Below are 72,089 nucleotides of genomic sequence, written 5' to 3' on the forward strand. Positions count from 1 at the left end.
TCACTGGGCTTATTCTAGTCTTTTGTATACTGCTCATTTTATACTGTAACTTCTCAGGTCTAGGGAGGACACTAGAGAGGGAAAATGGCTCTGCTATAGTAAAATACATTGCAAAGCCATTTAGCTACAGCTGCGCGCTACCAGCATGCCCTAGGAGATTAGACCAATGGGGCAGAAGTGAGGTTCCAGAAATAGGCCTACCTTTGTGTGGGTGTATCATATGTGATAAAGTCATTAGCTAAATTGGAAATAGAATTTTCAATAAATGAGGCTAAGAAAACTAGATAGACCTTTGGACAAAGTAGGAAAACTGAAATAACTCGATTTTCCCCTAACAGTGCGGTAGAATCTGGATGGATCAATGAGTTAGGCAAGAAAACCTGAAAGCAGAGAAACACAGAAGCAATGAGCAAGAAACAAAGCTTGAAGTCACCCAGCTAAAGATGAATAAATTTACTGTCTAATGTTAAATTAATGTTTGGCAAATATATGATAAATATCGTAGACAAGCTACAACAAAACAAACGATCAGCCAGAGAAAGTTTTAGAAATACATGGTACTGGAAAATGAGTAATTTTCTCAATAGAAAGAGTTCTCTTAATTCCAAAGGGTCAGGAACATGAAATTTATGTCAAAAGATTGAAACATTTTTAAGTGCATGAAAAGACTCAATTTCACGATAGTGAAAAAATTCACCCGACAAATACATGTCACTTTTTAATTTCCAGATTGAGAAGATTAAAAAATATGTATGAGGTTTGTGCTCATTCATAATCGAGAGGAGTATGAATTAGTCACCCTCTGCAAAGGGTGTACTAATTGTTTTTCCTTTGGCCTGTTGGGGGGGTGATTTTGTTTCATTTTGTTTTGTCATTTTTGGGGGGGTCTTATTCTTTTTATTTCCTTGGTAATTTTTGTTTTGTTTTTATTTTAGAGAGAAAGAGGAGACATGAAGTTGGGTAGGTGGGGAGGTGGGGAAGATCTAGGAGGAATTAGGGGAGGACAAAAGACATGATCAAACTGTATGAAAAATTTTAGCCAAAAAAAAGGAAGGAAGTACCAGATGCCGTAGCTTGAGTCTGTAATCCCTGCTTCCACACAAGCAGGTGCATCAGCCGGAAGCTTGCATATAATGCACTTGTGGGCATAATCAGAGAATCTCTGCTTCAAAATAAGGTCACACATTATCTCTCTCACACACACGCGCGTACACACATGTACACACACACACACACACACATATGTGCACACGTATAAATAAGTCTTTTTGAAAGGTCTACAAGAGCTAGTTCCAGTACAGGCTCCAAAAGTACAGAGAATCTCAGTCTCAAAAATAAATAAGTAAATAAATAAATAAATGCTTTTTTAAAAAGGTGGGAAAAACTGAGTGCCATAAACTGATGTTTTCAAGTGGTGAGACATAGTGGGTACCATCAAGATACACAGTATTATGTTTCTAGAATAAAGCACAGAAGTTACCATACATGGCTGAATGACACTAGCCCTGATGTGTTCACAGTGGTAGTCTCTGCATAGGGTGGGTTGGGTAAACATTTAAGTTTTTGTTTAATGAAGCAATATCACTTTTAAATTAAAACTGTTACAGTTATTTCTTTTAAAAATCCTGTCATTTCCTTTGAGATGGGGTCTTCTATAGCCCAGGCAGGTCTCAAACTCCCTCTGCAGCCCAAAGATGACCTTGACCTCCTTTGATCTCCTAATCCCCTTGCCTCTGCGCTAAAGTGCTATTATTAGAGGTGTGCACTCCATGCCTGGTTTTACGTGGTGCTGGGGATCAAACCCAGGACCACATTCCTGCTAGGAAATCACTCTACCAGCAGGGGTACATCATCCCTGACCCTAAGAATCACCTTCGAATACCATGTGAACAGTGTGAGGAGTTCGCAGTTAAAAGTCAGATGGCAGAATGGTGGATTAAGGTTGAAAGCTCTTACTGAGTCACAGGCCTGTTTATTACCAACTCAGCCGTTAAAAAGATGAGCCACGACTGAGGTGATAATACCCAACCAACTTGCTTACCTGGAGTCCACACAGAACTGTCCGTTGGACCAACCTCCTCACCAATATTGATCATCGTAACCATGAACAAACTTCCATCCAGGACTGGGGAGCAGTCGGATGCATTCCCAATCCATAGCCTCAGGAGCCCTTGTCAGGTCCATGGGCCAACAAGACTAAAGACCTGAAGTTTGTTATCACACGAGATCCCAAATCTTCTCCATGGCAAACCGGCATTTGAAAGGTAGAAAACCTTTCTTTACATAAACTACCGTGGTTTTCGAGGGCTGATTTTATTTCTGATTTGTTTTCCATTATTTCCTGAAGCTATTGATGCTTCAGAGGCAACGGGAAAAGTGAGAACGCCCGGGGACGGAGTCAGCCTTTGAATTTCAGAACTCAACCATTCAGAGGTTCACACTCGTGTTCACAAAAACAATGTCACGGGGTCACTCTGGCCAATGGGGCGCTTTGTGCTGGGGCTGGAGCTAGCGGTCTGTGCATGTTTGTCTCAGCAGCCTCCTAGCCTTCCACCCTCTCTCTCTCTTTCCCTTTATATCAACATGTTGTAGCCTGTGACACCAGCTAAATTAATCACTCACTGCACTCAGGGAAGTCACCACAGGATATAAAATAACAAAGACAACAAAATTATCGCAAGGCTGGAGAGAAGGGACTGGCTGTGAATAGAGCAGGTACACCCTCGCCAGCTGTGTCCTCGCGGGAGCTGGAGCAGCAGATTAAATCGGGGGCTTCTCTTTATCCCATTTATGAGAATTTGAGAATGGCCGCAATACAATGCCAGGACCCCTGGTGAGGGGGAAATCCCTCCAGAATGCTCCTTCTGTCAGAACTAAGCTGTTCCCCAGCCCAGGGAGTTCTCTTTAGGCTCTCCTGGGGCAAACCCTGCTTGGACAAATCCAGCCTAGCGACTGTCAAGCCACCAAGAAGCAGGCAAGTACTTGAAGGTCTTTAAGTAACAGCAGAGAAATCAAGTCTCCAGTGGCCAAGAAGCCTGGGTCCTGCCCTATTTTATTTGCCTAATAGTCCAAGAAAGAAAAGAGGATAGGATTCAGTAGTAGAGCCCTGGCATGCCTGAGGTCCTGGGTTCAATCCTCAGCAACACGCACGTATGCACGCATGCATGCACACCAGAAAGTGTGGGGACCATTCACTGCTTTGATTAAAAACAGAAAGGAACCTCTGTAACAAATGTTAGCTAATGGGCTGGGTAGAGGACTTGCTTAGAACAAGAAAGTCCTGGGTTCCATCCGAGAACCTCATAAATGGGGTGTGGTGGTACATACCTCTATGTCAGTACTTAAGAGGCAGGGGCAAGAGGAGGGGCGAGGCAGAGATAGAGGCAGGTTGTCCTCAGCTACAAAGCAATTTAAAGTCATCCTAAATCACATGAGACTGTTTCAATAATAAACAAGATGAAGATACACGTTGGCTGAGAATGGTAATGAGTTCCATATTATTCTATGCACCTGACTGAATGAACAGATATCAACACACAAGGAACTACTCAAGGTACCCAAGATCTCGGTTAGACACTTTGGTTTAAACAATATCTCCCCAAAGCTTAGATAAGGCAGAAAAGACCAACCTAGAAAGCCAGCAATGAAGGAGATACACATACTGGGAGAATTTTATGTCTATGTAGCGATGATGTTTGTGGTCCTTTACCCCCTCGTCACTTCGAGCATTTCCTTGGCTCTCCACAGGCTGCCTCTGTGGCAGAGATTATCGCTGGAGAGGTTCTGTGGATTACACAGCTGTGAATATTTAATCCAAGGCAACTTGATTGAGCTAAACTAATTCAATTCTCATTGGGGGCACTTAAAGAACAGAAAGTACAATCACTTATATGGAGCTTTTTCTTCCTCTTGGGTTAGGGGCTGAGCAGACTCTGCGCCTTACCCAGAGCCCTTTCCTGTGTGGTTCCAACAGGGCCCACGCAGCAGGGGTTCAATTCCATGCCTGTGACTTAAGATGGAGCGCACAGAATGGAAGGAGGACAGAGCTATAAAAGAGGTCGTTTAATTGGGGAGGTAGGTGGAGGATGTGACAGCGTCAACTGTCTTTCAGCTTTGAGGGTTTGTGATGCTGCTACTTACACTCGGGGCCAGAGATAAATGTGTCTAAAATTAGGCAATTAGGGCCCAGGACCTTCCTGTAAATGTGTACAGACTGTTTATATTTCTACAGCCAGGGTTGGATCTGGGGACTGAGTCACCTTCAAAAACCAAACCCAACCGCCTACCTCCCCGCCACCGGAACCTGGAGGAGTGTGCTGTGCTTTGACACTCGCCCGAAACTTTCAGGAATACTAATGCTTATTTCCCTAGAGCACGGGCCATTGATCGGCCTTCATGGTGTGAACTGGCACGTGTGAGTGTGGCGAGTGTGTCTTTGTGTGCTTGGCGCAACGACTGTGCCTGTCATCAATGTCACCCCCCCATCCCCGCTCCCCTCCGTGGCTTGCTGCAGTTCTTTCATGTCAACCCCCTCTCAAGAAGCCTTCAGTTTGGTAACACTGCTCCCTTCTAACAAATACATCAGGAAACAACGCACACCCCTGCCCACTGGTAATCAGAGCAATTACTTAACGAGCACATCTCTGTTTCCTCCTGGGTGGACTAATTAAAAGGCTTCCATGCTGCTGTCAGAGAGGGACGGAGTGTGTTGTGTCGAGTTTTTAGAGAATTGGGAAGACTAAAGCAGGGCTCTTCGTGAAAACATTTTGACAGTGTTCACAGGGTTCCTCCCACCTCTTCCCATTCAGGGCTGCCTTCATGGATGGGCACTGATCGAAAAGGTGGGCCAACAGTAATTATGAAGCTCACAGAAAGTCTAGCAAGACAGTGTTGTGCATCCCAAACTTTCATACTCATCAGAATCCCCTGGAGGACCCATTAAATCACAGCCTGCTGGCTCCATCCTACAGGTAGAGGGTCAGCCATTCTGACATAGGGCTAACAGGTTTCCAGGTGAGGCTGATGCTGGCAGGGAACCACACCTTTCAGATACGGCTACAAGTTCTTCTGTTTCCCCTCTCCTCTCCTGAGATAGCAAGGGCTCCAGTTGTTCTAGAGAATCTGTCTTAAATTTAGCTTGTGTGGCAGCGTTTACTTTTTCCCCTTTCATTGCTGTGAGTGTTTGCCTGAGTGTATGTCTGCTTACCATGTGCATGCAGTGCCCACAGAGGCCAAAAGGGGGCTTTGGATATCCTGAAATTGGAACTACACAGACTACACAGACAGTTGTTAGTGGCCCTTTGCCATGTGGCTGCTGGAAGTCAAACTGGGTTCTCGGAAAGAACAGCCAGTTCTCTTAACAGTTGAGCCGTACCTGCAGTCCCCAAACGGAACTCTTTAGTAAACAGGAAAGGACTCAGATACACTAGTGCATGCCCACAATCCCAGCATTCCAAGGGCTGAAGTGTGAAGATGCCACATTTGAGGTCAGTCTGAGCTGCAAAGAGAGGCCACAAGTAAATAAATGAATAAAATAATAAGAAAATAAGTGCAAAATCCACTTCCATTGAAGCTTTTTTTTCTCCAAGGAAGAAAGCTATAGTGATGTGGTTTTAGTCTTGCAACAGACATACAGACAGGCTGTGCCAGCACAGACATACACACAGACTGTGCCAGCACAGACATACACACAGACAAAACACCCATACACATAAAACAAACTTCCTCTAATAAATGAGGCAACTTCAGTCTACAGAAGGGAAGACACTAATTATCGGAGTGAAGATTCAAATTCAGCTCTGCCTGGTTTTTGTATAAGTCTTTTCTAATCTTTTTGTCTCCTCATTCAAAGGACATCAAACACTGGAAAAAATAGCTTTGTAAAAGTCGAACCAAATTAGATCCAATTGTCAGTTCTTCCATGACCACCAGCATCAGTTTTTGATGGTTTGGAAACTATGTCCTAGTGAAACCTGAGTATGCCTAGTGCCCCAGTCCAGACGTGGTCGCTGGGTCTGACAAGAGAGGAATCGGACCATAGGTGCCCCTTTCGGCTCTAATTGCTGCAAGGGTTCTAATTGCCCAGTGTATCCCAGAGAGTCCCAACAACTCAAGTGCTTGGGACACCTCCTAGTCTGTAAGTTTCCTCAAGGACATCTTACCCTTTCAGTAATGCTCTTGAAGCTGGAATGAAAACCAAAGGTTGGGGCTGGAGAGATGGCTCAGTGGCTAAGAGCATTGCCTGCTCTTCCAAAGGTCCTGAGTTCAATTCCCAGCAGCTGTATGGTGGTTCACAACCATCTATAAAGAGATCTGATGCCCTCTTCTGGCCTGCAGGCATACATGCAGACAGAATACTGAGAATACTGTATACATAATAAATAAATAAATCTTAAAAAAGAAAAGAAAACCATAGGTTAATGTTCCAAACTGCTTAGTATTCCACACTATAACTTCCCAAACACACGCAATTTTAATGCACTTTTGATTGATCCCATAATTACAAAATTTGTTTAAAGCTGTTATATTGTCTTCTTATTTGACACAATATGGCACAATTTGTTGCAGGACTGAAAACCAAATAAGACAACTAAGGTTGGTAGCATTTCAAAGGACTAGCCCCTTTAAGATTAAATCAATCCTGTTTCAAGTTTATTCCCCTGTACTACGGCTGAGGCTCTAGGGGTGTATTTTGCAGAAAAATGTCTTTTTGATTTTTTTCAGAAATTCTTTAGATTAATATGCAGCTGTCATTGCTAGGCAAATCTAGATCCGCTTTTATGTCTCCTCTTTCCTCGGGCTGCTAGTGTCTACCCCTTCAGGAGAGATGGTCCACTCATGCCCGACTGGGGACTCCTGTTCCGGGTCAGCCAGCAAAGAATGCACCCACACATGGCAATTTGAAATGTCTCACACTTGGTTAACACAAACTGAATCCATTTCTTTAATATTTTCATTGTCTAGGGCTTGACATTTTGTTATCTAATTCTAATTCCTGTCCTCTCTCTCTCTCTCTCTCTCTCTCTCTCTCTCTCTCTCTCACACACACACACACACACACACACACACACACACACACACTATTATCACAATTCCCAAAACGGCAAGGGAACAATTCAGGGCTTTGATGTATTTCTGAGTACAGTTTCAGCATTTATTTCATTTTATTTAAGGCTTTCCTTCATGCCTTCCCTTCTGCTTTGATTTAAAGGGCAGTGGGCATGTTTCAATTCTTGCCTCTCTCCAATTCTTCTTTCTCAGAGGCAAACTTGTTTATCTATATACTTCAGATGTATTTCCCCAAAGTAGCTTTGTGCCCATTTCCTCCCAATTCTATGAAAACACAAAGAGATATGTAATAAAGAGAAAGTTTTTAGAGACCTCTTTGCATTAGATGTTGGTCACCAAACAGTTTTTCAAATACCTACACAATAAAAGCTAGCAGCTGACCCACTCCATAACTATTGAAGGGCACATTGGTGTTGCCTTACTTCCTGTCCCTAATTATGCTAAACATGAACATGATGTAACTCAGAGGCTTGAGCAGGATGTGTTGACGACAGGACAAATGGAAGCTTGGCGGGTGAGAAATGGGAGTGTCCTGCTACGATATTAATTACCATCTAACAAAGGCCAACTGTCTACCTTTTGCTCCTTTTACAACTTGAAAAGAAATCTGGGCTGTGTGGATTCCCTTTTGCAGTTATCAAGAGGAAAGATTACAATGGATCAGGGGTCAGCACACTCAGCCCAGGGACCAGAGCTGGCCCTTCTCTCCTGTTATACTAAGCACGGCTTTATTGGAACACAGTCACCCTCGTGGGCTTGCGTACTATTGAGCTGTTCTTGTGCTATCAAAGCAGGATTTAGTAGCCAAAACAGGAACTGTATGGGCAAAAGAGACTGAAACATGTAGGTCTGGTTCTTGGCAAAAAGTTGGTCAGCTTCTAACATAGATGTTCAAATGCAATGATATTTTTGACCTAATCTTTCTGAAGTGATGGCGATAAACAAGCCAGTCCGGCTTGTCTCTGGGACACAGCCATGCATGACTGTAAGAGAGAATGTTTTAAAGGTTCCACATCAGGCAGACTGAGCGTGAAAGGTGAACCCCTGCCTAGAATTTAAAAAGGCTTTTTAGTTTTACTCAAATGGCTTAGCAAAATGCCTGCAAAATAGCATAAGTTTATAATGCGTTGTTGTTGTAGGAAGTGGAGGCGGGCACTATGAATAATTATGCTGAGATCAAAGACACACACAAAACTCACAGACAAACTGAGATAGATGGCCATCCTAAAGGGGCACATCAGTACGCCAGACGCAGGAAAGTCCTGCTGCAGAAAGTAAACACATGTAATTTTAAGTTTGCTTCTACCTGAGCCCATTATCATGACCGTCTTTGTAACTGGAGTTTTTATATACCTTCTAGGGATCCAGTGAGCGTTCCCAGCTTATTTGAGGAGTTAGCGTAAGATCTTTGAACCATCAGAAAATATGATGTCATAATCAATAGAGCTTTTGAAGAGAAAATTGAGCTTGAATAATTTTTGCCGTGATTGTCTACCTGGACAACGAGAAAGTAACAGATACAAGCCATCTTAATTTTTACGGCTGCTTTCAATTGCATCCCGAACGACTGGCAAGCTATAAAAGACCGACTGACCTTCCTTCCCATCATGCTCTCCAAGGGCGATGTGCTCAGGTTGCACTGATCCATACCGTGGGGTGGGGAGGGGGAGGCGGAAAGAACCAATAATACAAAGAGCCTCAAATGCACGGTTTCAGATTCAGTTTCTTAAATATCTTTCATCTGCATATAAACAACTCCAAAACAAAAAAACATGTTCATAGTGCATGCCCATTTCCCAGGTTTGCTAACATTGGCAGCAAGGTCTCAGGTTGAGGATTCAATCTGCCCTCAAAAGAGTAAGAAGGTGTTATTGGACATTACCATATATTACAATCTTTCGAGGTACCTCTCTTATTGTTCTGCTCAACGTCAACATAGAGAAAGGGACTTAGAATGTTCCTCTTATATTAAGTGATCATCATAGTATTCAAAACAATCAAGACTTTTATTGTGCTTTATCATTTACAAAATTTTTCACATCTGTGACTTGACTCACACTATACACAAGTAAGTAACTTGAGAGTATTATTGCCTTGATTTTCTTTGTCTAAAACTTAGGCATAGAAGGATTAAAGGATTTGTTCAAGATCATGTAGATAAGTACTATCATTCAAGTTGATCTGAGTATTGTACTTCGAAGGGCATTTAACGTTACTACATTATTTTATAAATTGTTGTGAATTAGTAATATTATTGAGTTTGGAAAGATAGATTCCAATAAAAACAACACTGATGAGTTGTTAGTAAGAGGCCAAAAGGAACATGGAACAAGCAATATAGACTGGCTACCAAGGCTAAAGAAAATAAAAGGTATTACGAGGTGAACCATCATCACAGCTAATGAAACCAAGATGAAAGGAATCCCCAAAACAAAAGAGCATTTAGCAGAATGTGGTACCCATGCCTGTAATCTTAGCACTCAGTAAATAGAAATAGGATGATTAAAACTTCAAAGCCAGCTTTGGCTATATAAATGAGATGCTGACTCAAAATCTAAAAATCATACACACACACACACACACACACATACACACATACATACACATACATACACACACACATACACACACATACACACACACATACACACACACACACACACACACACACACACAGCAGTTAAAGTTGAAAGGTTAATACCTGTTTTATCCACTTGACATTATCTTCTATCCCTGGTTGCATATTATAGACAGAACTCAAATAGAAAACTTAAGCAAATAGAAACTTCATTTATCTGACAAGGGAAGTCTGCATGAAGATAGTGGAGGCATGCATAAAATCTTTATTTAGATAAAGACTTGTCACCCAAACTCTTCAACTCTTTGCTCTGCCATTTGTGTAGGAGGTCAAGCTGGAGGAAGAAACTTAACCATACTATCTATGTGTCTGGACACCATGAAAGGGAAAGAACAAGTATCCACCCTTCTTCAGAAGAGTCCTCTGTAAGCCTGTGGATTATAGTTGGTGACAGAACTTTTGCATATTTCTGTAGCTGCAAGGGAGGCTGATCAACTTGGACTCATTACCAGAAGGAAAGGAAAGATCAAATAGAATAAGCAAATCGTCTTCACCATGCTCTCCTCTAAGTAGAATGAAACAACTGAGGAGTATTTTAAAGAAAGGAGACAAAATTTGATTGTGTTTTTCCTACCTGTACCAGGTTCTGTGTACATGTTATATAAAACACCCTGAAATAATTTTCTTTAATACATATCACAAAATATAAAGAGCAAGTTACATAAAATCAAAAGAAAACCAGTTCCATTTTATGTAATTAACAAGTGTAGCATGGAAGCCCATTTTTATTTCTGCTATGTTTCTTTCTCTAATGTTTATGATGAAAAGACCACAAAAAGAAAACACTGAGAAAAATTTTATTGTTTGGAGAGTACACAGGGTTTAGGAAAAGTATGCATTTATTCGCTTTTTATTTATTTAATACACATTAATTGTTTCTGTATACCGGGACTTCAGTCTGCAAATAGAAATCTTTAGTTTGGAATTTTAAGGGAAGTCAAACTATCAGTCAGTTTTTTACATAGAGAGTTTTACGGTCATTCCGTTTTCACCATTTTAAAGAAAAAGAGAAGACAAAATCGGGTAAAATTCAGTCGCTGTCTTTGTAGCTTGGAGGAAAAATGGTAGGAGATGGAGCCCTCATAAAACTAGAACAAAGACTTTGTGTCCAGGATTGTGTGATATCGGAGCACCCCTTAGAGACAAGATAATGTAATCCTACAGCCTGGAGAGACTGAAGCGAAATTAGAAAAGTATCTGATCCAGGAGGTCTCTGTGTTCTTGGGACACTTCTGTGTTGGCCTACTCCTCTGATGCCAAGAGTGTGGGGACATGATTGGAGCAAATGATATAGTTCTGTGCCTGTAGTGGTATCGAACCCCTTCTTGGGACTATACTAGGGCTTCCAGTATTTAAGCAATGGTAAGCAAAAGAATTGCAAATAGAGGAAGACCAAAGCAGGAATGCTCCCCTCTCTTGATTATCGTTAACACATTGCTGGAAATAGGAGAGTTACATCCTATGTTTAGCAGCCCATCCAGACTTACCCTGCTTCCTTCCTCTCTCCACTTGGTTCCGTGTTTAAGCATTTCATTATAAAGGCTCTGCTTTATGACAGTTATCATGGCTGTTTGATTTCCACCGAGCTTGAAGACCCCGTGTGTCTATCCAGGGTGCTTGGCATCCGTGACTGTAGAAACTGTCCCTGGAGTTGGCAGGTGACCAAACCAGCTTGCTACCAAAGAAGGCAGAGCAAGGGTAGGGGCGACAAACACAGCAGTGGAAGGAGCAGTGACAGCTGTTAAAAGTGGCAGAAGCGGCCGTCAGTAGCACGGGAATTCAATCTGTGTATTTACACTAATGGCACATTAGCGGGCCATGCCAAATATAGAACCCCCTCCTTTCAACGTTCAGTGTAGGGCCGGAAACACAAGGTGCCATGCCTCGCATCGAATTAATATAATTTTTACGATGTTCACTTCTGTTACAGTGTTTCTATTCATATAATTCTGTTATTTGTGCTCTGGCATGGGTCTCTCTGTTAAATTAAAAACAAAGGGAAGCTGGGAAGGGAGGAAGAACAGGACAGAGAAGGGGAGGGAGAGAGTAAAGACGGGGAAAGGGTAGACTAGGAAAACTACCAAAACACACCTGTTTTGATTTGATGCATTTTTATCCAGTTGGATAGTTTTCTTTTTCTTAAGGTTGTTGCTAGCTTTAGCCCTTCCTCCACAGCTGGAGTCACATGGGAAAGGGACAGGGTGCATGCAAAGAGACAACCGCTACTGTGAACTTTGTATGCCAAAGCAGTCTGCTCAAGTTCTCACTCCTCATAGATGGCTCTGTTTGATTTCCCTGTTTGCCGTCTTCCTGTCTCCGGGGCAAGTGCGGAAAGATGGAGAGACCATGGCAATGCCAAGTAGCAAGAGTCTGAGTTTAACGAGGTTGGAAAATTTGAATTTATGACAGGTGACATCAGCTTATGAAATCCGTGTGTTTGTTATTTTCAAATCACACTCATTGAGAAATATATTGGCATCGCAAGACATTGAAAGCAAAGTGCATTTGATCCATCTTAAATAGGAAGAGAAGGCAATCCCAGGCAGGTCTGTAAACACACTTTCAAATTGGTAAAATGGCTTGAACCTGTGTTTCTGGAGATGGGAAATTGGAATGTTCTTTATGCCTTCATCTTAGGTGGGTAATAGAATAAAGCAGGGGAGTAAGATATTGATATTTCCTTTAATTTTAGTTTAATATTTTCAGAGAAAGGGCAAAGATGGATAAAAAAAACAAACCCTGACATGAGGATTACAGCTATCATCTCTCCACCCCAGGTGACTTCTAAATCGGGTAAGATATTCATTCCCAAGTCCTCTTCCACAGGAAGAGCTGGGATTACCGCCCCCACCATTCAGTTCACCATTCTGAAGCTTTATAATTTCTTTGATGAATGTGTTTGTTTTAATTTAGCGGGTAATGATTGCATAAAATGAGTATCAAGTCGCTCTCAAACCTCCTTGCTTTTCTGCTGCCTCTCCTGCCTTTCATCAAAGCACAGATTCGAGAGGCCAAAACACCGAGGAAGCCGTGTTACCCAACTGAAAGACAAACTCGTGGTAACTCCGTTCTCATATTACCAGAGGTTAGCAGGGAGCTACTTTAATATGACAGCTAATATAACTCATTGATGCGATTACTCAAAAGGAAGAACGCTGTCAGAGTCTAGTTACATCCCCGTGGTTACAATTAGATAGGCCAGCTGGATGGGGTCCAGAGAGACAGGCTGAGAAACCTGCCGTCAGGTCAGCAGGGACACGGCTGGGGCAAGGTGGACCTCATGAATCAAGCAAATAAAAAAAGGTGCCCTAATTAATTATAGGCTTTTTAATTCAGAGGTTCTTATGTAAAGCCTGGATAAAAATAAGTAGCTTTGGGGTCTGTTTGCCAGCTCTAAGCCAAATGTTTTGAATAAGCAGTTGCCTTTAATGGATGATGACTGACTATTAAAGTCATTGACTTTAGAAATAATAAAACGGAAAGTCAAGGCGCTCCTAGGAAAGCAAGCTGCTATTCTTTGAGCACGTTTGTGGCTGTAAAATTACCGTGGATCTGCCAGCAACAAGGTGCACTCAGGGATATGGACAACAGTGGGGTGAAAAGAAATCTTAAGTTGTCCTTCTTGGACCCTTATACACAGTAGAGAACTCCAGCAGACAGGAGCTACACAGGAAATGAAGGCGTATAGGAGAGCTACATCAGAGGGAGTTTATGGTGAGGTCTATTTGAAGAAATTGTGTCGGGGAGGCAAAGAATCCTAGGACCAACAGCAATAGACGTTTGTACCCCTTCTCAGCCAGAGATACAGTACTGAACTCTTCGTGGAAGCAGAACCATAGGCTCAGCTCAGTCAAGACACTCCCAAAGGGAGTGAGTGTAGATCTGTGTGCATATGTAGATGTGTGTATATATGTGTGTATGTGTACATGTGCTTATTTGCATGTATATATGCACATACGTGTGTATAGATGTGTGTATATGTATGTACAGACACATATGTGAGTATGAATGAGTATCCATAAGGGTATGTGTGTGCGTGTGTGTGTGTGTGTGTGTGTGTGTGTGTGTGTGTGTGTTCATATACAGGAGTAGGAGTCAATCTTTCTCCTCATGCTCTCTGACCTGTCAAATCCAACAAGAAACCAGAAGATAAGGATAGTACCATAGGGGTCAACTCTCAGTTTTCAGAGTGGGGCACAGAGGGGATAATAAAACTGGGTCTGCTAGCAGAGAACGAGAGAAAAGAAATGATTTCTTAAAGGTTTTGTGTGTGTGTGTGTGTGTGTGTGTGTGTGTAGACCAAGACTAAAATATGACCTTTGGCCTTTATTCATTGACCGGCTTTGTATAAGCCACTATCTTCAGCTACAGGTGACTGGGCCCATTAAGATGACAGTAAATTGAAAAGAAAGTGATAGACTTGACTCCAGATGCAGCCAATGTGAGGAAGACATCACCTCTCCAACAACAAACATCGAATCTCAGGACGGAGAGGAGAGGAGAGGAGAGGAGAGGAGAGGAGAGGAGAGGAGAGGAGAGGAGAGGAGAGGAGAGGGCGCTTTCCCCGGCAGAGGAAAGCCTGACGCTCATCAGACATGTGAGCTTCAGTGTAAATCTACAAATTAATGAACTGGCTTCTACAAAACACACATGCAAAGACTAAGACTTCCAAATCAACCCTGTACCTTTGTGCATGGGAGGCCACGGGAATATGGTTTTCATTCTGACATTTCATGAATCACTTTTGAATTTCCTTTTTGTCGATGGCCTTTGGAGCTATGTCTATGTGCCACAGAGGAAAACACAGTCTCTCAGGAGGCTTCTCATCCACTGCATTGCTTGTTGTTATGGCTCTTGTTGATTTTCTAGTCATCTTCAATGTCATTTCTCAAACACAGCCAAACATTTTACCGAGCCTGAAAACCAAAACCACTCCTAGTACGCAAATATTCATCCCACGTGAGAAGGATCAAAGGGAGAGCTGCAAGGTCAAAAGTGTATGAACCAGGGCTTCTCCAGCCAAAGAGAACCGGTGGTGCATGCATGCTACATGCCTGAAACGTAAGAAGTACGTTGTAAACTGAAGTTTCCAGAAAAAAGAAAAGTTGCGACTTTATTAAAAATTCTACAAGGCCAGATGGCTGAACCTCCTAACTACAGGGAGTCAAAATGTTCTAGCCCAGAGTTAGAGTATTTTCATTGACTTTTCGTTCCTCCAAAATCATTCATTGCCAACCTGGTGTCTGACTTCACATCCTTAAGACTGTTACAGGTTTTCCAATGTGTTCTCATCTGACTACCAAATTCCACCAATGCCAAATTCCACCAATGCAAACGTTAAGAAAATCATCACCTAACATCTGAGACTCACGGCAGATTTTTCCCTCACTCTGTTGTAACCTGCCTACTGATGGGCCTTTACAGTCTATTTGACAAATTCTTGACATGAATTCCTTTGCTCTTTCACTTCCACGCTGAAACATGTCTTTCAGGGTAGCCTAAATCTATATTCCTAAGTATGGCGGTTAATATTGTCAGCTTAACAAAATGGAGAACCACCAGAGATTTAGATTTGTGCTTAATCTAAATTAAATTGATTGAGTAGGAAGGCCCATCTCAGAAATGGATAGCATCATTCCATGGGCCAGGGTCCCAGGCGACTTAAGGAGGAGAAAATAGTAGCCTAAACCTTAGCATCCATGGTTCTCTGCTTTCTGAATACAAACAGTGTGGCCTGCTGCCTCAGGCTTGGGTTGCCTTGACTTCCAGTCTTGAGGGAACCCCTCCTCAAAGCTGACCAAGTCCTTCCTTTCTCAAGTTGGTCTTATCCCAACACCACCAAGCCTTGGCCACTCTTTTGACTCAAGAAGAAACTATCTCTTAACATTACCAGGGAAAGCTGGGTCCCTCTTGCAAGTTCTCAGTCTCAATAACAAAAGAATTAAAAATGAATTCAGGAGGAAACTCAAGGATCGTTTTGGTATAGTTTGAGGAAAAAAACAAAAAACAAAAAAATAAGTCCAGAAAGCTGTAAATGTCAGCAGCTACTGGGAGGAAGGGGAAGAGAAAGGGGTTTGGAGGTCAGAGAAACACTGAAAAAGCCAGAAGTACCAGGCAAAGCATACTTAGGACTTTGGCCAGTATCCAAAGAAGAAATAGAAACAGAGCAAAGAAAAAGGTGTGGTTTTTAAGACAAAACTCAGAGAAGCAGGTGGACTTGGCAAAGATGTTCTCTTTGTAAGTGCATTGCATGCAAGGTTTGAGGGCTTTGTAGAGATATAAGTATACTATCTCATGGGGGGATACATTTTCCTCATATCTCCTTACGCTTATCTTCAAGTGAATCATCTTTGAGGGGTAGTCCCCTGGTCAGCTGATTGATAGGCCTACTGGATTAACTCTTAAGGGAAGAGACAAGATTAGTTAAAGCTCAAGTCTTTGAAGCAAATCAGAATATCACGTCTCTCGGTATCAAAGGAAGTAGTTTTCCCTTAATGGGCATCAACAAAGTCCAGGTACTTTCACCTTTTATATGGTATTTTAAATGCTAAGAAAGGCAAAGATAAAGCTTCCCTTACTTTTGTTACCAAGGAAATAGGCACGGAGTCCAAAGCTGACCACGAGGGAGATGGCGCCTATCTGCAAAAGTCTCCAAGCCACAATTCTCCTCTATCTAGCCTTTCAGTGATAAGGTATATTTTTAGTATGAATATCTATCTGCCTATCTATAACTTATCTATCTGTCATCTATCTAGTTTACACACACACACACAGAAAGAGACAAATCACAAAACATGAAGTGCTGGCATCAGATTATAAAGTCTGAACAGTCTCACAGTCTGCATGTATAAATGGGAGGTCCAGCAAAGCTGAGAGTAAGTTCAGCCCACATTCGAAGGCTGGAGACCAGGCAAGCTAATGGTGTGAACGGCAGTCTGGCCACAGGAGAAGACGGGGCAAGGTATCCAAACTAAAGTGTTAAGGTGAAGAAAGAGAAAACCCCTTCTGTTGTCTACACTTCTGTTCTATTCAGAGTCTCGACAGAGAAAGGTGGCCTGCTGTAAGGTGTCCCCTGATTCAAATGCTAGTCTTAACTGGAAACAACCTTCCCAGGTACACACAGAATGATGTGTAATATGACCACCTCATGGCTCAGTCAAGCTGATACATAAAAACTATCACATTACAAAATGGAACCTCAAAAGTTGTGTGACAGGGATGGCCTAGTGGGAATAATTAAATGGTTGTCTCTTAAGCCTTAAAGTTGGGACAAAAAAAAAATGTCATTTGCTTATGGACAGCCTGTAGAGTTTGTAAAAATATGTCTGTAAATGTTAGATAATATATGAATTGGTCAAATATACCTGAGATGAGTGAAGCTGTGAAATCCATAATTCACATGAATTCTTGAGAATTAATATTGTATCACCTGCCCAAAATTTATAAAAACCTTATTTCGTAGGGATATTTCATAAATGCTATAAAATGAGGCAAAACACAGAAACAAATACTACTCCACAGACCCTAGTAATCATTTCGTGGTGCATATGTACTGCTTGGACCTTATTCAAATGTAGACATAGCTTTGTCATTGAGTTGAGTCAAATCAATGCAGCATTTATGAATTTATAGCAATTTTATCATAAAGTTGCTCAAACACTTTTTTTCCCATACAAATGAAAGAAAAAAAATGGTTAAAAGTTCTGTGTGTGTGTGTGTGTGTGTGTGTGTGTATGTGTGTGAGTGCGTGTGTGTGCGTGTGTGTGTGTGTGTGTGTGTGTCAGGGGAATAAGAGGTTCTTGCACATTGAGAACACATTAGGAAAAAGACGATTTGGAAGAGGAAACAAATGAAAGAATTATAATGGATATTGGTTAAAGTTGGGCACAGGACTTATACCATGTATGCTTGGTTCCAGGAAACCCAATAAACTCAGTAGTATTTATGAGCAAGTGGGCTTTCATTGTTCTTAATGTTGACTTCATCAACATCAGGTTTGTCTTCTCTCTGGAGTAATTACTCCTGCCATGCGCCTAAAAGTTTAGAATTGTAGAAAATTGGTGATGGGGTGTAGGGAACACAACAGGAAAAGAGGAAATGGATTTAAGAGTTACTTAAAAGATGCTTGTTGGCTCCTTAAATGTGACCATATTTTCCTGTTTGAAGAGAAGGTAAGAGGTCCACGCTGCAGTTTTATCACGTGTCTCCAGAAAGGTTTGCACTTTATTAAATTGCTGAGGATTATTCTAGCAATCTTTCCAAGATATAACTCAGAGGCATGGCTGTTGGTTTTACTGTTCTTATTTTTGAAGAAAAAAAGAAGAGGAGGAAGAGGAGAAAAAGCTCAGAAGGTTTGAATTACTTTTTATCTACAAACAAATGTTGCTGTTTTTATAGAGTCTTGCTGATTTATTATAAATTCCTGTGCATGGAACAACAATTAAAAAATATAAAAGGTCATGAATCTGAAAGAGAGTAAAGAAGGGTACACGGGAGGGTTTGAAGGGAAGAAAGGGGAGGGGAAAATAATTTAACTATAATTTCAAAAATAAAACTTTAAAAAACCCTAAGAAGTTTGACCCTCTAACATCAAGACTTGACCTCTCTACATAACCCCACCACCACCACCACCAGATTAAGCCAGATCAACTCGTTACTTGCAATGTGAATGCTGAATAGAAAAAGAGCTAAAACTATTTTTTTAGCATCATCCTCTGCAGAGATATTTGTTACTTACCTTGGGTCGCTCTTTCAGGGCTTTCCTTCATGGAGCTACAGGAGCTTGCTCCACGGACCAAGTGTGACACAAAGATATTTCATTGTAATAAAGGTAAACGCAGCTCATGCCTCCCGGAGGACAAGTAGAAAGAGATGCAGATGTTTAATAATTAATTTCCAGATGGTAAATTCTGGGCAAGTAGTGACATTGAGGAAGAAGTACAGATGCTCTTCTCTGGTTGAATCGATGAAGTGGATCACGGCAGTGGCCCTATCACAGAGACAGAAGGATGGCTGTGTATCCTCTGATATCTGAGTCTAACCCTGACACCTCCGCTCAGCAGCCAGGAAGTCTTGAGCACAAGATCTCCATAAAACTGACAGCTTTCTCAATATATATATACTGAATATATAAGAACAATAAAACTCCCCAGATTTGTTTTCAGGCTCAAATAAGATACTGCATATGAATTCCCAAGTGCATACAGGAGCAAAATAAATATCTTTTTAAAAGATGGAAGGAAGGACTTCTTGGGGCTCATCTTGATCCCTTGGTACCATTGCTTTAGGCCTATAGTGAGGGGTTAGGTGTTGAGGAGAGTCATGTTGGGAATGAACCTGATTACCTCACAATATCCAGAAAGCAGAAGGAGAGAGAGAGAGAAAGAGAGAGAGAGAGAGAGAGAGAGAGAGAGAGAGAGAGAGAGAAGAGAAGAGAAGAGAAGAGAAGAGAAGAGAAGAGAAGAGAAGAGAAGAGAAGAGAAGAGAGGGGGAGGAAATAAGAGAGAGAGCAAGTAGATTCTCCTCTTCAAGGACATGATCTAAATGACTTTCCACTGGGCCCCACCCTGAAAGGCCTTGCCACCTCCCAAGAACCTCCCCTGGCTGCTGATCCCACCTTTAACCATGAGCCCGAAGACACTTCCAATAGAAGCTATCACTCCCCTCAAGACTAACTGTATAACTACCAAATTTTCTCTCTGCCGAACCTGCTCAGAGCTGTTTTTGTTTTTAACCAGGGCCAAGTTGAGTGAGTGATACTAGCTTCAAGAAGTTCAATGGAGGCCAAACCACATTCTGAGCCTCCCTTAGGTACCTAGGGAGCACGTCCTAGGATCCAGTCATGGGATGACACTATCACATGTCTTCTTAGGGAAGGTTAGAGAAAGATTTGGAAGAATATAGAGGTGATGACCAGAGGTATGGGACATTTTTGGAAAGTGGCCAAAAATGAGGGGAGGAGGCCATCCAATGATCTCCTGAATTAGGATGAAGGTGTGAGAGAAGCCTCGCCTTTGTTTTGTTTGGTCTGGGTTTGGTTTTTGCTTTGTGGCAGGACCCCTTGTATTCCAGAAATAGCTTAGAAATTCATATGTAGCTGAAGATGATGGGGAATTTCTGGTCCTCTTGCTTCCTACCTCCAAGTTGTACAGCATCACACTTGGTTTTTATTTAGTTCTGAGCTTCAAACCCAGGCCTTTTTGCACTCCAGGCAAGCGCTCTACCAGCGGAACCATATCCCTATTCTGATGCCTGACCTCAGTCTTCTTAGAGAAAAAAAAATGGTTCTGAGATGACTGTTGAAGACGGAAGCCATCCCTGGGACTTTCCCATGTTAGTGGTGCAATTCTAGCTCTTACATTTTGGTTTGAGTCATATATGTCACATTATGTCTCATCATTAAACTCTGACTTTTCTGGGATGGCAATGCTTCACAAACATACAAGAAGCTCAGACTCTGATCATTCATTCATGCCAACTTACTTTACACTCAAAAGAGAGTTTACTGAAACATCAGCAAATCGGCAAGGATGGTTTACGGCTGCTTAGGACTCATGTCCCCTCCCTCGGAGCTTCCCCCAGCCATAGATTATTGCACAGCCCCGTTGACATGCCTATGGCTCAGTTGCCCTGTCTGCAAAGAGCGAGGAAAATACAACCTGCCCCCTAAAGTTGTGACGATGCAGTAACTGAAAATGTCCGACAGTGTGTGTGCACACTGGGCACTTGGGATCGCAAAGCAGCACTGGTGAGCCCATTTCCTGTGCACAGGATTGCTTCAGAACTGAGCAGACCTTGCTTCTTGGGTCTCTGACTTTTGAGTAGACCCAAGGAGATGGAGCAGAGCATCCAAAATAGCCTTGATTTTGTTTCAACAACCAGAAACAACAGTCTACTTCCTGTCTTGGGTGGAGAAATGTTCACTGACTTCACTTTCACACAGAGCAGAATTCATACCCTTGCTCTGTCTCCATCTCTCTTACCCCCATGCTGGATTTTCCTGCAATCTTTTTGTCATCAAAGCATTGGAGACTTTGCTATGTGAATGCAAAGGAGGAAATGGATTGCAGCCTGGAGGACAGCCTTGGTGTTTCCAACAGGCGCTTTCTGAATGAGCACATTGTTTGCTATTATTTCTCTGGAAAGATCACGCATTATGATCACCATTTACAGTAGACCGTGTAAAATGGTCTTCGTTTGTTTTCGACAATAGATGCTGTGTCATTTAATTAATTTAGACGACAACAGAGCAATCAACATTCAGTATCAACATTCCCTCAGGGGATATAAATGAGAATTTCCCATACCCTCCACAGCAGTGAGAGCAAAGCAAACAGTGATATTTATGTATGAACATCAGTGTTCCTGGTTGCAAGCACTAGGATTCTGTCTGGTTTCACCGAAAGGCACTTAGAGATGGATATGGGGTAACGGAGATAGTTATGAGGATCTCCGTGAAGGCTGGAGAAGCACTTGAGCTTCACCCTTAAGTCGACACCAAGAACTCACGCCCTTTCCACAAGAAGGGCTGGAAAAGCAAGGACAGGGCAGCTTCTGATTGATAGAGCGACCCAGGGAACTACCTACATTTCTAAAGTGCAGCACAGCAACAATAAAACAACAAACCCCCTAATGTCTGTTCAAGTCAACCTTACCAGAAATAGGATCTCCCAAGCCCTCAGGTCCTCAGTCTCACCTACAGAAGTGTACGTGATCTTCCCTGAGTCATACAGGTAACCCCAAAGCCTGGGCCTCCGTGGGAAAAAAATGAGTGAATCACCATGGGCAAGAACGAACGCAGAAAGATATTTCACCCCACACCATCCTGCGTCATCACTCTCCACTGAGTCGGTCCTTTGGCTCTGGCACTGAATTCTTCATTTCCAGTTCTGTCTTCATTTCTGTTTTAAATTGGATGGATTTTCCTGCTTGATGTTTTGTCTTTGTTGGGGAAGAACAGTGAGTTCCTTTTAATGGGCTCAGTAGACTAACCACTTAGGTTTGTCATCTCCGTTTGAAACAAACTTAGAAAAATGCCAGTCTTTCTGGGATGGTCATTTGAGCATCAGTGTGCCAACCCACAGCTGATTGGGAACAAAGAGAAAGCCTTCCCAGAGTAAAAGGACCAAGTAGCTTACCGAGGAGCCTCTGTATCGCGCACATACAAAGTTCCGAGAGGGGAATAATCAAATCAAATAAACGGCAGCTGCTTCTGCAATTGTGTTTCAAAGCCTCCATCCCATCCACACAATGTTTCCCCTGCTGTGGAACGCATGCTTAGGTTTGTCTGATTTTCTTTTTTATCAAGGCGGATTGATCGGCTGCAGTTTTAATTTTAATTCCCAGGCTTATCTTTTAAAAAGGCAGTTTAGCGATCCATGTCGTTAAGGGTGTTTATGGAAAAATGAGGCAAAGGAGCCGAGTTGCCAGGAGAAATGAGAACTTGCAGCTTAGCATCCGTGTCCCCGTAGGACCATTCTGTATATTATGGAAATTTCTGCAGACCTTAGGCCATGAGTATTGAACAGCGCTCACCTTCCACGGCCTCTCAGTGACCTACGGCACAATATAGAGTGTTTTGAACATAAAAGAATCATTGACAACCTCTCTATTACTCTAAGAAATTGTTTACCCATGTGATAAAGAAGCCTCTGAAACTTCCTTAATTAAAAGTATGTTCATCGATGACCTATCTTCCTGGCAGAGGCAGAGAAATCCACCAAGCCTACTTCTCCCTACCGATTACATCATCTTCTTGGGCTTCTTGCGTCTCCTATCATATTAGCTCCAGGGTATGAGGATGGTGTCCCCCGTGGCATAGACTGCCTGGTTAAAGAACAGGTTGCCCAGGGTCTTGGATGTCTCTGGAGAGTTGTTACCTTTGGAATAACTAATTTGCAATTGTATTGCCCAATATGTTTGGGTAAAGGTATGTCTGTCTGATTTGACTGTTCTTTTTCCCCCCAGACCCATACCCTGTATGGAGACTAAAATCACAAAGCATAGACTTCAGTCCTTCCTCCTTTCTGGTGCTGTCTTGACACCTGGATTCCTATGATTCTGGCATTCACACATCAGGTAGTATTAGCATAGGAAAGAAAGGAACCTTGCCAAGGTCAAAGGAATCCTGCCGAGTTATGTCTGTGCTTCTAGTAGTAATGATCACTTTGCATAAATGTGTAGATTTCCTGCAAGACTTAATTCTGGGCAGAACTTTTAGATCATTAGGAATTTCTAAGGCTGCTTTAATTAAAAGATAATTTAAAAACAAAAGAAAGGACCTGTGACGTGGCTCAGTGGCTACAGGCTCATGCTGCCAAGACAGCTGACCCGAGATAGGAAGAGCCAAGTCCTTCAGGTTGTTCTCTGACCTCCACGTAGACTTCACGGCATGTGCATACACACACACACACACACACACACACATACACACACACACATACACACACACACATACACACACACACATACACACACACACATACACACACGTACACACGCACACATACATACACATGTGCACACACAATTAATTAAATAATGAATGTAATAAAAATTTTAAAACCAAAAAAAAAAAATAAGGAAAGAATGAAGCAATACATAGATTAGCTAGCTCTGTTTGCCTGGCCACTCATGCCAACCATGATATCCGTTTTTTTAGAAAAGCATTTAAAATTCAGCGAACTGTAATTGTATGCATACTTTTGCTTTCAAGGGGAGATTTCTTTACAGAGAGATAACATAACAGTGATGGCGTTATTGCATAATTTAGCTACTATAAAGTTAGTCAACTGGGATTTGTTTTAATTATTTATAATAATACATCTTTAAAAGATCTTAACAAAAGTTTTTTTTTTCTTTTAACAACTGAACGATGCTTTTGTACAAGGCAAAACTAAAAACTAAGATCTGCTCAAGGAGCCGTCTGATCGCTACCAGGGATCTCGACTCCTTCTGCCCGTCACTCGCTGACCACTGCACGAAATAAGCTCTCTTCCAGACCATGTTGGGTCAGGAGGGGAGTGAGGAGTTTAATCCCCTCCCTTGAGAAGTCTGAATTGGGGTCCTAAGACTACCATATTAGTAAAGCACCATGAGTAGGCAACTTGAAACAAAACAAAAACAAAACCACTCTCCCTCAGTTCTGGAGAGTGGAAATCTTACCATCACGGAAGCTACCCTGCAGCTGGGAGCAATCCTTGGTGCTCCTGACTTCACTTCCTGTCTCCGCCATCGTATGACCTCCTTGCCGTTGGTTGTCTGAGTCCACGGCCCACCCTCGCCCTCACGTTATCTTGACTTTTCTGCAAAGATTCCTTTTGCCAGTGAAGGTTCTGCCTGGAGGTGCTAATGGGGGATGCTAACAAATCTTTGGAAGAGACATGATTCCACACACACAATGCTCCCCAACACAACTCTTAGCAGGTGAGGAAATCTTGCTTGAAAGAGCCTGGGAGTGAACTACCTGCATCCAGGATCTGCGGAAGACCTGTCAGGCACCCGTCACAGATAATTCAGGGAAACAGAAGGTAAGAGTGAGATCACGCTCCCCTTCTCCAACTGTTGGCTCTACGTATACATTAAAATAGACTGTTACTCTGGGAAAAATAGGTCAGCTAATGCTTTTCCTATCCTCTCTCCTGCCAGGAGCCAGAAATTGAAGCCATCAGAACAGATAAGAAAGTAGAGACATCCGTCCTAGCCCCCTATTATACTACTGGCTTCCACATGCAAAAGCCGGCTATGTGAGGAAAAAAAAAAACAAAACAAAAAAATCTGAATATTCCATAGAGCCACACGTTTATTTTGAGTCTAATATTTTCTTATTCTTTTCCTTTTTCTTCCCCTCCATCATTCTTGGACTTTTGAGACAGAGTCTTGCTATGCAGCTCTTGGCTAGTCTGGAACATGTTCTGTAGACAAGGCTGGTATCAAACTTGTGGCAATCCTCCTGTCTCTGCTTTACAAATACCACCACATCCAGCTGATTTTCAGTCCAGGAAGTGGTTGAAGAAGGACTCAAACTACAAAGCAGCTAAGTAGAGGCCGTAATAGAAAATGAAGTTGTTTGTAATTATTCATACTGAGCTTGCCTTGTTCCACACAATACTTAAGACAGAAATGGGTACCTAGTGTATTTGGGCAAAGAAGGTTTGATATAGCCTTAGTTTAAAAATAAAACAGCCAGGAGACCAATAACTGAGATGCCTCTAGTACTAAGATGGTCCTGATGCAAGCAAACCAAAGACCACCTCAGCATAAAGTGAAATTGTGTTTACTCAATGCATTTAGCCTCTCATGAGGGAGATACCCACAACTAACATCCAAATATGTCTCTCTAAACCAATCAAGAAATGCCTTTGCTTTGCGTTCTGGTATAGCTCATGATATTAAAAAGAATCTCTTGGGGCTGGAGAGGTAGCCCAGTGGTTAATAGTATTGTCTGCTCTTCCAGAGGGCCTGGGCTTAATTCCCAGCACCCACATGGCAGCTCACAACTGTCTGTAACCCCAGGGGATCCAACTCCCTCATGCAGACATAATTAAATCTGAATAAATAATTAAAAATAAAACAATAAAAAAGAATCTCTTGCCTCTCTTCTGATTTGGACAGCATCTTGCTCATGACTCCTTTATTTTTCAAACAACTGCTAACTTGATTCTGTTTGTAAGATTTTCGAGATATAAATGCACCTACCTGCATTCCTTCCTGCAAGGCCCTCTCAATTCCAGGGCTCTGGAGAGTCTCAGAGAGTTTCCTGGGATGCTGGAGACAAGGATGAAAGATATCTGAGGTTGAGAACCATGCTCAGATATTGGAGAGCTTGGGTTGTTGTTACCCTGAGTTTCAGGCTTGAGGTTCAGCATGGCTCTGAGGACCCATGTCAGAGTTGGGGAGTTTCCACACATCTTATCTCTGTGGGCAGCCCTCTTATCCTGTGTCAGGCATAAGACAATCTTTGGTGGCAATTTAATGTCAATCAGTCAGTTACCCCAGGGGTCAAGCCATGGCCGAGGAGGTGGGACAAGAGGACTAAGCTCAGTCAGGGAAGAAATGGCTGAGGACATAAGGATCGAATGACCCATTCTAAAGTCAGGGCAACAATTTAAAAGTGCAGCAATCATCCTCAGGGGAAAGGGGGTTTTAAAACCAGACCGGTGATGTTCCCCAAGGAAACAGAAAGTTACTTGATGACTAAGCCTTTCCAGCTGCACATGAGAATGTGGCTTTAAGAGTTATGCTTAATTAAAACAAAGAGTATTCTCTGAGCACATCGGCATTATGATTGCACTTTCCCCTGGCTACTAAAATGATCAGACTGGTTTAAGAGGGTGGGTAGAACAGAGACCAGCAAGTGACTGTCAGGTCCAAGTGAGGAGGGGGCTTCACCAAGCACAGCTGCGCTCAGCACAGAACAGAATCATCCCTTCGGAGATACCGGCACTGTCTACTGGAAACTACGTGAAGGCGTGAAAGAGAAACTCATATTTCCATACTTCAAAATCGAGCGCGTCGTTTGGTCAAAGGCATAGGTTGCCATGTCTAACCCATCACATCAGTGTGTGAACGGACGCGACCGGCTGCTCTGAGATGTCCCTGGTGTCACTGTGCCTTGGGGACTCAAAAATAAAACCATCGTCAATGCCCCCCACCCAAATAACGCCATTGTGAGAAATTAATTGTATCCCTTCCACATAGTTTTGGTTGAAATTCCGAGCAATGGTGTGATGGCACTGGAAGATGCGACCTCTAGACTATAAAGCAGCTCTTGGAGGTGGAGGCCTGATGGATGGGATTGGTGCCATTGTAAAAAGAACCCAGCGAGCCCTCTCATCTCCGTTACCATAAGAGAACATGGTCTGTACGTGAAAAAGAGAGCCCTCTCCAGCCACCAAATCTTTACAACCTTGATCATGAACTTCCCAATATCCAGAGCTTAAATGAATGTCTGCAGGTTGAGTCAACTCTCCTGTGGTCTATGGTATTCTCTTGTGCCAATCTGACCTGAGCAAGACGAGCATGTGCTTGCCTGGTGTGGTAGCGGTTGGCTTACACATGGTGCCAACCACTAGACGCCAATTCTCTTGATTTGAAAGCAGGGAATTCCCTAGAATTCCCTGCTCTCCAGTCAGTCTTTTAAACATTAATACTGTGAAAATGTTTATATTTGGAGAGGTCAAGTTAATTCTCAGTAATAGGTATCTGGTGTTTAGCAGGTGCTGTTCTAAGGGTTCTACGTGTAATTCTTCAGCTGAACCTTACACCGACCCTGCAAGGTTCATGTTCCTCTATTCTCCGTTCCACATATGATGGAGCGTTAGGAAAGCTGACCAGTGTTACGAAGCTAATGAAGCCTGTTAGGAGGTATGAAAATAAAACTGAAAGCCAGACCTGTCTTGGATAAGTACAGCTGTTTTTTGTAATATGTCGAAAAAGGAAATTGTGATAATTTCCCATCATTTCCCTCTCCCACCTTCAGAAATGTTCCACCTTGCATGAACCATGTTGGGGGCTGGCCCAGCAGCAGCCTTCATGAACAGAGGTTTTCTTTACCTCCACTAAACCATAAAGTACACTACATAGTTACGCAAGGAAATCATACAAGAAACATTTGAATATGAAGAAACAAGAGAAATGTTTCGTCCGATTTCTGGATTTTTTAACTAAGGCCAGGCAGAGCACACAGCTTGATTCAGTTGGAAACTCTTGTCCTCTGAATGTCTAACCCAGAGCCTTTTAGGCCATACATGATACTATACATGGATTCACATAGTACAGTCACATATTAACAAGCACATAGACAGGAGTCTGTCTAATTCACACAGAATTAGGAACACACATGTACATATGAGCAAGATGCAGTCATACACACACACACACACACACACACACACACACACACACACACTTCTATATAAAGTCATATTTCCTGAGCAATTCTTAGTGACAGATGAAGATACTCTGCCCTAAGAACATTTGTGCACTCATGAATGTCTTCAAGAAGTAGGCCACAGGGCAGGGTCCCGAGAGATTGAATGGTGAAATTTCAGGCAAAGGAGTGACTGAGCACATGTCCAGTCCTTCCATCCGCTTCCTCGCAGACGGTTCTTGTCCTTGGGGCCATTCAACAAAGTAAATAAGTATTCTTGAAAATACGTTAAAATTTCCTTTCAAATAAATTTGGCCCCCAATCATCTTGCTAGAACTTTGCTTCCCCACAGGTCTGGTTCACTTAAAAGTAAATTTTTAGTGCTTGTTAAACATAGAGAAATACCATGCGTAACTATAAATGTGTGTTTTTCTTTTTTTCCCCCTCTTCAAGTAGACAAAGTGACTCAGAAAGGTGGCTGCGGTTTCCAGCCCACCTAACTTGTCTTGCTGCTTAAAGGAGCCTTGTAGGTTTTGAATAGTTTTCCTTTTGCCTTACCCAGGTTGCTTCTACTTTTTTGGATTCAGCTATAGATAGGACCCAAATGCAGCCTTCCCATTTTTAATTCTGAAATACAGTGTTTATTAGACCTAAGTTTTTTGTTTGTGTGATTGGGTTCAATATAAGTGGATTGCCTGACCCACATGTTCCAACTTCCTTTGTATGGGAGGTTTTTTTTTTTTTTTGTATGTAATAGCTCACACTGCACATTGAGGTCAAATTCAATTATTGATCTATTTAAATGTAAATACTACAATTAATTAGAGAAGGGCTTGGACTAAAATATCTGACCTTTCTGGGTTCTCCAGAGCATCCTGAGGGGTACCTGCGGATAAAAGACGAAGATCCTGAAAAGCACGTTTTCTAGGCAAAGATATTCTCCATAAAGGACTTCATGGGGCCGGACTTTTATTAGCAATGTCCAGGGAATTACATCCTTTAGAGTGTAATGGCCACACTTTCCACCCTGGCCAGCTCAGGATAACTGTGCAGCAGGTTCAGGAGGAAGGATTTGTTTCTTGAAGTCTATATATGCTCAAGTGGAGAGAGATGCACAGCGTAGGGTCAAGGAGAACACTCAAACCGGAAAGTACTTGTCACACAAACGTGAGACCCTGAGTTTGATCCCAAGAACCCATATAAAAAAGCAGGCATGACTGCAAACACTTGTAATCTCGGTGCTGGGAAATAAGAGAGAAAAGGGGATCCCTAGCTGTCACTGGCTGGCCAGTTGGGCCTGATGGGGAAGTTCCACCCTGTCTCGAAGAAAATAAAAATTTTTAAAGGGTGCACAGAGCTGGGGAATGATAGCAAGGCTGTCATCCGGCCTGCACACACATGCACACACACACATACATACATGCACACACATGCAAACATACATGCAAACACACATGCACATACACACATGCACACACACACACACATGCACACATACATGCACGCACAGGCATCTTTTATTCAGTTTCTTACCCCCTTCAGAACCTGTCATCCCCCAATGATAGATATCTGAGCACAGTGGGAAGAAGGAACTTCACATCGTCAGAGAGCTTTGCAAATATATTCTAATTATCTTACTGAAGTCAGTAATACGCCAAGACTAAACTGTGCTAGTGGGTGAGTTGACGGTGGCTATAGGGTCCCTTAAGTCCTACATGTATGTATTCACATGACAGAGTGGCACTTCAAAGACTTGGCCCTGAACCGAGGATCAATTCCACCACTTGAATGGGGCTCAGGAAGCCCCTGGTGATGCACCTGTCTGCTGCCTGCACGTCATCCCAGTCCTCCCACAACCAGCTCATGGGACCCAGTCCCATTGGCTGATACTTTCCGTTCCTAGAATGTGGACAGGCTTCTCTTTCCTACGGTTATGGGACAGAACCATGGAATGTTCTTGCACCAACAGCGGAACCTTTCTCAACATCCCACCCCCAAACCATGCTAGACCCATTTGTGAAATGGGAATACTGCAATAAAGTTATCACGAGGCTTAAGTGTGAACCCGAAGTAAGCAGATGCTTGAATGCCACTCCACTGAGTTCTGTGTCTCTTCTGTACCCTCTCGTCATTACACCCAGTTCATGTCCTCTCATCACCAAAATCTTGCCTAGTCTACACTCAAAGGAAGCCTTGTCCCATACAAGTGTAGCCGTATCCCATACCAGATCTGGTTTCTCAGGCTCACTGTCATCAGCATGCAGTCTAGTCGACTCCTGTGTTTTCAGTCTGCAGTCCATCTGCCCTCACTAGCAAGAGAGGAGGGAGGTCTTCGGTGGCCTCCTTTCCTGCTGGTTTACCAGTGGATTGAACATTCTGGAACATTCTGGCACACAGTGGGGGCTCAATTAATTCTTTTGAACAAATGTTCTGGATGTTTCACGCAGCATGTTTATTAACCCGAGCTATTCCATAGAATATTGTTACTCTATTTTTAAAGACAGTGGAAATGAACCTAAGATGACCTTTACAAATGATAATCTATAAATTTGATTGTTCATTTTCGGACCAACCCTCAGCTAAGGGTTTATTAAAGATTATCTCTTTATAAGTGAAATAAATGAAGGTGAGATGGACCCAAAGGACATTTCAGGCTAGCTACTTCTGCTTCGGCTGCCACCTATCTGCAAGCAAAATTTTCTTGTTATGAAGTCCAAAATTTCCTTTACAACGTGTCCTGAAATACACTCCTACCCATATATCAACTGAAACTGTGCTAGCTATTTGTACAGACACCGGCCTATATGTCTTTAAGATATATTTTTCCTAGTCCTTAGGCATCTGAGGTAGACAAGACAAGCCTGAGAAGCCACTTTGAGATGTCAGACTCCTACTGCTTTGCTTCGGTCCTCTTCGCAATATCTTCCTCCTGGTCACTGCAAGGTGGCCAGATGACTACTGTGCCTCCAGGAGTCACATGACCTTCTTCTAACCTCAAACACACTTCTTCCATTGGGCATTTTATCTCTCAAGAAAGAAAAGAAAAAAATTGCCGTTAAACGGATCGCCAAAATGACGCCGGCTTGCAGGAAAACCTATCATTTATTTTACTCATTTAATACAAAGATCAGATAAGGTAGGTAAAAAAATAAGAGAGGTAATTTCAAGTCTGGTTATCAGATCCTGACGCACACCCCTGGAGGAAGCCTCCCACCATCAGAAACCAGGTCAGAGCTCTGAACCTCAGGTAAGACCACTCCACCCTGCCCACACCTGCCAAGCATAACACCAACAGCCCCTCCTCTTTTGCTACCATATCCAAGTCCATACTCCTGGTGGTAGCCTCTTGCTCCGTCATAGGCCAAGCCATCTCCATGAGAACCAGGCAAGCCACATAGACCACCCGCACTCATCCCATTCTCCTCCTCTTGTCCCTGTATCCCTGCTCACACATCTGGCTGGAGCCTCCTACTCCACCAGAGGCCAGGACAGTATCCTGAGCCACAGAGATCTCTGGCCAGACCAGAGGCCACAAACATAACCAGAACTCCAGTTCCAACCTTTGGCAGCAATCCCCTGTTGAACCAGAGGCTAGCCAGGCCATCAGAAATTCAGCCCCCAGGTCAGGGGAGACCCTATACTTCACCATAGGGTACTGCAGCCAGAAGACCAAAGAGAAAACAGAAACCAAGGAAGAAAAAAAACACCAAACAAAAACAGATTCAGAAATCAGTACCTAGACCTATAATCACTCCCTCCATATGACTAAATGTAAGTGTAAGAACACAAACAACAGCCAGGGCAGTATGTTTCCACCAGAGCCCAGTCATCCCACTACAGAAGCCCTGAATATTTCAACACAGCTGAAGCACAAGAAAACAACCTTAAAACAAACTTCATGAAGCTGATAGAGGTCCTTCCTTAAGTAGGAAATGAATAAATCCTTTTTAAAAATCAAGAAAAAGACAATCAAAAAATTGAAGGAAATCAACAAATTCCTTTAAAAATGTCAAGAAATCAGAGAAAAAACAAACAAACAATTGAAAGGGATAAATAAAACTGTTCAAGGCCTGAAAATAGAAACAGAAGCAATAAAGAAAACACAAACTGAGGATTGAAAATAGAAACAGAAGCAATAAAGAAAACACAAACTGAGGATTCTGGGAATGGAAAAACCTAGGTAGGCAAACAGGAACTACAAGAGACGGAAGAGATAATCTCAGCTAAAGAAGACATAATAGAAGAAATAGGAATATCCCTCAAAGAAAATGTTAAATCTAAAATGTTCCTAAAACAAAATATCTCGGAAATCTGGGACACTATAAAAAAGACCAAACCTAAGAATAATAGGAATAGAAAAAGAAGATTCTTAACTCAAAGTACCAGAAAATATATTTAACAAAATCACAAAAGAAAATTTTCCTAACCTAAAGAAGGACATGTGTATAAAGGTACAAGAAGCTAACCAAATACCACATACATTGGGCTGGAAAAAGAAAGATTCCTCACCACATGATAATCAAAACACTAAAGATCCAGAAGAGAGAAAGAACATTACAAGTTTCAAGAAGAAAAGGCCAAATAACTTACACTATGGAAATCCTGAGAATCCTTAGATCAGACTTCAAAAACCTGTATTCCACAAAATTGTAAAATCTAAAAGGAATGGACAAATTTTTTGATATATACCACTTATCAAAGTTAAATCAAGGTCAGATAAACAATTTAAGTAGACCTATAGCCCCTAAGGAAATAGAAGCAGTCATTAAAAGTCTCCCAACCAGAAAAAGCTCAGGTCTAGATGATTTTAGCTCAGGATTCTACCAGACTCTCAAAGAGTTAATATCAATCCTCTTCAAACTATTCCACAAAACAGAAATAGAAGGAACATTGCCAAATTCATTTTGTGTAGCCAAAGTCCTTCTGATACCCAAACCACACAAAGACTAAACAAAGAAAGAGAATTACAGACCAATTTCCTTCATGAACATTGATGTAAAAATACTCAATAAAATAATGACAAGCAGAATCCAAGAACACATAAAAATGATCATTTAGTTCTGTCTTCCCCACCTACCTAAGTTCTGCCCTGCTATAGGTCCAAATCAGTTTCTTTATTCATTAATGATAATCACAGGATACAGAGGGAAATCCTACATCAGAGTAATAAGATAACTAAAGAAGATCAAGGGGATATAAAGAAAAAAAGAGGTCAAACTATCACCATTTGTAGATGATAATGATAGTTTACTTAAGAAACCTTCAAAAAGTCTACCAGTGAACTCCTACAGCTGATAAATACCTTCAGCAAAGTGACTGAATACAAGATTAACTAAAAAAGAAATAAGTAGCCCTCCTATAAATGAATGATAAACGGACTGAGAAAGAAATCAGGAAAACAACATCCTTCACAAAAGCCACAAATGATATAAAATATTTTGGTGTAACTCTAACCAAGCAAGGGAAAGACCTGTGACAAGAATGTCAAGTCTTTGAAGAAATAAATTGAAGAAGATATCAGAAGTTGGAAAGATTTCCCATGCTCATGAATGAGTAGGATTAACATAGAACTGACCATCTTACCAAAAACAACCTATAAATTCAAGCAATCCCCATTAAAATCCCAAAACAATTCTTTACAGACCTTTAAAGAATAATACTCAGCTTCATATGAAAATACAAAAACCCCAGGATATCCAAAACAATCTGTACAATAAAGGAACTTTAGAGGTACTCCATCAATGATTTCAAGCTTTAATATAGAGCTTGAAATAAAAACCACACAGTATTGGCATAAAACCAGACAGGTGAATCAATGGTATCTAATTGAAGACCAACACCTATAAGCACCGAATTTTCAACAAAGAAGTCAAAATTATACATTGGAAAAAGAACAAATGATGCTGGTGTTACTGAATGTTGGTATGTAGAAGAATGCAAATAGATCCATAGCTATCACTCTGCACAAAACTCAAGTCAAAATGGATCAAAGACCTCGACATAAATCCAATTAGTTATACTGAATCTGCTAGAAGAGTAAGTCGGAGATAGTCTTGAAAGAGTTGGCACAGGAGACAACTTCCTGAATAGAATACCAAAAGTGCAGACACTAACTAAGGTCACCAGTTCATCAATGGGACCTCATGAAACAAAAGAGCTTCTGGAAAGGAAAGAATACTGTCAATGGGAAAATAAACAACAGCCTACAAAATGGGAAAAGATCTTCACCAACTCCACATCTGACAGAGGGCTAATTTCCAAAATATATAAAGAAGGTCAAGAAACTAGACATCAATAATAATAATAATAAGACTGATTTTAAAAATAGGGTAATTGATATAAGTAGAGAATTCTCAGCAGAAGAGGCTCAAATGGCTGAGAAACCTTTAAAGAAATATTCAGCATCCTTAATCATTAGGGCAACAGAAATTAAATGACTCTGAGACTCCATCTTACAACTGTCGGAATGGCTAAGATCAAAAACACAAGTGACAGCTTATGCTGGCAAGGATATGGAGCAAGGGGAAAACTCCTCCATTGCTAACGGAAGTGCAAATTTGTACAGGCACTTTGAACATCAATATCGTGGTTTCTCAGGAAATTGGGAGTTGAGTTACCTCTATATAAGTCTTGGGCATATAGGCAAAGAATGTTCTATCATACCACAAGGACACTTGCTCAACTATGTTCCTAGTGCCTTTATTTGTAATAGGCAGAACCTAAAGACAACCTAGATGCCCCTCAACCAAAGAATGGATAAAGAAAATGTGGTGCATTGCACAATGGAGAATTGCTCATCTGTAAAAACAATAACATCATGAAATGTACTGACAAATGGATGGAACTAGAAAATGATCATCCCGAGTGAGACAACCCAGACTCAGAAAAGCAAACATAATATGTACTTTCTTCCAAGTGGATATTAGTTGTAAAGTTCCCTATAGAAGGGACATCTACCTGAAAGAATTCAGTTGCCATGGAGGAGCAGAGACATAGAAGAGTTAGTTCCTCACTACTGGGAAGGAGTGGGGTTGAAAATGTGCAGGCATGGGGTATTAGCAGGTGCTAGAAATGGGCTCCTAAATAATTACCTCCATGCCTCTGTCCGTGCAACACAGCCTCAGTTTGTTCAATTACTGGCTCAGAGCCTAGGCTCACAGAATAAGAATTCACTCCAGCTCAAATGATCAAATTATGACCAGTAAAAACTAGTTGAAGAAAGTGTGCCCATGTTTAAAGTCGGTTCCTTTTTCTTCCCATCCTTGGCAGTCAAACATAATTCTAACTCAAAACACAAACTTTTGGTCAAGCACTTGGAGGGTCTCCTTCCACGTCCCACAGTTCCTGACATGTGCTTGGCTTCACTTTCTAATCCTGGGAAACAAAGCTAACGAAAGCATGGAGCTCACCGGCCATCAGTCGTCAGGGTGAGATGAATGTTCCCGTGAACAGCTCATTGCTCATCTTGTCACATCAGAAGCCACAGGAACATAACAGTTAGCCACCATTAGGGTTCAAAGGCGTGTGCTTTCAAAATAGTTTGGGAACCTTAGATGGCTTGCTGTCGAAACCCAAAAAGGGAGGATGGTCAGCTGTGAGGATGCTGATGTTGTGAAGACACGGGGAAGCACCGTGAGACTGGAAGAGCTGCCAAGCCTGACCAAATCCTCGGAGAAGAGGGAACAGGTTGGCAGGTGAAGGCGTAAGTCACAAAACAATCCCACACCAGTTTGGAATTGTGATTAATAAAAGGGTTATTTATTTAAAGGGAAAAACTTACAGATCACTGTCCTAGACAACAGCTCTCTGCCCTATCAGGAAAGGAGTCGCAGAGAGAGGGGGAGGGAGGGAGGGAGAGGGGGGGAGAGAGAGAGAGAGAGAGAGAGAGAGAGAGAGAGAGAGAGCGCATGTGCAGGGCTACTGCTGTTTTTAAAGCGAAAGAGACCACGCCCAAGTGGGCTGGTATCTTAAAAGCTGTTGGCTGAAGGAGCAGAAAGAGCTCCCGCAGCAGGCAGGGATGAGGAAAGAATGGCATTGGCAGCGTGTCAAATGGGGGCCCCAATGAACGTGTGTGATGCTGTTTGGTGGGAACAAAAACATGAAAAGACGATGTCAGAGTAGTAGGTCAAAACTTGGGGTTTTTGATATTAATACTGTTGCTATATTTTCAGCTAAGGAACTCTATGTGTGATTAAAAGACTGGAATATATGCTTTTAAAATGGAAACAAAAATGAACAAACAACAAACAAAAAACCTGGAGGCAAAGACAGAAGAAGCCGAGGGTCACACGGAAGGAAGGGCTCTTGACTTCATTGGGGTGGAGGGAGGCCTCATGAGTCAACGAGTGAGGATTGTTTCAGATGGCACTGATGATTCTCCTCAGAGTCTGACAGTGAGGCATATGTACTCGCTTCCCTGACAGTGACACAACACAACACTGCCGACCCCTCTTCTTCATTCTTAACTTGTCACCTCAAACCACTAATCAACAACTGCACTCCTCTGGAAGATGTCTGCCTGAGGCCTCTGGCTCTGACCGAAAGAGCAGACGGCAATGCTAGCCACTGTCGTTTTCGTCCTTGGCGTAAACACCAGCGGATCTCAGACGTGAATCAATATACTCTCAATCCAGACTGTTGGAACATAACCATGTTGCTGTGGGCCTGAAACATGAGGGGGATTCTGCTGGGTGTTAATGCTCACTGCATTTTCCCACAGGGCCCCACAAGCTGAGAGTCATGCATGAACGCTTCTGTGCTTTGAGTCCTTCTCATGTGATTAAAGACTCATTATCACTCAAGAACTCCTGAGGCTGTGGAGATACTAGACTCTCTTTTTGTTCTTGACCACTCCGGAAACAAACATACAGCTTTAGTGAATGTGTGCAAAGAATAGTTCGCTGGACTGAAATGATCCCAGCTTTCACACATTTGTGCATGCATGCGTGCACATGTATGTGTGTGTATGTGTTTAATCACCTACCCATCTACCTTCCTTCGTCTGTCTTACCACCATTGTTTCCATTATCGTTCACTGTTTCTCTCTCCCTCAATCCAGCCTTCATGCTGTAGTTAGAAAGAGCTGCATGAAACAGTAGGGTTTGGGGTGGCTTGGGAAGGTGGGGAGGATCTGGGAGGACTTGAGGAAGGACAAAGTGTATGACCAAATTATATTGCAAGAAAACTTTAAACCTATTTTTAATGTAACGACGAAAAGAAAGCACTTCCTTAAATGTAACATGGAGTCCATCCTAGAGGCCTAGCTGTGAGGTATGTCCAGGTTCTACAGCATGAGTTGTCGGTAGATGGCCTTCACTCTGGTTTGCTGGGATACTCCGATCCCCACCCATTGTCCCAGTGTTCTTACAACTGTGCTGCACGTCATTCTCATAGATGAAAAGGTCTGGAAGAGAGAATAGAGAATAGATTTTGTAAGCATGATGTAGAGTAGAAAGGAAAGGAAAACCTCAGGGTCCTGAGAAGCTGAGAAGCAATCCTGGGCTCTGGAATCAGTTCAAGCCTTTGCCAGCAACAGGGTAAGAATTGCAGCAAGCCAGCAGCTGCTTGCATCTTCCATCCCCAGCCAAGAACCTCCAATTTTCTAGGACTCTCACCAGGAACCTCACATATCGGGAAATGACACATGCAAGACCCTTTGTGCAACCCTGGGCCTTCTGGTTATTCTTTACCACCCTATAGTTCTATCAAAAGCCACTCTGGAGCCGCCACGTATCTCTCGTACCGCAAGAGAAGGCAAAGGAATTTCTTAGCAAGCTTTGAAGGTGTAACCTGAAATCCACCAAAATAGTATATACGGACAACGCTAAGACAGTTAATTGCTTATTCTCCGTGGGAAAAGCCTGGCCCCATACTTCAATGTTTTACTTAGCCCGTTCTCACTTCAATGTTTTACTTACCCCATTCTCCGTCGGGAAGCACAAGTCCCATGTGGGTGTGTCTCCTGTTCTTCTGGGATCTCCTCTTAGCCCTCATGCTGAAGCCTGCCTAAGGCCTTTCATAAGGTCACTAGAGGAACACCCCCGGTTGCCAAGGGAGGCAGTGCGCTGCTCTGTCTCTGTCCCCTCTCTCTGATGACAGGTATTCTAAGCATTCCTGCATTCCCAAGTTTCCCCACTCTGTCCTGGACTCCATGATGTAGCCATGCAAAGCACTTTGGGGCCTCTGGATTTGGATTCCTCTAGCCTGAAATCTTTCACACATCCATCATTTTTTGTCAAAGACATTTTCAGATTTATTCGCTCGGTTAATTCACACACATCCCCAAACTCAGCGCGCGCTCTCTCTCTCTCTCTCTCTCTCTCTCTCTCTCTCTCTCTCTCTCTCTCTTTCTCCTTCCCTCCCTCCTTCCCTCCCTTCCTTCCCTTTCTCAGGGGTTACTGAATTCTCACTTCTGTCAGGGTTGATGTGCCTCATTTAGTTTCTCATGGTACTCTAAACTTTCCTTTGCTAACTTTATCACATCACCTGGATCCTGCTATGGACCAGGCCGCTATCTCCATCATTTATGCTTCTGTTTTGCCTTAAGGACCACATACTGTTCCCAGATGCCAGGCACTTGCGGCAGTTCCTGAATGAGTACACTTGACTACTTGCACACGGCATTCCTACTTGCGAATTGATTTGTTGTCTTCACGGAAAGCTATTAAAACACAAAAGTGTCATGAGGGAGTGGATGGCAAGGAGATTTTAGTCCCAAGATCTCATGGCTATGCAGCAGCGAAGAATGAAGGAAGGCTCTCACTCTGGTGCCAGCTCCAAGGTCTCCCCATCCTGTCCTTGAGCTCAGTGCCAGAGAAGAGAGAAAGTTGCTCCTCAGAGCCCGAGGGCTCCTGGGTACCGTCCAGTCTTCTCCACGTGAACACTCCTACAGGAGTTACAGCTGCTTTCATCATTTCCTTTTCCTGGGAACTACAGAAAGCAGTTAACCAAAAATCCCTCTCTGTTTTAAAAAAGGGAACCATTTAAAGAATAGAAAGAACCACCCCGTTTCTGTCTGGCCTTTGTAGATCTCAGGTTCCAGTTCCGAGCTCCTGCCGAGAGGATGGTGATTTTGATCTCCACAAAGGGTGTGCTCAGGAGAACGGGCTCGCGCTTGCTTTACTGGTCCCAATCTCTTAACACTGCCACAAAGCATAGCTCTTGTTTGGGGGGCTTTATTCAAGTCAAATCTGGTGCTCAAGTGTCACCTCCACAAACACATATTGCTCCCCTCGGAGCACAAGGCATTGTTGAGTTGAGTTAATTTTAAGGGCTTCCTAATTGCCCTCCAGGAGGCCAAGGTTAAGGTAATTCTTAATCAAAACCACTCTGCCTTTACTGCGGAAAAATGTAAGGACAATGTTTCTCTGGTCTCCACAAACTGAAATCAGCAGGCGAGCTTTTAAAAATAGTCGTGTCTGAGTCCCACCTCACGTAGCCTCTTTTAATTGGTCTCAAATGTAGCTGGGCCATTGGGATTTTTCAAAGTTCACCAAGTGGCTGTTATGTGCAGCCAGCATTATAAAGCACTTCATTAGGGAGAGCTCCATCTACACACTGCCTCTCGTAGAGTGGGCATCAGAGTTCCTGGATAAATAAATGTTAAGTCCCAAGATGTCCTGACCTACTTCACCAGCCGGGTGTGAGGCAGGTTGTGCTATAGAAAGAGGTCCCAAAAGGACAGCGAAGAGACCTGGACTCCAGAGGTGGCTCTGCTCCGTTGTTCCATAACCAAGGGTTTCACTTGATGTTAGGGCTCCGAATCTCGGTTTTCTAGTGTGAATAGTGAAAACACTAACTATGCTAACATTTTCCAAAGGTTCTGGGTTTTTTTTTAAGCCATTAATAACTACCTTGTATCTAAGCAACATGTAGTATTTATACATGTTCATGAACCACATTAAGATAATGGGATATACATGAGCCATGTGTAAGGTTCAAGTGAAAGTAATTAGCATCCATTTCCACAAACGTTGGTGGATTCTGTGGAACCTTCAGAGAGTTCTGGTTATTTGAAATACCCAATAAGTTGTTGTAAGAGAGTTGCCCTGCTATTCTATAGGGCACTTGAGCTGGTTCCTCCTACCTGGGAGTGGTTTGAAGTTCCTTTCTATCCTTTCTTAAGGTCCCTGAACCCCCTCCCTCCTAATCTCTGGACTGCTGTTCTACTAGAGCCAGACAATCTGACACATGGACAAAGGAACCAAGAAGTCAACTGTATATTTACTACTAACTGATTTTTTTAAATTTTTTTTTTTTTTACTTTTTAAAAAGCAGAAGAATAGGGGTGTGAGGAAAGAGGCATGCAGAGTTGTTGGTGGTGGTGCACACCCTTAATCCTAGCACTCAGGAAGCAGAGAGAGGTGGATCTCTGTGAGTTCAAGGCCAGCCTGGTCTACAAGAGCTAGTTCCAGGACAGGCTCCAAAGCTACAGAGAAACCTTGTGTCAAAAAAAAAAAAAAGTCACGTAGATTGACTTGAAAGAAGGCCTTTAGCAGAAAGACTAGACATCTCTATGCAATGACATGTAACAACAACATACACAAGAAAAAGCTTGCGATAGATGCAGAAGGTGGGCGTCAACTATGTGAATAGCCATAAAGGGTAATGCTAAAAAGGACTTGGAACTTCTGCATTTGGAACTGTCTATACTCACTAGCCTCCCTCCATTCTTTGGAGGGCCTCTTTCTGATTTAACAAACTGTGTTTCTGTCACTACCCACCTGTCCTTGATTCGGTTTTTTGTCTCCACACAGCAGAACTTGGAAACCACAGCATGGGGCCCCTTTGCCTCAAAACCTCATCTCTAACAAACGTGTCAAGAACACTGAATAAAATAGCATTTCTCTGTAAGTGATGCTGGGAAAACTGGCATACAATGCCCAGGAATGAAGCCAGATCCTCTTGATATAAGAAAAAAATCAACTTGAATGTATCGATCAACTTACAAGTACTGAGTTTGTTAGCTTCCCCCTAGCTAGACAGGCTGGTGATACTGTCAGGAGTTTAAAAGAATTGGCCCAGTATTTCTGTTGCATCACCCATTGCTCTCTCTTCCCACATTTGAACCAATTCCATATAAAAACAAAGCTTTATGCTAAGAAAGCATACATGTTTTGATGTAGGTGGGCCTTCTATCTATGTGTTATTTTCATTGGTTAATAAAGAGACTGCCTTGGCCCTTTGATAGGACAGAAAATTAGGTAGGCGGAGTAAACAGAACAGAATGCTGGGAAGAGGGCAATGAGGCAGATACCATGGAGCCAGCCACCAGGTCAGACATGCTGAATCTTTCCTGGTAAGCCACCACCTCGTGGTGCTACACAGATTATTAGAAATGGGTTAATCAAGATGTGAGAATTAGCCAGTAACTAACTCTCTAGAGATGATGGGCCAGGCAGTGTTGAATGAATACAATTTGTGTATTGTTATTTCCGGGGCTAAGCTAGCCATGCAGGAGTTGGGCGGGACGAAAAGCAGGCCTGCCTGCAGCTCCTCACTACAATGTTTTCCTTCATCTAGTTTAGAAGACACATACAAGATGTCTCCTCTCCCGTCTGGAAATTGGATATGACTATCCATCTTCACCACCACCACCCAGGCTACTGCCAGTGACGGCAAGGGCGGTCAGAGGACCACAGAACCCGTCTAGCCACTTCCGAGGAAGGCACAAGTGGCTTAGCAGGAAGCTGCAACCAGAGCGGCCTCCAGCCAGACCCGGTGGATGTAATGGACCAGTCCTTCAGCCGACCCCAGGCTGTGAGTGTCAGGCTCTCACCGTATCATCCGATACTTCTATTCCCTTTCTAGAAGGGAATAAGCAAGGGTGTGTGTAGAATTGGCCTCTACAGCTTTGGGTAGAATTGCCAGCATTATCAGGTCTTTCTTCTAGGAACTGAGAACAGAATGGGGAGGGGGAGCAGAAAGAACAATTGTGGCTATAAACTGTGCATCAAGTTCTATGATTGATAGAAACTACCAGTATTGTCATTGAACATGCAATGCTTAAAGCCTAAAGCATAGAAAACAGTGTTGAACCCCAAGGGTTTTGTTAAGGATAAATATAGATTTTGCTAGGCTTTTTAAAATAATGAGGGTAACTTATAAATACCCATGATTACCTGAAATTAGTTGATGGGAATAAATGTGTGGGAAGGCTGAAGTAGATGGTTCTCAGACTCCTCAAGCATACAAACACACACACGCACATACACACAAATTATCATTTAAAAATAGAATAGAGGGGTTCAAAAGCCCTATGGTTGATGAAAAAAAAGGGCTGATAGGAAAGAAAATGCAATGTAATTGTTGTTTAGGTTCTGGGAATGCTCCAAAGCAGCCGTGATCTTGGAGGATAGTATTAGACAAACTGGAAGTGTCCCTTGTCTTATAACCCAGAAAATCCAAGGTATAGAAAAGAAAAGTGGGGTTTTGGCTGCAATTCCACTGTCTTCACACTGGGATGGGTGGTGGGCGTAATGATTTTATCCACATAAGGCTGATACTTCCGGGTTCTAGGGGTCATGCATGTACAGAGAAGCCCTCAGGCAGAGGTGCCTAATGTCCCCAGGGAATTTTAAAGGGCCCCATGTGATCCACATATGACTCAGCTGAGCCCTTGCACGCATGTGTGAGCCCCATCATCTGTGTATGACGTAGCCACGTCAACCCCCATGCGCATGCGCTAGGCAGTTTTTAAAAGCTGACGGCGCCATCTTCCTCTCTCTGTACACTGATTTCCCAGGCTTGTGCATGCCCCCTGTAGTAACTCCTAAGTGGGTTTGTTGCATGATCTGTGTTTCCGCCTCAATTGTGCCAGGTAATTTCAGTGAGTACATCAAAAATAAGCAAAAAATAGTATCTTCTTGTACCGTGCTAACATCTGGCGATAGATGAGTAATTATTTCATTTGATGAATACTGCAGCCTCCTGCTTCTCTTAAGCCCTGTTGGGTTATTACCTTTCAAGTACTGTGAAGCTTTACGCACCAAGTCTTGATGGGAAGAGTATAAACCTTAAAAGAGACTAAATGGATTCATGCTGGTACTGGTCGGCACCCTATAGCAATTGTGCCTGGCAGGTACACGTGTGGGAGTGGAAGGGGTTGGCATATTACCATCTAGCCATGCTGATGTCTCCTCTACTCAAGTCACCCTGCTCACACATGTAGGGAATTCATGCTTCATAGTACACAGCCGAGCCCTGTTGATCAGATCAAGGGTCAGCAACTGATTCAAAGGGAACAAAACATTGGCCAGGTTAAACCAGGCTTTTCCTGAAGAAGTCCTGTGCTCCAGATCTGGTAAGGTGCAGAGAGCCAAGGCCAAGGCTAAGGCCGTGGATGACTGTAGTCTAATAAAACTGTGGACTGGAGTCAAGGCTAAGCAGGCACTCCACCCACTGCAGGCAAAGACAGTCTGCAAGAGAAAAGCAAAGAGAAAGAAGGGGGGGAGGGAGGGGGAGGGAGGGAGGGAAGAAAGAAAAAGAAAAAGGAAAGCAAAATGCGACCTAAGATTGACCAGTCCAGCTAAACTGATGGTCATGCAGACTGTATGATTTCTTTGTATCATTTCCCCAGCACAAAAAAAAAAAAAAAAAAAAACAAAAAAACAAAAAACAAAAAAAAACACCTTGATGCTTATTTGAATGAGTTACTGTTCCTGGAACCAAAGAACCCTTGACTCGAACAAGCTTAGTAAGTCAAGTGGGGGCATCTACTGCTACCTGTATCACAGGTGAGCCCTTTCTGAAGTTGTGAGTGTACCTCTCTCACCTTCCTGTAAGAGACCCTGCTGGCGGCCTTTGTTATTTTAGACAAGTAAGGACTGGCTTAAACAAAACCAAGCATATTAATCTATCTCTTTACTGCTACAGAGATAGGAGGAAATGTTTTCAATTGCTTATCTGGTAAGTTATAGGTTATTTCCAGTACACACCTGTCTCGCCTACAGGCCAAACTACTGAATAAATATTTAACAATGTGCTCCGAATATTAAAATGCATAAGAAAGGTTCTCGTGCCTGGAAGGGTGAATAATCTGAAAAGACACGTGTATACTATTAGGTAGTATATCTGTCAGATTCATTTCTTAAACTTGCATTTAATTTCATTATGTATTCTCTCAATGAGCTATGGAAAGTTCTCTGGGAACACAGAAGTCTGTGCCGGTCATTCTGGCTGGAAAGTTGAAGAAATCTCCCCCATACAAGTAAGAATGAGAAAGGCAAGTGTGGCAGATAGGGCAGAATATCCAAATGGGTGTTCCTTCAGCGTAAACATTGTTACTACAGATGGGTATAAGGAATAGACGGTTAGAGGAATGGATTTGCATGATTGATTAATGATCAATCCACGAATTGCTAAGCCTCATTAAGTATCGGAGTTAGCAAAGTTCACAATTTCTTTATCGTGTACCTTCTGAGAGACATTTATTTTCAGTGCTGGTTCTCAATCTCCAAGAGAAAAATATCATAAAGCATTGCCTCAGTGTATTGGTTTGTGAGGTCTTGTTTCCCTTTGGACAGTTTGTGGGATCAGTGTTTGGGGGTGTAGATAAAATGAGCACCACCCCTTTCTAGTTCTTCTGTCTTGACCCATTGTATAGAATAGTTGGGATATGACAGCCATTCTGCAACTGTGATGCCATTCTTTATGTCAAGACCACACGGAGAAAACGTCCTTGTAGATTCCTAAGGGGTCTGGCAATGGCTTTTGCATAAACTTGCTTTATTTTAATGCAAAAGATGTCTTTCTCATACTTGGGGGTTAGTTTTTTACATTTTAAGTTATTAATTTATTTTATATCCACGTTTCCCTCTCCCTCTTCTCCTACCATTCCCTCCCTCACTTCCTCTCTCCCCCCAAAAAATCCACTCCTCCTGGGTTTCTGTTCGGAAACATGGCAGGCCTCCCATGGATATCAAAAAAACATGGCATCTCAAGTTGCAGTAAGACTAAGCACCTCCCCTTATATTAAAGCTAGGCAAGGCAATCCAGTATGAGAAATGGGTTCCCAAAAGCCAACCAAAGCATTAGGGACAAGCCCTGCTCCCAGTGTTAGGAACCCCACAAGTTGTCGCTTATATGTAGAGGGCCGAGGTCAGACCATGCAGGCTCCCTGGCTGTTGGTTCAGTCTCTGTGAGTTCCTATGAGCTAGGTTAGCTGTTTCTGTAGGTTTTCTTGTAATGTCTTTGACCCCTTTGGCTTCTACAATCCCTCTCTTCTGCAGACTTCCTGGAATTCGGGATGATATTTGGCTGTGGATCTCTGTACCTGTTTCCATCAGTTCCTGGATGAAGGTTCTCTGACGACAATTGGGGTAGTCACCAACCTGACCACAGGAGAAGGCCAGCTCTGGCTAAAGAAGTCACTGAAACTCTCAAAATCATGTTTCAAGGCGAGCAGGCCCGAAGCAAGGCCCCACAAGCCTCAGCCGCCCCTGTACGTTATGCACGGACTGCATGCCTGGCCGCACCAGCCAGCACGACAGACAGCCATGAGCGCCGAGGGTTGCTCCCCAGGTCATAGAGCTGGTTCCAGACCCCGCTTTCTGGGTGATGTTTGCTCAGCGCAGATGAGAGAATTTTCTTGCCTCAGAGCCAATAATAATTCAAAGCCACCCTTGTCTTGAGTCTCAGCATGCTCAAATCCAGCTGCTCAATCTGAATCTTAAATTCTTTTTGCCGTTGTGTTTATTTTCCTTCTTGCTAATTTATGAGATACTAAATGACCTTTTCAAAAGCCTTCATTTGAGGGCTCATTAAAATGCTGGGAAGTCTTTCACTGGCTTGTTCCTTCACAGGCACTAATTTGCATGTCACAACATAATCAGAGGGTTAAGGACAACACGGCAGTACTTCACAGGGCGTTCCGCGCCTAACGGGCTGCCACGCAGATCAAGCCAGCTCTTGTGATGCCAGGAGCCACCAGGCTCGTTTCTCCTGTTGTATCTTACTTCATTGTTATAGAGAATACTACACGCATCGCTTGGAACTACTTTTCCTCTAACAGATGACAGGAATGGAAAGACCAAATTGCTAAGCAGACTGGCCAGGCGCCTCCTTCTCTTTGGTGAAACTTCATGTTATTAATTGCTTTCACCTCTTTCATAGGCTTATCTTACGCCAGCAGAACACTCTGTTTTCCTACGAGAAAATGGAAGCATGCTAGCTGTAGTGCTTTGAACGATAAATGTTTCCTCACAGTCTTGAGTACTTGAACATCTGACTCCCAGTTGATGGTACCCTTAACAGTCCAGCCTTTCGGAGGGCGAAGGGGTGTCACTAGGGGGCAAGCTCTGAGACGTAAGGGTCTAAACAGCTTTCAGTTTGTTCTCTCTGCCTTATTCTTATGGCGCAAGATGTGAGCTCTCAGCTCCCTGCTCCTGGCGCCAAGCCTGGGGAATAAATTAAGTCCTGAGTGAATGTGTATTATTGACATGAGCACATCCATCTCAAGACCTCAGATCCATGGGAACGGCAAAACTTTTTCTTGTCCAAGTATGGATGCCTGAAAACGATTGACCTCTAGCTAAAAACCAGCGTATGCGGAAGTTATCCACCGTAGTTTCTTCCTCCAGGCTGCTGCTGGTGCGCCTCCACCAGAGCACACAGCTTTCCCAACCCCATCTTTTCTATATGTCATTTATTCATTCCCCATTGCCCTAGTCTGGTCTATCCTTAAGCCATGCCTTTAGTGGCATCCGATTGTGGCAGCCTGCCGCCTGTTTATGCACTGTCCCCATCATTATGAACTCTAGGCTTCTTCAAATAAGCTCCTTCTTCCTCCGTAAGTTACTTGGATCATAGTCTTTTGCACAGTATCAGGAAAGCAACTAACAGAGCGGCCCTGACAGCTAAATAGTGTTACCTTCTCTAGAGTCAGAGTCTTCATCCTGAGGTTACTATTTTATTTGTCTTCCCAACATCCTATTCGTGTCTTAGAACCTTCTCTTCAAGCTTCACAAAAGCGACTCTTTCCTTTATCTCATTGGGGCTTGAAACACAATCGCTTTAAGATTTGGCTGCTCGAACGCTGTTCCTTTCTCTGTGGCTTCTTTAATCAACTTGTTTTGTCTAGCCCACCCTCCAGGACATTATCTTTCCTCAAAGGCTGATTCTTGGTTGTGCGCCCTTTTGTTTTTGAGTGGATGTCCCCAGGACCTACAGGATGGCGGCCTTTTGCTATTGCTACCAGCCTTGATCTTTTTCCATAGTGGTCCTAGTGCGTAGATACCTTCTTGCTGGGAATATGTGTGTGCTCAGTCTATCACCTTGAACTAAAACCTAACATTACTTTTGTGCTTTCTCTGGCCCCTTGAGAAATATGTGAAAATAAAAGAAAAAAAAAAGGAAGGGAAGGGGAGGGGAGAAAGGAAAGTGAGCGGAGGGGAAAGAAGGGAAAACTTCAGCTGAACATGGTGGCACATACCTGCAATTCAAGCATTTGGGAGACTGAGGCAGGAAGTACCATATCAAGTTCAGGGCCAGCCTGGATTACATATTTTAAAAAAAAAAAGTCAGTATTTTCCCTAGTTGTTCAATTCCATAGTCACCTTTCAGATTTGGTTTGTTCCTATGTGGTTCATTCACATTTTCAGACATTTACCCATTGATTCTTCTGTGTGTACTGGGATTATTTTTGGCTACTCAACCCTGACCTCCGCACTCACAGGATGAGTCGCCTTGAGTTCTTTGGCTATCAGTTTGTTCGTCATTGAAATAAGGTAACAGTACGTTCTATTCCAAAAGTTTCCTGCTAGAATGAATCGTGTGTAGAACAGTTGCAGAGTGTCTGGTATATAGTAAATGTTCAGGAGGGTAAAAGAGAAAGAAACAGAAAGGACTTCTGTGCCTGTGTATTTAACAAACCCGGCGCTTACCACTCCCTTTTGTACCTGTAGCTTTCCATCTTGTACAGTTTCCCTCTGCTGAAGGGTTTCTTTGACATTTCTTACAGAGCATATTTCATCCCCGGGTCGCATGCATAAAACCTTCCAGCACTGTGAAAGCTACTTAATAGGAATGAAGGTTTCGGGTTGGCATCAGAGGATTTCTGTGTCCTAGGATTCAAATGGTAAAAAGAAATGGTCTTGGCCCTCAAAAAAAATGTGGCACTGTGCATCGTGGAGTCTCCTATAAGGTGCGTAGACTCTTGTCTTTCTCTTCAAGAAGAAATGCTTCCGTGGTAAGGTTTTACCGTCAAGTCCTGGAGGGCAACCAGGGGCAATAGCAATAGCCTATAATGTTTGGGAGGTCTATGGCACCACAGTGGCCAACAAATCAGAAAGAGATAATCCGTGATGGCACTAGGCTTTTTTATTTGCTACTTTATAGTCTCTGGGAGAAGCATTGTTACAGAGTTAACCTTGACTCTAACTTTATGTGTATATGTATGTATGCATATAGTTACTGTATATGTATACATTGTAGGGAGCTTCTACAGTAGTAGATTGCCACCTAGCATCTTCGAAGGTCTCTAGTGTTAGCGATCCCTCCTCATACTCACTCATGCATCCTGCCTTCCCACACCATTTAACCCTCCCATCACTCCCCTTTCCTGCTTCTCACCATCTGTGTTCTACCCCCATCCCTTGAGGTCTTCCCCATTGTCTATCACTGCTCTTCTGCCTTCTAGGGGCACTCCAATTTAAACACACTTATCTCAGGACTCAAAGCTAGCATCGACACATGAGAGAGAACACTCTATGTTTGTCTTTCTTGGTCTGGGTTACCTCACCCCCAAGTGATTATTTCCAACTCCATTCATTTACCTTCACATTTCATAGTTTATTTTTCCCTTACAGATGAGTATTATTTATTGTGTGTATACACATTTATTTTCACTACCCATTTGTCAGTTGATAGGTGTTTAGGCTATTTCGTTTTCCTGGCTGTTGTAAATAGAGAAGCAACAAGTATGGATGAGTGCCTATCTTTGTTGTAGGATATAGAGTCTCTTGAGGGAACATCACGGCATGGTATAACCAAATCATGCGGTAGACCTACTTTGAGCCTTTTGAAGACCCTTCCCAATGATTCCACAGAGTCTGCAGTATTCCCACCAACAGAGAGTGTTTTCCTTTCCCCACATCCATCCCAGCATTAACAGTCATTTAGTTTTTTAAATTTTATTTTACTTTAGTGATTCTGTCTAGGGTAAGATAAGTCTCAAAGTAGTTTTAATTTGCATTCCCCGATGATTTTTGTTCCTTTGTATATTCGATGTCTTTTTCCTTCCGGCTACTCTTAAGATTCTCTCATGATTATTCTGCAGCGATTTGATTATCGTGTGCCTTGGTGTAGCTTCCTTCAAATTGCTTGGATTTGGACAGGTGAACTTCCTGGATCTGAAGGATTAGAATTTACACAGTGTAGTTTTTTCATCTATTATTTCTTCAAATATTTTTATCTCCTCTCCTGGGGCTCCAATTTTATGTGTATTCGATTCCTTTACAGTCTCTCATTGCTGATCCATTTAATTTTAGTCCTCTGTCCCCCTGCATTCCGTTTTGGATAGTTTCTATTCCTGTATCCCCACATCCACTAACTACCACTCTCCCAGCTTTATTGGTTGGACAGAATTCAGCTTCCTGCATTTGACCTAAACCACACTGTAGTTTTCATCTCTCGATGTTCAAACTGTTTCCTTCTGTATTCTTTTTGGTGTTGGTCTCTGTGATAGTTTTAACAACTTGACACATCCTAAAATTGCCTGGGAAAAGATTTTTAGTGGAGGAGGCAATGTGACCTCCCCACAATGATACATTCTAACCTGGAGTTGTGAACTGACATAATTGGGAGCTGTTTGTTAGGGTATTTTATCATAACAATAGAAATCAATCCAGGACATCCTCTTCTTAACATGGCAATACGTTTCTCTGTCTTTTTGGTTCATGGAATATAGTTACAGACATGTAATATAGACAGAGATCTTTGAACCTCTGTCTTCTAATTGGTACATGAAATGTCATCTCTGCAGTTTGGTTGCTACTTTTTTCTTTCTTTACTTTCCTAAAATCTAATTATATGTATAGACTCATTTTTGATGCTGAAAATTGAACCCCGAGTCTCATACATGCTAGGCCATCACTGTACACTGAGCTGCAGCCGCAAGCTATGCTGTTGATTGCTTTTTATCTTTTGGTTGTTTGAAGTAGAATCTATGTATCACTGGCTAGCCTGGAACTCACTCTGTATAGCATGTTAGACTTGGACACAAAAAGATCTACCTGACTCTGCCTCTTGAGTGCTGGAATTAAAAATATTCGCCCCCACGTCCAGCAAGTTTTTTTATGATTTTAAAACAATTTTTAAATTAACTGTATCTTGACTATATTCTTTCCCTCCCCACAACTTTAAGTTATTTCTCAAAAAAAAAACAACAGTGAATACAATACAATACAACAGTGAAACCCCCAAAATCTAAAAAAACAAAATACAACAGCACTCAAACAGCAAAACAAAACAAAAAACCCCCAAACTGTAACCAAATAAAAGTACACACACACACACACAAAAAAAAATTGTTCCTTCCATTCTTTGTTGGTCAATTACTCCTGAGCATCAGACTGTCCTAGAGTAGTTGATTTTACCCTGTGTACTCCACTGGAGACAACTGATTTTTCCTTCTTCCATCAGGTGTAAAAGACAGTTCAGTTCTTAACTTTACCATGGTGGCTAGGTTTTCCTCCATCCATCCATTTATTCCTCTTTAAATATAACAAAGTAAAATATAATAAAACAGAAACTATCAGCTTGAAGTTGGGCAAGACAAACTAAGAGAATGAAAAGGGCCCCAGAGAAGGCACAAGAGTCAGAGACCCCCTCATTCACACACTCAGGGGTCCCCTAAAAACACTAAACTGGAAGCCGTTGTAAAAAACAGAGGACCTGGTACCTGGGCTTCTCTCTCTCTCTCTCTCTCTCTCTCTCTCTCTCTCTCTCTCTCTCTCTCTCTCGGTGGGAAGAGTTTTAATGACTGTCTATTTTATTAGAAGTCATATGTCTGTTTAAGTTGCTTAACTGGTTTGTATTTAAATTTGGTAAGTGGTATGTATTTAAAAAATTGTTCATTTCTGTTAAATTTTCCATTTTGGTGGTAGAGGATTTTAAAGTATGTCCTTGTGATTCTCTGGATATCTTCAGTGTCTGATGTTATGTACCCTTTTCATTTCTGATTTTGTTAATTTAGAGTTTCTCTCTCTGCCTTTTAGTTAATTTGGATAATGTTTTATCAGTCTTATTCATTTTTTCAAAGAACCAACTCTTGGCTTCATTGATATTTTTTGTTTGTTTGTTTTTGTTTTATTGATTTCAGCCTTGGGTTTGTTTATTTATTGTCTTCTACTCCTTGGGTATGATTTCATTTTGTTCTAGAACTTTTCAGGTGTGCTGTTAACTTGCTAGTATGAGATCGCTCCAGTTTCTTTAATGTAGGCATTAGTGCTACGGACTTGCCTCTTAGAACAGCCTTTTTTGTGCCCCATAAGCCATAAATTTGGGTACGCTCTGTACTCATTTTCCTTCAATTCTTTTTTAATTTTAATTCATTTTTTAAATATCATTTTACATTTCATCCAGAGTTTCCCCACATATGCCCCCCATCCCCCACCCCCACCTGCCCCCAGCCTACCCCCATCCACTCCTCCCAATGGGTAAGGGCTCCATCCCATGGGAAGTCAACAAAGTCAGACACATTAAGTTGAGGCAAGACTAAGCCCCTCCCCCCCTGCATTACTGCTGAACATGACATCCTACCATAGGGAATGGGCCCCAGGAAGCTAGCTTATAGATCCTGGTCTTACTACCTGGTGCCTAACAGAAAGTCCAAGCTTCACCATTGTCCCCCACTTATGGAGGGCCTAGTTCAGCCCCATGGAAGCTCCATAGCTGTCTGTCTAGAATTCCTGAGTTTCCACAAGCTTGGTTCAGCTGTCTCTGTGGATTTCTCCATCATGATCATATATTTCCCCTTTCCCACTCTTCGATTGGATACCCTGTTGTCTTAACCCGATTTTCACTCAGTAGAGAGTTGTTCCTTTTCCATAAGTTTGTAAGCCTTCTGTTATTTCTGTTGTTGATGTCTGGTGGTCTGAATGGGTTGGAGGCAAGGGAGGGGCTTCGCAGGAGGGAAGACTGCTAGCTTCCCACCACCATCCTGCTTAGATAATCCCCTAGGAACGCGGTGGGGGTGGGGGGAAACAACGGAGGGAATAGACTGTTCTCTACAGACCTGGAGATGTGGCTTGAGGACTGGCCTTGGAGGAATGGAGGGCGAGGTGAAGGTCTGTACTTAGCCTACCTGCTTCCTTGGCTGGATTGACCTGTGTGTTCCCAGAGAATGCCTCCTGGGAGGTGTTGGATGAGATAAAGCAAAGAGTGGGTGGGGTGGGAGTTGGGGGTGGGGCCCTTCAGAGGGGAAGATCTGTGGGATCCACTAAAGATGAGGCAGAAAGTGTGTCAGATGCTCTGATGCAGAAGCGGGGAAGGGACTGGGCACTAGACTTGGAGGACTAGAGATCCTTTTACTTGGCTCCCCTGGCAGGAGTGACCCGTGGCTTCCCAGGGAGCGCCTGCCGGGAGTTGGGGTTTAGGACAAAGCAATGCGTGGAAAGAGGGAGGTTAGAAGTGGAAGGCTGTGGGGATCTGCTGGGGATGGGGGGAGGGGCAGGAAAGCCTGCAGCAGATGCTCTGCTGCCGGCTGGGGATGCGACTGGCAGGTTTGATTTGAAGCAGCAGACGGAGAGGTGAAGGTTTGCAGTTAGCCTACCTGCTTCCCTGACGGAAGCGGCCTATGAGTTCCCAGAGAGCGCCAGCGGGGGTTGGCGGATGAGGTAAAGCATAGAGTAGTCAGGAGAAGAAGGTTAGGAGGGGAAGATCTGTGGGATCCACTAGAGATGAGAGGGAGGTACTGCAGGTGTTCCGCAGAGGTGGGAAGAGACCCGAGGATTTGGCTTGGAGGAAGGGAGAGAGAGGCAAAGATCTGCAGCCATCCTATCTCCTTCCCTGCACAAGCTTTTATCTTTATTATAAGTACCATTTTTGTGTTCTTTGGATAATTTTTGGTTACATACCAGGCATTATAAATTTTGCCTTGTGTCCTTTGGTTCAAGGTTTTCTGCTACTATTATTTGTTTTGTGTATTGTTTTCTCTATAAATAGCACAAAACAATAACATGGTTAGGGAGAACCATGCAATATCTCAAAACCAATCGTAGAGTAATCAAATCAAGATAATTGACTTATACAAATGTTTATCATTCCATTATGTTGAGAATATTCAAAATCCTCCTTGGTTTCATTGAAATGTGCACTTGGCTGTTGTCAACTATAGTTATCTAACTGTGCTATAGGATATTTGACGTTACGCCTCCTATCCAACTACAGGTGTGAACCTGGTCGCTCCTAGTTAGATGCCTCATCTTCTGTTGGGCATTTCTGAGTTTTGTAGCTCTGAGAAAGCTTCTAAGAACCATTCTTTAGTGTAATTTTCTGTTTTGCTAGTTGTCTAAGATTGTAGGGCAAATCTGCTCCCTGTTCATATACCTTAGCCACAGCACACATACTAAGTCAGGGTTGTTTTATTTCTTTATGTTTGTATGTTAGTCCTGTACCCAATATTACAGTGGTCTCCAAGGGATTGGTGCTGCATGTGTGGAGCTGGGCATTCGCTACCTGTGTGTACTGTTTGTCTTTACCCACGTATGCGTATTATACTTTCCTATTCTATTTTTTTCTGAAGCACTGATCTTCTGCCTCCAATACATTTTCCTCTAGTCTTTGCAGCAATTATTTTAATATATGCATATTTTTGCATTGACTGGAGGTTCCTAATTTACTTACGCATCCACTAATTTTTGAGTAATTAGGTTGTTTGCAATTTTCTCTGTAGATAAAACCAAATGTAATTCTCTTCTCCCCTCCCTCTCCTCTCTCCCTTCTTGCAGCTCCTTCTCCTCCCTCCCTCCCCCCTCACCTTTGTCTCCTCTCTCTCTCTCTCTCTCTCTCTCTCTCTCTCTCTCTCTCTCTCTCTCTCCCTCCCTCTGAGAAATTACTGAATTACATTCCTCCATAATTTTGTATAAGAAGATGAGCCCTGACAATGTGATAAAGTCAGAATTCTACTTGCTCCACAATTTTCTCCCTCTGTTTCCTCCACAATTTTCTCCGTTTCCTCCTTCCATTCTCTTTCCCCTTCCCCTTCATTCTCTCCTCTACCTCTCCACCCTTCCCCCCTTTCTTTCTTCCCAGCGATCACTTATTGAAGACTGAGGTGTTGGCACTGAGCTGTTAGGACGCTTGTCTTAGTAGTACAGACGGTTCTGTGGGTAGAAACGATAGGTAAGTCCTCAGACCGTGGAGGAGGACAGGAAGCCTTCTGATCCATCCCGCACATCCTGCACAAAGAGTAAGAGTCAGAGGGAGGAACCACTGGCCCCGTGGCAGTCCCTCCTCCACTGTGACATGATGCAAGGCCACATGGGGAGTTTAATATGGATTCCAGGCCAGGCTCTCCCACCAGATGGTTGGAATGTACACGCAAACTGTTTAGCTTTTCCAAGTCTGATTTCTAATCTCCAAATAAGGATCAGAAAGCACCATGTGGCTATCTGAGACTCCAAGTCAGTGCACTGAGGTTCAGTGTCCATAACCATGGCTTTGTCCTTACTAGCTCCACAGTATAGGGAGAGGTGGTAACTACTTTTTAAACTTTTTCCACTTGTGACTGCCCTTCACCTGAAGAATTTGGGTGCTACCCTGGGATATATGTACAGGACTCAAACCAAATACTTAATAAATGAAGATTTTTGGTATGTACGATTCACAATGTTTGAAGACAAAAGCAAGTTTTCATACTAAAACGATGAAAGGGCTTGTTTATTTCTACATAGAGAATTAATCTTGGCTGAATATTTGATTTGCCTTTGTCAAAGTTGATTGCTACTTCGGTTTTGTACCTGTCAATGCGTAGAACACTGCTTCCTACAAACACATTCTTCCAGATGGCAGAAGTATGTTTGGGGTTGTTTTAGAAGAGGCTAGAAATTCAGTCCCAATACCAAGCCAAAAATAGGTGAACGATTTTTAAAAATGAGACCCAAGTGGACAACACAAACAGCAACTCGTAAAGCCAAACATTCTAATCCACTCCACAGATTTGCTAATTTGATACTCACATGCCAAGCAGTGGTGAAAAGCCTTTGTTATCAATAATCAAACCATTATGTTTCTCTAAGAACAGAAAACTTTTCGCAGTGAAAACACACAGTTCAGAGCCTGCAATAGCTTTGAATCTGAAGCTTTTCAAGCAGCTTCCGTGGGTGTTGATGGGGTTATGCCACAAACCCCGCAAAGCCCTGTGCATCCAGACCCCAAGTTCAGTGACTCCATACACATCAGTCTGGGAAGAGCCTTCAGAGGCACCTTGGATGCCTTATGCAGTCAAGTTTTTAAAATACCTTTTGATCTTTGTGTATCCAGAAACCTTTTGCTGTGGTCAGATTGTTTATAATCCCACAGCCAGCTGTGGTTGTGGTCCACAGTTTTAAAAGCTTGGGATTAGACAATACCTCAGACTTCGGTTTAGAAAACATAGAAGTGTGTGTGTGTGTGTGTGCATGTGTGTGTGTGTGTGTATGTATGTATGTATGTATGTATGCATGTATGTATGTGAGTGTGTGTGTGTGCATGTATGTATGTATGTGAGTGTGTATGTGTGTGTGTGCGCACGCGCGTGTGCACGCACTACATTCATGTGAGTGTGGGGGCCCATGCTCATGCCCTAATGCTTGCAGAGGCCAGCACAGGACATTGGGTATTTTCCTCTATCGCTTTGGCACTATTGCCTTGAGACAGGGTCTGTTACTGAACCGGAAGCTTGCTCTTTTAACTAGGCTGACCACTGAGCTCACCCGGTCAGCAACCACTTGTTAGGGACACAAGCCATTCACAGCCGCCACCAGCTTTTAATACGAGTGCTGGGGACTTGAACTTCTGCTTTCATGCTTGCAGAAGAAGGGCTTCCACCCAGCCCTTTCTAGTCCCCCAGAAGGTTCCTTTCTAAGGTCTAAAGAAGTGGCAAGTTTGTACACAGACCTAGCATTGGCCCATGTGCTCCACCGTCAGTGACACACTGAGAAATGCTTTCAGAGTCTTTTCTGGGCAACATAGTTCTCTTTCCTCATTTTCCCCATGGCCCTGAGTTAAAAAATACTGTTAACTTAAGCCTTAAGATTCCTCCTTACATTGACAGGCTGTCAACCTGGTCAATAGGCGACAACCCATTGGGCAGCTGTCCATCTGTGCTAAGAGAAAACATAGTATGACCCTTGGGTCGACATTCAGGCTCTGACTGAAATAAATTTTTGTATTGAAGGAGAAGGAAAAAGTAGCATACTGAATAACCAAGTCAAGAAAACCAAATAGCAATTGTAATCCTGATTTAAAAAAAAAAAAAAAGCAGGGGAGGGGCTTCCAGGTGACTTCTAGTAGGAATAGGAAAAAAGATTAACATTTTAAAAAAATGTCCCCATTTCTAGATGTAAGGACTTTTAAAATGGTACCAAATGGTAACTTCTGTGTCCAACTAAGGTTAGAATTCGTCTCCTATGATATCCTGGTAGCTAACCCTTGACTTGGAAGCCTCACATCTTGGCTGCTAATCACAGAAGGAATGTTTTTTTCACTGTTTTTATTTTCTTCATTTTCCAGACAAGGTTTCTCTATATAGCCAGGTGGACCTGGAACTCACTCACTCTGTTGACCAGGCTGGCCTGGAATTCACAGAGGTCCACCTGCCTCTACCTCTGGAGTGCTGGGACGTAAGGTGTGCACCACTGCCCAGCCCTTTCCTGAAGGCTTAAATCAATTGCTAATACCCTATGCCATGTTCTGTATTTTGTGGATTCTGTGCTCCATGCCGGTGTCCATGAAAACAGACACTGGAGAAAATGTTATGAATTATTAAGTTCAACCCTGTTGTTTTACAGATAAGATGATAATGTGTACCTACCTTAACTTATTTTTATGTTATTTCAGCAAAACCTCAGAGACTGAGTATTACATCAAGAAAAAAAGATTAATTTAGTCTGTAGTTTAGGGGGATGAAAGTCCAAGATCAGGCAGTTCCAGCTGTTAGTCTTCTGGTGACAGCCTTCCGTCCACACATGTGACATGATGTCACATAGGAAGAGTGGGTCGGGCTATCCTCCTGGCAGAACAGGAAATCGAAGACCAGGAAATGCCCGGCTGCTCTCCAGAAACTCCTCGACCCCTGTGAGACCTAGTTCCAGAGACTAGCAATTACCCGTCTTAAAGGGACTCATGGCATAGTCACCTCCCACTAGGTTTCACCCCATGAAGAGTCAACTGCCTTTCTGTACTCCACTGGGAACCGGGCTGCCAAAGCAAGTACCTTTGGGGACCACATCCAGACTGTAAGTCGCAGCCCGAGATGTTGCTAGTAAAAATAAAATAAAATAATGATAATAAAAATAGTAGTAGTAATCGTAATAATGTATGTGAATGGAGTGAAATGCAGAGAAAAAAATAAAAATACTTTTAAGTCATCGGTGTCCCTCAGATTGCTCTCATGTGTGAGGCTTTGGGATTTACGCTGTTGGGAAAACAGGATTTGCGCTGTTTGGAGAACGGAGAGGCTCACTCTCGGGCATTTTAGTTCAGTATCAGGAGCTGCCCCAGCATCACGTTGCTCACTGCCTGTCCTTTGGTCCACACAGCTGAGATTTGGGTGTTCAGCACTGTCCACTGGCCGACCAGCTGCAGAAGCGCGTGTCCAAGCACTGAGTTTATGCCTCTTTCAAACTTACCTAAAACCACTGCTGAAAATGAACGAAAGAACACGAAACATCACCTGGCATGATGCTTTGAGGTGGACGTATTTCTGCTGATATAGAATTCCTTCTCCAACTATCCAGCCTCAATCAAGTCGTGTAAAAACACGATAAACCAAAGCCGAGGGATATGTAGAACAAATGACCTGTGTGCCCTTTAAATATTGCCCATATCATAAAAGAGAATAGTCAAAGGCTGAAGAACAACTCCAGATTGGAAAGAACAAACATATATGATAACTCAATATAATGCATGATTCACAGCTAGATCTTGGGCTGGAAAAAAAATTACCAGAAAGAACTTTTTTTTTTTTTGAACCATGTATTACATGTATTAGTCTGCACTGGTTGCCATAATAGAACACCATAGGCTGAGTGGCTTAAACAATAAAAATTTGTTTTCTCACAATTCTGGAATCCAGGGATCCAAGATCGGGGTGCCAGTGAGCCCAGATATGCTAGAAACGCTCTTCTTGACTTGTGGGCCACCATCTGGCTGTGTTCTCACATGGTGGAAAAGCAAGCCCAGTGCCTTTTCTGAGAAAGTCACTGATCCCCTGAGACCCACAATATGCACCTTCATAATCTCATCTAAACCTAATTACTTCAAACACTGCCACATCAGGGGGTTGAACTTACATATATCAACTTGGGGGAATACAAATTAGCTCCTACTGGAACTACTAGGGAAGCCTGAGAGGGCTCAGTTGACACAATAGTCTATTTTTAACGTTAAGTGTTTTAAATTTGAAAATTCTATGGTTATATGAAAGAAGATCTTCTTAGATAACACATATTAAAGTGTCTAAGAGGAGGATGTATATGACTTACTTTCAAATAAGAAATTAAGGAAGACCGAGATTTCAGTATCTCCAACGTGAGGAATGACATCAAGTCATTTGCAGATGGATAGGCCTTGAGGTCATCACGTTAAGTGAAACTTTACCCAGACACAGAAAGGAAACCGTCATGGGCTCTCTTTCATATGTGGAAACAAAACATGCCTTGAATATGGAGGGCAGACCCTTTTAAGGCAGCTAAAGGAACTGTGGAGAGGGAAAGAAAGGAGAGCAAGAGCAAGTAGGTGGGTGGGTGAACACCCGGGCCGGAGCACAGTGCGCCATTGTACAGGTAACACGGTTGAATAGCTATAAAAAATAAAGACAATTCTTTGTGTGTTTGGATTAAGGGGAAGAGGGAATAATGAAATGTGGCAACATGTTGACAATTGACAATGACTTGTAATACTGCACGGTTATTTTACTCTTACAACTTTTGGTTGAAAATTATCTGAAGGTAAACACTTGGAAATTTACTCAAACTCATAAGCATCTTTGCCTGGGTTGCTTGGGGGTGGGGTGGGGCAGGGCTCATAAATGAAATGTCACTTACATAACTAATTTGTGTCCTAAAACACCACCAAGAGCGGAAATTGGATGGAGGTGACCTAAGAGTGAGACTGGTCTCTCTGCTCCTGGACAGACATCTGCGTAGTGACCAATTTGCGAAAGACTCGATTTTATTGCAGATCAGCTATTAGGGTATCTACAAAGCACATGCTTAAAATGGCCTCTGTTAAATTCTCTATCCTTTCAAACGGGTCACATGTAATTGACGCTCTCAGTACTATGTGTCATGTGCCCAGCACATACCAACTCATAAAAATGTCCTGAGGCATTAATTATCACAGCTAAGGAGAGGGAAGGCGGCGGCTCCTGCTAATTGTCAAAATCCCCTCTGTGGCTGCACACTGCCACACACACAGTTGGAGCTTAGAAAACATGAATTGGCGATGAAAGATGCCATTCCTCTTCCTTTGCTGACAACAGCAGTGATTAAGATGGGGGAACACATCAAAAATCCCCTAGTGCCTGCCCAGGCACAGACATTGTAGCTGAACTTGAATCCTGAGCAAGTGGGGGGCGTCTTGCAACAGCGATCAGCAATTCCGTTTGATTTAGGAAGTGCTAATCAATAACAAGTTCAACTTAGGGAACAGCACTGGCTGAAGCATTTTGCATCTGGTACCCAGGAATGACGTCCCCCGCCCCCCATCTGGAAGGGAGAGAGAGAAAGGCAGGGAATGAGAAGTATGTGGGAAGGAAGCAGGGGAAACGAGTATGGAAATACTGTAAACCTCTTTCTGACATTGAAAATGCTTCAATTTTCAAAGAACAAAACCTCACCACCAAGTGAAAGACATGAAACACATGCAAGGCAAGAGTAGATAAACAAAAGGCCTTGCGCGCAGGGTCCCCAGGTGATCTGTCTTTGTCAAGGAATCCTTTACACATCAGAAGGGTTCCCAGCCTCTGCCAGCTTGTCTCACATACTATTTCTATACCTTAAAGGATTTCTTTTTCTTTTCTCCAGTAAGCAGCAGTTTACAACACAAGATTTGGCTCTAATTTTCTTCAAAGTGCAACCTGGGCAAGTTTTGAGAAAGGCTTGTTTCTTAAATCCAGCTGTAACTCTCATTTACCCTCAAGGGTCATCCTTTTTATACATTCCGGCACGGGAGGGTGACAGGTAACAATTAGCCTGCAATTCTATTCATTTCAATTAAAAAATAAAACCCAGGGAGATTGATGTGGTTCTGTTCAAACTCCCTTCCCGGGGATGCGAAATGTGTATACTCCTCCAGGGTCTGGGGTCCTAGAGTGATGGACATTAGGCGTTGGCAATGATGGGGAGGAAGGATGTAGAGCTGGGAACCAGACCATTAACCGTGTGACCATCCATCTGAGGAAGATACAGAGATGCAAGACCAGGTTGAAACAAAGGGAAGAAAACTGAGGGCAAGGTGGTAATGAACCAAGGCTGGGAAAGCACCTGGCCTGACCCCTGGAGGCTTCTCACAGTCATAGACTCCTTTCTGGGAATGTTTCTGGTCAACACCATCGTGAAAGATACAGAAAAGGAGGAAAGGAGGATGTTCACACATAGCGAAGAACCCAGGATGCTGAGGAAGGAAGACATGAGCTGGCTAAGCCATCTTGACCACTTCAATACTCATTCTATGGAGCTGATTCATTTCTCATGGCGAAAATAAAAACAAAACTATTTATATGGTGATGACTTTTCAGTCTTTTTTTGGTCAGGTTTTGTTTTGTTTTGTTTTGTTTTTACTTTGCTTTCCGTCAGGTTGGTTTTTCAACTTTTTTACTCTGAATCGGTGCATTTTATGCGTGAAAAGAAAACAAAAACAAAGAGGAAAAAATGGTGATATTGCTATGTACCTACTGGGTGGCTCCAGCACGCTTCTTCCTAAAGTGTAGTGTACCGCCTCAGCAGTTCCCGGGCCCTCTAGATTATCACATCTCTCTCGTTCACTGAACAGTATGGCTTCACTGATTTATGACCAGGACAGTATTTTATTCTGTCTGACAAATGCCCCAACTCCACCATGCTGAGTCTCCCTCCTGAAACAAACAAACAAACAAACAAACAATTTTCCTGATGTCTAGATTTTCCAGATTTTTGACACTGTTTCTTATTGGGAAAAATCTTTCAGATGTGATCAAGATTCAGTCTTGATTTATTCTAATTCCAAGCTTCCCTCCTTTCTTTCTCATCCAAAACCATTGTTCGTCTACTGTGCTGAGTCAGGTAGGGCTAGGGTCACCAATAGCAGATGTTCCAATGCCACATTCTTTTGTTTCTCTTTCCCCTTCTTGCATTAGATGGAGGAGAGAAAGGAAATGCCAAAGTTCTTTTCTGGGTGAGAAAGTCTTCTTTCTGCTTTTCTGACTTCTGTCAGCGACCTGTTGGTCTCTTCTGCACGTCAGGCCAGAATACAGGATACAGTGTGAATTCTTTGTAAGGTTCCATGAACCTATGACCTGGGTGGTCCTTTGGCATGGGATTTAATGCTCTATAGGACACTACCTCCTGCTGCAGACAGTCCTCTTCTAAGAGGCCTCCCCACAGTGGCAGAGGGACACTCTACTGAATGGCGGGATGCAGGGTGTCCTTCTTTATATATCTTAACTCGTTCTCCATGCCCTACAGCATCATACACTGTGTGCTACACTCTCACAGAATCTCCCTCAATTAAAGACCACTTGGCTTTCTTGATGTACATGGAAGGAAGCAGAGGAGTCAGGGAGAGGCCCAGATAACTTTTGTCAGGACTCCCTGGTCTTCAGGGCTTCATGATCATGACAGCTGCCGTTGGAAGGTGAAGACATAAATCTCTTCTCTTTGTGAACTTCGTTCTCTCCAGAAGGGCCCCTCCTTTCTAGCAGGTCTCAGAAAGCCCTCCTGGGAGGTCGCTAGTCACAACTGTTGTGACTGTGACATCATGGTGGGTCTATGGAATGTGAAGAACTCAAGAGTCTTTTGTCTCCATTTTAGGCCTTAGCCACAGTTCTGATACAGCAGGAAAAATAAAACGGACCATGTGTTCTGCAGGCCACCCATCCACTCTCCTAAGTCTCCATTTGGGGAAGCTCTCACACATGTGTGCGGAGTGACAGCTTCAGGACTATTTCTAGTGAAAACCTAAAAGCAATCTAAAAGCCCACAACAGGGAATGGACCAAAAAAAAATGGGTGAAAAGTGTGCTGATAGCCAAGCCGGTGTCCCTAGGAACACACGGGTCCGCACAGGTACTCAAAGCTGCTGTTGTTTACGACGGGCCCTACATGTTCAACCTTGGAGCAGGGCAAGTTATTCAGAACTGATATTCAGTTTTGTGAATATCACTCCCTGATCATTTGATTGAATACATGTTGAAGGAAACGAGTAAAGTCACTCTGGATAGAGGGCCACTGTGTGCTCAATGAAAGATGTATGGAAAGAAAGAGGATTCTGTTGTGTGTAATTTTTAAAGCTTGGGAACATTTTATGATGTGTATATGCGGACTGAGGTACGAAAGCGTGGGCAGGAAATGCCACACCAAGCTCACAAAAGAGATTTCTTCAAGGAGGAAAGGGGAAAGGGAACAGAACGGGGAGACTACTGAACACGGATTTAACAGCTATGCCGTCTTTTTTCTCTTAAGAACAGATCTCAGCCAGGAATGGTGGCCCATGACTGCCATTCCAGCACTTGGAAGGAAGAGGCAAGAGAGTAAAGAGTTTAAGGCCAGCCTCACCTACATCCTGAGTTTGACAGCATCTATTTCTAGTGAAAACCTAAAAGCTTGGCTTTCATGAGGCCCTGTCTCAGAAAACTAAGAAAGAAAGGAGGGAGGGAGGGAGGGAGGGAGGGAGGGAGGGAGGGAGGGAGGGAGGGAGGGAGGGAGGGAGAGAGAGAGAGAAAACCTGAACAGAAATAACAAAATAAATAAGAGAAAAGGTAAAGTGTTTTTTATTAAAGGACATTATCAAAAGATTAGAGGGCAAGCTACAGAATCTAAGAGATTATTTGGAAGTTCAACATCCAAAATGAGTAGAAATAAACAAAGAAGAACTCACACCAAACTCTTTCAAACCAACACCAATTCCATTTTTAAAGAATGGTATGAAGTTGACTCTGTATTTCTCCCAGGAAGATGCATGAAAAGATACGTCACCTTGGCCATGGGGTAAGCAGAAGTCAAGACCACATGGCAGGGGCTGAAAAGCTGTTAAAATAAAAAGCAAAGAGTAAGGAAGAGAATCGGTATTGGTATGGGAAGATTGGAAGCCTCCTTCCTTGCTTGTACATCTGCTTTGAGAGGCAGTTTGATAGTTTCAAAGAACATAGAATTTTCATAAAGCAATTTAGCATTTAGTCATATACCAAAATTAATTAAAATCAGAAAATATTGCAATATCAGTCACAGTTATAAAAGATGAAAAGAAAACAAGTGTTCATCAACTGACTAATGGATTTTGAAATGTAGTATATATACAAAATGGAATATTATTTAGCTATGGAAAGAAACAAAGTTTTCATGTAGACTACAGTGTAGGTGAGCCTTCGAAACATTTTGCTAAGTGAAATAAGTCCTATGCAAAAGAACAGATAATGTACATACAGTTCTGCTTTTTAAGAAATATCTAGAAACTGGAACTTTATAAAGCAGGCTTCCTTGGGATCAGGTATGAGTGGGTGGGGAAATTATTGTTTCACGATGACAGCCTCTGATTTGGATAATGAAGTCTGTCTGCATGTAATCTCAGTTGGCTTCTCCATTGCTGTGATAAAGCATGACCAAAAGAAATGTGGGGAGGAAAGGGCTTATTCCATCGTATAGGTTAGTGTCCAGCATGAAGGGGAACCAGGACAGGAACTCAAGCAGGAAGCTGGGGGCAGAAACTGGAACAGAAAGCCTGGAGGAGGGATTTTTCCTGGTTTGCTTTCCATGGCTCTCTCTGCCCGCTTTCTTACACAATCCAGGACCGCCTGCCCAGGAGGGACACGCCCACAGTGTACTGGGACCTCCCACGTCAATTATCAACCAAGAAAATAGTCCCCTGGAAATGCCCAGAGGCCAGTCTGTTGGAGGGAATCCCTCCGTTGAGGTGCCCTCTTGCCAGATGACTCTAGTTTGTGTCAAGATGGCCAAAACTACCCAGCCCAGCTGTGGTGGTCACAGTGTTATACATGTAATTAATGTTGTTGAATTGTGCGCCTTCAATGCTTATAATGGCAAAATGTATATTTTACACAATTTACCTTAATTTTAAAAACGCCAAGTGTGATAATGCATTCCTGCAGTCTCAGAACTTGGGAGATAGAGACCGGAAGATCCGAAGTTGAAAGTCGGCCTTGAGTACTCAGAGAGTTTAAGGTCAGACTGGCGATAGGAGATGTGTCTCAAAATAAATAACCACAACAACAAAACCGAGGAACAACAACAATCCAAGGCAATATGCCAAACCCACCATGTGTGGTCTATTTTGTTCCTTGTTTTGCTTAGTTTGTGATGGGGACTGCCTATACGGCCCAACTGTCCTCAGACTCCCCCCTTAGCTCCTATATATTGGTCTATAGGTGTGCACCTCCTCTGTGCCTCCCAACTCCGACCCTTTAAATGGTTGAAGTACGTGAATTATATCCCATCAAAACTATTAGAAAACACGCAGGAGCTCGGCGAAGTGCAGGTGCTCATTAAGGCTTTGAAATGAGCACAAGGTGTGTGCTGAGTTGTTATTCTTTACCTCTCTGAAATGTAAATGTTTATTTCCAAATCAAAACGCCGGAGGCAAAAAGCAAGTGGACATGGAAAGCTACCCCAAAGAAGGCGTAAACATTGAAGAAGCAAACGGCACAAGCAATAGTGCCCGCCCACTTCTTTGAAGCAAGCCAACCTACCCAGTGTTCGTGTTCTCACGCTCCTGAGATGAGACTGACAATAAAGTTTGCTTTGAATCAGAGGACGGAGCTAGCTACTAGCTGACCAAAAGTAGCCAGTGAGGTTTTAGAGGCTCAAGGACAGACAAAAAGGCACAGGAAGTAGTAGGGCGGGGCTTAGAGTGTTGGCCTTTAGGGATCGAGGAATGGGAGAGAGATGAGGTTGCTGGTGGAGTCTCCACCACTTACTTCTCTGATCATTCAGTTTCTTAACCTCATATCTGACTCCTGGGTTTTTATTGATAAAGAGTAATTAGATAAACGCTTCAGAACTAAGAGGGCGGAGTTCTCCAGGAGCTCTTTGTCTGGCAAGGTTGCTGTGAAGGGTGCGGGAATCACTGTGTGCCCCTTGGGAAGGGCGAGACCAGGAGTTGGGTTAGCGGTAAGAGGTAGGAATGAGGGCAGGATATTCATTTACAAGATCACGCAAGCCACGGTTCTAAGGTAGTCCCCAGATGCTCTTCCCAGAGCTCTGGAGTCACTGCTCTCACTTCTGCCCATGGCGCTTGCATCATCTAAGGCTTCATTGGTGCCCAGCTCAGAATGCTAGGGCCTGGTTCGTAGGCTGCTAGCCAAAGGTCAGACTACAGTCTACCCTTGGACTTGAGCTCTGGAATGTGCGTGAAGATCACAGGACAAGCAGAGCTGTGAGAAAGGCGGTGTGTCCCAAAGTGTCAGGAGACAGTCTACAGTACATATAGCCGTCTGGGCTTGGGATAAATCTAAAGGGCCCCATGACCCCAACAAGCCCAGGACACCTATATTGTGGATCCTGAGAGTCTTCAAGCAAGGGCCACTCTGTTAGGAGACTCCTTTTTAGTCATCCACCTGCCTCCTAGTGGCTGGAGCCTATGCTAGAAGGTACAGCTTACTGAGCTGGTCTCACTATGATATATGCTCTCTGAAGATCCTTGGTAATGCTGATCTTGAAAAGGAAGCCACTACTGATTAGTTCTTGTCCTAGGCTTTCAGGACTGCGAATATATCTAGACCAAGCATTCTTGTTCCTTCTCAGTCTCACCAACGCGTAAGGCAGGCCCTGCTTTTCTTAGAGTCCTCAAGGCAATTGAGGGGGCTTTCTGTGGGCCATCCTCCTATGCCATGTCCTGGCTGCTGCCCAAGGTAAGAAAATTCCACCCTCATGTGCCCTTCTGTGTAATCCTCCATTCTCCCAAAGCACCAATTCTATTTGTGTTTCCTTCACAACCTGTGTGCACCGTACTCTTATGCACTGACCCACTTACTTAGATAAAAACAGTCATTTCCAGTAACAATTTATGCACCTAGAAAACCAGGTTTATCAAGTGCTTTAATTTTTTTTTTAATCTGGGAACATAAAATGATTCTCATCCTTTTGTTATTTTATGTTTATGAGCTGACATCCTGCATATAGGTCACAAAAGCCCTTTTATGTAGGTTTTAAGAAACAAAACTTAAATCCTCTGGGGAAACTAGGATCGACTTAAAACCAAAATAACTCACATCTAAACATAAGGATAGTTTTCTTTGGATCTAATGTTTGTCCTAGAAGTTTGATTATATTACAGGGTCAGCGGTAGACGCAAACATCTTAGAGGTCTCAACAAGATGGAAAATACAATTAGTGTAGCTCGGTATGTTCTAAACACTTAGCTGATTCATGCATATCTTCACATCACTTGTCTTAAGAGACACCCTCCAGCCAGTTAGGAGGTGGTAATCCACAGGGTCTTTGCATTCCAAGTACTAAGAACAGCACACTGGGGCTGGGAGATGGCTCAGCCAGTTAAGTCACAGCGGCAGAAGCCTGACCATTTGAGTTGGATCACTGCAACCCATTTAAAAGCCAGATGCGTAGCGCACGGCTCCAAGAACTTCCAAAGACTCTACAGAGACAGAATCTGTAGCACAGCAGAAGGAAGGAGAGAGCTTGCCGCAAAACAAGGTGGAGTGAGGGAGGCCGTTTCCAGGCCTGGCTTCGGATCCAGGTGCCATCACTGATGATCTGGGTCACAGGATCTTATATGTGGAGCAGAGGTGATATCTGAAAGTCCATGTACACTGATTTCCTAGGCCCGCTAAAAACAGACTAACACAACTCTGTGACTGCCCCCCCCCACAACAGAAATCTACTCACTCATAGTTCAGAAAGCTCCAAGTCCAAAGTCAGGGCTGTTTCCTCCTTGGCACTCCTGGGAAGACCCCGGTCCATGCCTCTCTGCCAAGTTACATTAGTTACTAGAAGTCTGGAGTTTGTTTCTAAGACTGAGTGTCTTCAGTCTCTAGCTAGTATCCTCCCATGAGCCCTTTCTGTAGTGTACCCGATATTCACTCTTCTCCCTCTGTCTTATAATGATGCCGGTCATTGGATTTGGTCCACAACCTCATTCATTACGGTCCCACCTTAACTTCGTCACTTCTGAAAAATTCCAAATATGATTCCATTTACAGACACCAGGGAGTTAGAATCTGAACGTGCCTTTTAAGGGACAATTCAACCTGCTGCACCATGTTCATAGCACATGTTTAATAAATGTTCTTTCCCTTCCCCCAATATTACAATTTTTTTAAAAAAGTATTTCTTCAACCGGTTTTGTAATCAGTATAATCATGAGATTGTGTTTCAGAACTACAGGCTCAAAACTCTTTTCTGATGGGAAATGAGTGCATTTCCTAAGGATTTGGTCACATTTAGGGACGCCACAGGAAACCGCCCTAGGACGAGCTAAAGAAATTGCTGAGAGGGGGCTGGGGAGATGGCTCAGTGGTTAAGAGCATTGCCTGCTCTTCCAAAGGTCCTGAGTTCAATTCCCGGCAACATCATGGTGGCTCACAACCATCTTTAATGAGGTGCCTTCTTCTGGCCTACAGAATATTGTATACATAATAAATAAATAAATATTTTTTAAAAAATGCTGAGATTCAGCTACTCCTTCAGGTGAAAGTGACTTAAACTTTGAAAAGCAACGTGCTGCAACTGTGTGCACAATGACCATGGTGAAGCTGGCCTTTCAGCTCCGTGTGCTGTTGTCAAACATTGGTTGGCCCCTAGCCAAGGAGACTAACATTAATACAGGCCACAGAAACCTACTTAGGAGAAACCATAGTGCGTGTTTTTAAATATCCACAGAGGGTTAAGAAACACCCAGAAGTAGAAAAGTTTAATAATAGCCCGTGGACTGGGAAAAAAAAATACAGGCACTGTTTCCTAAAATTTCAATTGGATTAATTTCAAAACCTTACCTAGAATAAGAGCAGAGCAATATGCCAGATTCTTTGGCTAAATCCTTCATTGTCAAAGCTTTGAATTATTGCAAAGACCTGAAGATTTCAGAATAATGATGATGTGGAGCAGGAACTTTCTATCACAGTGCAAAACGCACAGAGCTGTAAATCTTCTTATAATACAGCACAGAGTTCTAGAGACGCTCAAAGCCCTTTCAAAACCAGCTCGGCGAGAGGGGAAAATGAAGCATTTGCAATTTACTGATAGAAAAATTAAGGTTAATGACCTCACTATAATCATGACAGAAGGAAAGGTGGATTTGCTTGGCTAATTACATTGTGACTGATCTGGTCTACAACCTACTCTGTCATATTTATGTTTTAATGAAATGTATTTTAAAAAAGTTTGCAAACATCTCCTCTGCCTCATAAGTGTTTCCCCCAGGACCACTGGAAGATCAAAAATAAATAAATAGATAAATAAAAAGGAAATTTCAAACATGCAATCTGGCAAAAAGAAAAAGGAAGTGAATAGACAGCCCATGCATTTTTATTTCACATTACCCAGAGGCCAGCAGTTCGCTGTAGCTCCACGCCCTCCACCTCTTCCCTTCTTCCGCGGGTTCGTGTGTTCAAGGACAACCTGAAAGAATACATCTGAAGACTCTGACTTCTCCTTTCTCTTTTTTGTATCTTATTATGGACTCATCTCCCTTAACAGAATCCCTTTACAAAGTCCCCAAAGACCCTGGGCTGTTGCTGTCTGCCCTTTGTGCCCATTTCTTTGGCGTCTAACGACTCAGGTACTGGCTACCTTTTGACTGTGCTTCGGGCGTGTTCCCTGAAAGTCTGCATGGAAGACTTGTGATAGGCTGATGGTGTGGGGAGGCGGGACCTTTAAGAGGTGGGGGCCAGTGGAAGGTGGTTAGACAATTGGGGTGCTGACTTCAGAAGGGATTTGTGCATTTTTTTTATAGGACTCCAGTTCTTGTAAGACCGAGTTGTTATAGAACAAAGCCATACCAGGCCATCTCTCTTTTGCATGTAGCCATTTCTCTTCTGACTTCTCCAATATGCCATGATACAACCATGGAGACCCCGCTGAAGCCTGGCAAGACGGGTCCACTGAATCCTGGAAACTCAGCCCTGAAAGCTGTGAGCTAAAACAAACATTTCTTTTTCTTTATAACTACCCAGCCTCAAGTATTTTCGTTAAATCGACAAAAAGCGGACTAATAACAGCACAAAATCATTATTTCTTATCAGTGATGATCGCGGCTCTCCCTCTGTGTCCTTTGTCTTGCTGGAAGTAATCACTTCTGGGTATAACTCATCCAGGAGAAATGTATTCAGCCTCTCTCCTTGCTCCGCTCTTGACAAAAGAACGGATAAAAGCAGTTTAGAACAGTAGTGAATTTACCAAAAATCCTAAAACAATTGTTTCCTGAAAAGTGACCCGTTGAAAAATCGCAGAGCCCGAGGAAATGTGTCCAGCACGATGTGTTCCGTCGGCATCGCTGTCTACCTTGACGGCCCGGATGCCGTCCTCAAGGATTTCAGCTGGTGGCAGGAGGAAAGCCCATGCGGGCTGTTTCAGAGACCAAGTCTGCAGATTCTCCCTGGTACAATTTCCTCTGGGGCTTCAGTTCGAAGGGGCAACATCAGCAGTAACAAAACAAACGGAAACAAAACAAACAAACAAAACCAAATCTACCCAGGACTACCAGAAAGAAAGTGAGGCTCAAGGAAGCATCATCACCTGACTGTGCTTTGCCAGTTCGGAAAGGAAGGTCGTATGCTATGGAGATCTCACAGAGTCAGTATGGCTTTGGGAACAGGAGCTTGTAGGGAAGGTCCAGCACCAATGCCTGATTGGTGGTTGGAAGAAAGGTGAGTTCTATCGGCATAGCAGAGGTGAATGGAAATTGTTTGTTCCAGCATGCAGGTCTAATCTGCTTCCACTAGGTAATGCCTTCACCCCGTCCCCGTCCCAGTTCCCGGTCCTCCCCCTCCCCCGCCAGCGACCTGGGAAAGGAGGTCCTCAGGAAACTGAACTTCAACACAGGAGAGGGTGGGTGAGGATGAGCCAAGGGTAGGCAGGTTTGGGAGTCATAATTTGACCAGAAGAAACTGGTATGAGCCATTGTGATGCGGACCACAAGGAGCTCCTAGGGTCCAAACTCAGGAGATGGAGGCTCACTCGTGACCCCTCTTCTTCAGCCCTGCTGTCCCAGGAACTGTTGGCCGAGCTGGGAGAGATGAGAACAGGAATGAGACTGTGACGTTTGGCTGTAGCCGCTCAGAAAGTGGGGAGTGTGAACACGGTATTAGAACCCTGCTTGCTACCCAGAATGAATAGTGGTTTTGAGAGACAAAGAATAGAAAACCCAAGATTCTTCTTAGCAAATTCCCTTATAAATAATAACCCTGCCCACCTGTCACTTACCCAGAAGCCCATGGGACGGGATTGTGCTGATCTGTATTTCAAGTCTCAGGTCTTGACTTAGGAGGAAGATACAGCCCACTCACTGTGTTAGCCCATGAATGTTGATTGGTTTTATTTGGTTTTGCTACAGATAGGTACATCAAGGAATTCCGAATCTCTTTATATTCTCAGGCTCTATTCTTAACTCTGCTTTCAAGGAAAAAAAATGTGGGGTCGACACATGCTTGTGAAATGGATTGAAGCAAAGAGGTTAAATATTCCACATTAAACATTCCTCTGCATTACCGAGCTTATCCCAGATAACTGAACTCAGTAACCATGTGAGTCTATGAATGGTTATATGTGCTTATAACATTTCCAACACTAAATAGCTAATATCTGTGTTGAATTAATATAGTATACTAATGTTTAGCCCTTCTTTTACCAAGGTTAATTGTTAATTACTCCAAGGCAATTATTTATATGCCTGAAAGTGCATTTCCTGAGCCTGGGTCCTCAGTGCTATGTGTTAAGATTTGTAAGAGGCAAACACACTTGTATAAAGGCAAATTAATTATTTAGGGAGGGAAGCCTTAATCAAGGCAGCAGGCCACTATAATAATTAGACTTCAGGAGAGAAAGAGGCAGCGGAATAATCCTGACCATTTCTTCTTCTTCCTTCTCTTCAAGTCTCAGCACTGGATGTCTACCTGGGAAGCGCAGAGTCTCATACACACCCCACAAATACCCGAGGAAGGCCCACGGCTCCCCGCTGTGTCCCACCCCTTTTTATCATTACAGCCAAAGGACCCTGAGACACAGATCACTTACTGTGTGTTAGAACAAATAATCCACTCGGTCATTCCACAAGGCTCCAGAAAAAAATGGACCTTTGAACAATGACAGCTGGAAAATCCTGAGGCATCAGACAGCACTAATAGAGGATTCTCCTCCTGGTTTCCGGAGCCTTTGAAAACCAGAGGTCTAGTCCATAGCACAACATGTGACAAGACCTTTATTGTCATCCATTTGCTGGAAGCTGTTGAAAACTAGAAATAGCAAATTAGATCAAATGTTTTAAAATAGGTTAAAATCGATCATTTCCTTGCATTTGGGGTTCTGCCCAAAAAGTCTTGAGATTGGGTCTCTGCAACATGAATATATATTTCATCCTAGAGGGACAGTGAAGTCCCAAATGGTGATAATTACTGTCAGCAAAATAGAAAGCTAATTGTCCCAGGAGCTCCTGCCCTCTGTGATGACGGGCTAGACAAGAATACCCGGTGTCTCGGGACAGAACCAGAGTTTGTCTGTTTGTTTGTTTCCAATTTCAGTTCTTTAGGATATTTAATCTCTTCCCTTATAGACACAGAATAATAGGATTAAAAAATATCCAGTGGGAATTTGACAAACAAAGGCATTTTTTTCTGTTGTTGTTGGTGATAGGTTTTTTTTGTTTTGGATTTTTGTTGTTATTGGTGGTGGTGTAGGTTTTTTGTTGTTGTTGTTTGGTAGTGGTGGTAGTTTTTTGTTTTTGTTGTTGTGTCGTTGTTGCTGCTGTTGTTGGTTTTCCCACTCTAACCATCTTTGAGGAATGGAAAGTACAGACACCCAGGGAAAGTCAAGCCCTGTGACTTCTACTTGGATTGCCAGTGGGGATTGATTTTATTTGTTTTTAGAATTCTCATCTGAGAGCTAGCAGCACCTCTCTGAGAGCTGGGGTGGACCCCTAGATACTTTTCTCTCGT

This window comes from Myodes glareolus, chromosome 20 (genome assembly GCF_982192425.1).
Source record: "Myodes glareolus chromosome 20, mMyoGla1.1, whole genome shotgun sequence".
In the NCBI taxonomy this organism is placed as follows: Eukaryota; Metazoa; Chordata; class Mammalia; order Rodentia; family Cricetidae; genus Myodes; species Myodes glareolus.